This window comes from Oryza sativa, chromosome 2 (genome assembly GCF_034140825.1).
Source record: "Oryza sativa Japonica Group chromosome 2, ASM3414082v1".
NCBI classification, from domain to species: Eukaryota; Viridiplantae; Streptophyta; class Magnoliopsida; order Poales; family Poaceae; genus Oryza; species Oryza sativa.
Window position 1 is genome coordinate 9,167,218 of NC_089036.1, and position 72,089 is coordinate 9,239,306.

Below are 72,089 nucleotides of genomic sequence, written 5' to 3' on the forward strand. Positions count from 1 at the left end.
ATAGTAAAAGTTAATTTAACTTCCTATAAATACTCTCAAGCCGCCACATGGCCTTCTACAAACGTTCCTAAATCACCACGTGGCATTTTTTAATCACACCGTCAATTTTACGAAGGTAAAAAAAAAAAAACGCAGTACGTACTCCTTCCACCCTCCGAATCTCCCATCCTCTCCTATTTTCTAGCTAACTTATCATATTTTCTCATTAACACTCAATATATCAAAAAATAATTCGGACATCTAATTGATCGCGACTCTCAAATTATAATTTTATACTCAGGTTTTTTTCAATTGTTATGTTATTTATAATTAAATATAAAATTCAAAATCCATATCACTCATATTTTGTTATCTAAAAATTAGATCATGCTGCCGTTCTAACTACAAATGTCAGGGCCTAATGGTACGCCCATAAACACTTCTAAGTCGATCTCGCCTTGTAACACTATAATAAATTAAAATAAATCTATAAGTATGACAAATGAAAATAAAACATCTAACCATTGCTCTCCACTTAAATCGATGGATCCACTATCTTATATGGTTAGATCTATCTTTAAAAAAAAATCCCAAAACTCCCTCACATTCCTCCATTCCTCTGATTCCTCTCTCCCTACCATTCCTTCTCTGTTCTTTTTATCTCCATAGTAACTAAAACCAACATTATCTTTAGGATAAAAAAACTCCAAAAATGGACTCCACCTAACAAGTCTAGCTAGCTTTCCCTCTATAATGTGCTTTTCTTATCTTTCTCCTCAAGCTAGCACTTACAGAAACAATATAAACTAGACTTTAAAACACTCATAAAATTTTAAATCGTATATTCATTTATGATATTTCTACACTATTTTAATTTTTAATTAAATAAATAATTTAATATCTGTATTGACTTACATTGTGGACCACATCTATCCACCTTTAAGCCTCCAATAAATAAAATAGAACACTAAAATTTCTCATTAAAAATTAAAATATCTCACCTTATGTTTTTAATAAATGGTCAACCCATTATTTATACCATGCTAGACATCTAATCTCCTTCTTCCAACTCCTTATGTTTCAGATTATAAGTCATTTTAAATTTTGTCAATGTCAAATTACTTGAATTAGTTTATAAAAAACATAGTAATATTTTCTACACAAAACAATCATATTATAAAACATATTCAATTTTGAATTCAATAAAAATAATTTGGTGTTGTAAATATTGATATATTTTTCCTCAACAGTGGAAATAGTTAATTTCTCTTAACATGCATATATGGGCTATTTACTTATATTTGAACTTAATTAGATGCACTTTTATGAATAAATGATCTTTTTAGGGATAAATAAACGTTCCTAAGATGATCATAATATCTAAATTATACATATGATATCTGATGTCACTAATAGATTAGAGAAAAAGCTTATAATTATATCATTTTTTCGTGTCATAACGTGTACCCCGTCTAGGATCTATTTGTCATACACAGCACATTGAAAATATTTAAGGGATACCTTTATCCCATGCCAAGTTGTATGGCCATTCCAAATTGCAGAGATCAAAACATTTAAGAGACGCTCGATGGAATGGAAATCTATAAAAAAATAACATGATAAAAATAATTGAAGACTGAACTTTTTTTTTCTAAATTTAACATTTTTTTAAAAAAATTGAAACCCATTCTAAATAGCAATGTTTTAATATTTTAGGAGTACTGAAATAATGAAAATAACTAAATATTTAAATAAAATATAATAGAAAATTTGACCCTTTTCAGCATTATGTTGGAAACAAAATCTAATATAACTAAACTACAACTTGGGAGCGATAAAAGTCTCATTTTCTAATATATTTTCTGGTTGAGAAAAACATTTACTGCTAAACTGTAGTTTCATACTGCAATACTATATACATACAATTAAATCAATATTTCAACAAATTCAGCTAATTTAATTAGATGTAGTCGTATTAGGCATATTTTTAATAGAAAATATCTTCAATTAATATATCCTAAAATTCATAAAGACATATATATTATAAAAAGAAAAATTGTTACTCAGAGTTTAGAAAGTACAAAATTATGTTATGCTAAATATTTTAAAAAAAGAAACGCATTATGTACAAATGATATATAGTTTCATGTATATTTTTTTTATAAAACCTAAACTGCATTGTTTTAAGTAATTTTAGTTTACAATTTATACGGTGGCGATGGTTACTAGCATTAAGAGAAACACCACACAAATTATTGAAAAATTAAAGATGTTTACGATAGACTAATCATAAATATTTCTAATCAAATTTTTAACACACTTAAATATGATGCCCGCGCATTTGCGCGGGCTACCTTCCTAGTTCGTATAAATGGCCTGAAATGTCTACATTTAGAGGGCATATCTTGGAGAACACTCCCACCTTTGGGGCAACTAATGCATTTGGAGGAACTTACTTTGATCAATATTGCTGGGATGCGTCAATTTGGACCTGATTTTGGTGGTGTTACGAAGAAGAGTTTCTTACACTTGAAGAAAATTGAACTTGTTGGTTTACCGGAACTTGTGGAGTGGGTTGGGGGAGATCATTGCCATATGTTTTCAAAGCTTTTAAGCATCAGATGTGAAGATTGTCCTAATCTCACCGTGCTCCTGCTGCCATCGTTTGAGTGCTCTATCTCTGACACAAAAGACATAAACACCATATGGTTTCCCAACTTGTGTTCTCTTAAGATTCGAAATTGCCCCAGGTTGTCACTGCCTCCCCTGCCTCACACTTCCATGCTAACCTGTGTTACTGTGAAAGAAGATGATACAGATTTGATGTATTTTGATGGAAAAAGTCTGAGGTTAAATCGCTACGGTAGTGCTTTGGCCTTCCATAACCTGAACAAAGTAGAAGATATGGAAATTGTAGACATGCCGCTCGTTTCATGGACTGGTCTCCAAAAGCTGAACTCCCCCAGAAGCATGCAATCGATGGGTCTGCTCTCAAACCTCTCATCTCTCACTCATCTAGAACTAGTAAATTGTGATAACTTAAGAGTCGATGGTTTTGATCCTCTCACCACATGCAACCTCAAGGAAATGGCAGTTTACAATAGTAAAAACCATCACCCCTCCATAGCAGCGGATTTGTTCTCAGTGGTGGCAATGATGGAAGTAATACCTGCAGGTTCCTTCCAGCAGCTGGAACAACTCTCGGTGGACAGCATCTCAGCAGTGCTTGTTGCCCCCATTTGCAACCTCCTGGCTAGCACCCTCTGTAAGATGGAATTCCCGTATGACATGTGGATGGAAAGCTTCACCGAAACGCAGGAGGAGGCGCTTCAGCTCCTCACCTCCCTCCAATGCCTAGGATTCTATGTGTGTCCCCGTCTGCAGTCCCTCCCAGAAGGGTTACATCGCCTTTCTTCACTTCGTGAACTAATTATCCATAAATGTCCTGAAATCAGAGCGCTTCCCAAGGAAGGGTTCCCCGCATCACTGAGATATGTATTTGCATACGAGGGCATCAGTGTTGATCTAAAGGATCAACTCAAGAAACTAAAAGCATCAACGCCAGGTTTACGTGGTAAAGCATGTCCTCTCCTAATTCCTGTATTTGTCCCTTATTAAATCTGTAAATTTTCATATTTAACTAATTTTTGCCTGTTTTGCTATTAATGATTTACCTCATGTGGAGTAGTGGTTTCATCGCTAACCAACTTAGTAAATTAATGCGAGCTACACAAGATTACATGAAGGCCAGCAATCTAGAGGTCAGTTCATGGAAAACCAAGGCAGTCCTTCATTTTGTGGTTTCTTTCTAAGTTCAGGCAGCTGCTTTTAGTTTAGTCCATATGGTTGAGCTGTTTTCTTTATCTGCTATCTGAATCAATGCTATATTAGTTAGCTTACATTCTATATATCCTTACATATTTTTTTCATCTCAAACAGCATCACAACAGTTTGCACGCATGCAGCTGCGTAATAAATCTGAAACCCGCCCGCCCTGCTATGGTCTGATGTCATCAGATCCAACAGCATCAATTAAGCCATGGTGGTCAGTAGCATCACTTCTGCTCATATCGTTTGTTTTTTTTTCTTTTCTGTAGTTTCTCCTGAAACTAGTACTCCATCCATTCTAAAATGGCAAAATATATCAATATCAACGTAGTACTACGAATGTAGACAGCCTTCATCGTATTAGGTGGTGTCTAATCTATTATTAGGACACTATATTTTGAAACGGAGGGGATAGCTTTTGTAATTTCTCTCGATGTCCTGAAATCAGATCGCTGCTCAAGGAGCATTCCTCTCTTCATTGAGATATCCAAGGGCAAGACCGCAAGAGGATGCAGCATCGTCTACAGGATCAACTCAAGAAAATAGCTAGGAGAATTAGACCCACATTTGGTAAAAGTGCCAGGGTGATCCAAAGTGAAATTTAGGTAATAAAAAGTGACCTAAAGTGCAATTCACTCAATAACTTTACAACGCACTGCAGAAGCTGATATGTTCTCTGTTATCTTTGGTAGCGGTGGAGGCAGCCTAGGAAAATCTGGCTATACTGAGATGTTTGTCATTTAAAAAGAGAAGTCTATCTTCAATTAAAATAACACCAAAATGCCTTTATGCATTCATCAACGAGCCAGGGAAGCATTTCAAGGTACTAGATTCAACAATTCCTGTAGGACAAATGGTCATTCCACTGTTCATGGGTATTGAGAGTATAGATAGCCATGTGGGCCGCCCGGCACAGCCCGGCCCAGGCCCGGCCGTGCCTAGGCCGAGGCTTGTCAGGCCGGCACGGCCCGACCGACTCACCGGGCCAGCCCACGTGCCGCACTCACGGCCTAGGCACGGCCCAACACGCCTCGGGCTGTGCCGGGCTGGCCCGAAGGCACGATGGGCCATCGTACGTTTCCTCAGAATAAGTCTAACTTTCCTCCCTCCTATTGGGCTGTGACATATATATAGCTAAAAAAGTCTATTTTACCTCCCTCTTATTTGGGCTGTGGTATATAAATAGCTAAAACAAACTCAACGCACCCATTGGTGCGCGGACTAATGTATGGCCCGTCACCATCGTGAGCTTCTCTATATCTCAATATTTTTTTTCATATTTATTTGAAATTGCCTGCGTTAGTTCGTTTGGGTTGGGAACCCATCTTCTCCACATAGAAAACATAACGGTCCATTAGCACGTGATTAATTAAGTATTAGCAAAAAAAAACTTTCAAAAATGGATCAATATGATTTTTTAAGTAACTTTCGTATAGAAACTTTTTGCAAAAAACGCACCGTTTAGTAGATTGAAAAGCGTGCACGCGGAACACGAGGGAGAGAGGTTGGGAACACAGAGTAAAGAAGTGCGTTTTTTGCAAAAACTTTCTATACAAAAGTTGCTTTAAAAATCAAATTAATCCATTTTAAAAAAATTTTCTGCTAATACTTAATTAATCACGCGCTAATGGACCGCTCCGTTTCCTGTGTGGAGGAGATGGTTCCCAACTCGAAGGAGCGAACAGAGGGTTGGGAACCACTCCCCTTTGCACGCAAAACGGAGTGATGGATTAACGCATGATTAATTAAGTATTAGCTATAAAAAACTTGAAAAATGGATTAATATGATTTTTGAAAGCAACTTTTCTATAGAAACTTTTTTCCAAAAACACGCGCCGTTTAGTAGTTTGAAAAGCGTGCGCGCGAAAAACGAGGGTGATGCGTTGGGACATAGGGGAAAGAACTAAGACAGGGGGTGTTTAGATAATTAGATCTAAGGGTGTAAAGTTTTGGCGTGTCACATCGGGTATTATACAGGGTGTCGCATGGGGTGTTTGGGCACTAATAAAAACTAATTACAAAATCCGCCAGTAAACCGCGAGACGAATTTATTAAGCCTAATTAATCCGTCATTATCAAATGTTTACTGTAGCACCACATTGTTAAATCATGGAGAAATTAGGCTTAAAAGATTCGTCTCACAAATTTATCGCAATATGTGCAATTAGTTATCTTTTTAGCCTATATTTAATACTTCATGCAGATATTTAAATGTTCGAGTTCGACTTGACAGGGTGTAAAATTTTGGGGTGGGATCTAAACAGGGCCTTAGTTTTATGCCAGTAAAATTTGTAACAAAAAATTCACACATTTGAAATGATCCCTTCAATACTTCCCTCATCACTTACAATTTTAATAATTTTTTTAAAGTTATGCTGAATACCTAAAATAGATATTATTGTATATTGGCTTACAAATTTATATCTAAAGGAAAAAATGTAGCAAGTGAAGAAATTCAACCACCTTTTTCAGTCCTTTGTCAGTTCAAAATTACCTTCAGAACCCAACCAGGACGTACCTATGTATTTGACTCCAACCTGTCTGATAACTAAAAAAAAAATGTCCTAGACTCCATGATGTAAAATTTGCTAGGTTAAATTAGACCAGATTTTATTTTAAGAATTGCATGTAACATTTTCTTTTTTTAAATTATTCTTACCTTAATTTTTCCTATCTAATATTTAATCTGCATTAATTTTGCTTGTAAAATTTTCTTGATGGCTAACATTAGTTTTTTGTTCTTTTGCCTGTCATTCTCCTCTTACATGCAGCGCAGGACTTGCCCGTCCAGTAGGGCACCCAAGACCCAGCACGCGCGCCCAACGTCATTCGTCCGGTCGTCGCACGTCCTTTGCAGCCGCTAATTTTCCTCCCTCCTATTGGGCTGTGACATATATATATATCTAAAAGTCTATTTTACCTCCCTCTTCTTGGGCTGTGGTATATAAATAGCTAAAATAAGTCTATTTAAGGTCCCTATTCTTTGGACAATTACATTTATATGTCTATTTTAGTCCCTATACTTTATGTGCCGGGCCTAGCCTGCCGGCCCATCGTGCCGGGCCGGCCGGTCGGGCCAGCGTGCCGGTGGGGAGGCCCAGACACGGCCCGGCAGTCGGGCCATGCCGTGCCGTGCTTGGGCCGGGCCAAAAAGCCGTGCCATGGGCCGGGCCTTCGGGCCTCGGGCCTTATGGCCATCTATAATTGAGAGCGATTTTTTTTTTCTGTGGAAATCTACCAATCCAGAAGCTTATCCACAAATCATCAATTTAACATGCATCATATATGGTTCGGCACCATTCAGATTCGCCAGTGGAAACTGATTCTATGTACGCCTACTAACTTCAAAATCTTCTTATTTTCATAGGCAACCTGTCCAGCTGTTTTCGATAACAGAGGTACATGGCGATGTGGTTATGTTTGTAGCTTTCTTGGGAGTTCTGAACAAACCATTTGTAACACATTAGCAGGTGATTACATGGCTTGTTTTCCCACAGAAATTACAGTTTTGTTGTTAAGGGGCAATACCCGAATTCTTGGAGGATCATTGTTTCCATTTCATTTCGTTCAAAAGAAATTTGTTTCCATTTCATCATCTGGTAGACTGGTATGTTCATAGTGTTAGTTAGCATGAAAGGTTCGGATCATGTGATCACGACCTGACAGCTTGCATGCATGTAGTTGTTGAGGTTAGTTTGGATTAGGTTAGTCTATCCATGCGGATCAGGTTAGCCTTTCCTCCACATGCGATAACAGATGTTTGTTAGAGTTTGTTTTCTGTTTTCTGTTACTGCATGCAGTCGTTTCATCAATCTCGGCTTCGGTTGTTCTCAGCTGCGCCGAACTCTGTATCGCCACGATGGGGGCTGTTCCCATCACATATATATTAACACGAAGGCGACGCACAGGATTAGTGCGATCGTTTCCACCCAAACTAATTCACATGGTATCAGAGCGTTGATCAATTCCCTAATAGATCAATACTCATGGCCTCGTCGTCCAGTACGGCTGCCACAAATCCGTTCCAAGGCCACCCAATCTCAGAGAAGCTTGGGAAGGCAAATCATGCGCTCTGGAGAAAATTGACATTTAGCCATTGTCAAAACGGGGTTTCGCTGGAATGCCACTCCCAAAAATGGTTTCGTTAAAATGCCACCCTCAAACAGGGGCAACTTGTTGCAATGCCATTCCATCCATTTCTTCTCAGTTTAATGTTTTTTGTAATGTTTTTCTTGTTGAGATGACCAAAATACCCTTATCCTATCTCATCTCTCCTCTCTGTCTTCCTCCTCTCCGTTCGGCTCGGCGGCGCAGCTAGAGACGGAGACGGCGGCAGCGTGGCCGGAGACGGGGAAGGCGGCAGCGCGCTTGGGGATGGGGAAGGCGGCGGTGCGGACGGGGACGGTGGCGACGCGGATGGGGACGGGAAGGCGGCGACATGGCTGGGGATGGGGACGGCGGCGACTGGGACGGGGACGGGGACGGCGGCGGCGCCGACATGGCTGGGGCAGGTGGGATGTTCTTTTACGCCGATGCAGATGGCGCCGCTGAGCCGAGCAGCCTTCCCCAACCCACGTCGGCGCCGTCCCCGTCGCCAGCCGCACCGGCACCGCCCACCTCATCGCCGACCCCATCTCCATCCTCCTCGACGACCTCCTCCTCGAGTGCCTCGCCGGCGTCCCCTATGCCTCCCTCCCGCAACTCCCCACCACTTCACCACGCTTGTCGCCTCCGTCGCGCGCACGGCGAGCTCCGCTCCTCTCTCCTCGCCCTCTCCGTCACGCCCACGGCGAGCCGACGGATGTTGGCGTGGTGGTGGTGATGAGGACGAGGAGCCGGCGGCCACCGACTCGCAGCTACGCCCCGTCGCCGCCGCTACGCTCCACCGCCGGCGACTGGATGGGGATCCCCTTTCTTCTTTCCCCTGCAAAGTCAACAAAATGACTAGGGGCAAATATGCCAGAGAATGATGGAAAACATTTGGAAATCAGTTAAAATGGTTGAAATGGCATTATAGTAAGTTGGCTTCATTTGACAATGGTATTATAACGAAGCCATATTCGGAAGTGGCATTCCAGCGAAACCCCATCCTGAAGATGGCTAAATGTCAATTTTCTCTGCGCTCTGGAAGGTGCAAGTAAGCGCCGCAGTCAGAGGAGCGCGGCTTCAGGGGCATCTCACCGGCGCAACCAAGCGGCCGCCGGCAGAGATCGCTGTCACAAAAGATGGCGCCACCAAGAAGGAGCCGAACCCAGCCCATGAAGACTGGGAAGCCACCGACCAGCAAGTTCTGGGGTACCTTCTCTCGTCGCTGACAAGAGAGGTGCTGATGCAGGTCGCTACAGGCGACACCGCGGCTGAAGTGTGGAGCGCCATCGAGCAGATGTACTCCGCCCACACACGAGCAAGAGCGATTAACACTCGGTTTGCTCTCACCAATACAAAGAAAGGTAACATGTCAACTCCTGAGTATTTTGCAAAAATGAAATCCTTAGGAGATGAGATGGCTACTGCCGGAGGTCGCCCGATCGATGAAGAGGAGCTGATTCAGTATATCATCACCGGCCTTGGCGAGGGCTACAGCGAGGTGGTGTCGGCTGTCTGCGCTCGGGTTGAACCAATCTCTGTGAGTGATCTGTACTCTCAAGTGTTGAACTTTGAAGCTCGCCAAGCCATCTACCGCGGCGCACAGGAGGTCACCGTCAATGTTGCCAACCGTGGAGGCTTCAGCCACGGGGGGCGTGGCAACAGCAATGGTGGCCAAGGAGGTTCGCGCGGCGGCGGCGACGGCGGCGGCCATGGTCGCGGCAACGGAGGAGGTGGCCGTGGTCGAGGCCGCACACCAGGAGGCGTTGATAAAAGACCAATCTGCCAAGTGTGTTTCAAACGGGGGCACACGGCAGCAGATTGTTGGTATAGGTACGACGAGGATTACGTTCCTGACGCCAAGCATGTTGCAGCTGCAGCGGTTAACTCCTATGGAGTTGACACAAATTGGTACATCGACACTGGTGCTACAGATCATGTCACGGGAGAGCTGGACAAGCTCACTATGAAGGAAAAATACAACGGTGGTGAACAAATCCACACAGCAAGTGGTGCAGGTATGGATATTAGTCATATTGGTCATGCTATTGTTCATAATCCCAATAGTCGTAATATCCACCTTAGAAATGTTTTATATGTGCCTCAAGCTAAGAAAAATCTTGTTTCAGTACATCGCTTAGTTAATGATAACTCTGCCTTTCTTGAATTACATCGTGATTATTTCTTTCTTAAGGATCAAATCACCAGGAAAACTCTCCTTAAGGGAAGATCATGGCGCAGGCTATATCCTCTACCACACTCCTCCTTGAAGCAAGCCTACAGTGCCATCAAACTATCTTTGGACCGGTGGCATCATCGTCTTGGTCATCCTTCCATTACCACGGTTAAACAAGTAGTCAATAAGTTTAGCCTCCCCTGTTCAGATTTGTCTAGTGAGTCAGTTTGTAATGCTTGTCAACAAGCAAAGAGTCATCAATTACCTTTTCCTATTTCTTCCAGTGTTTCCAAACACCCCTTAGAACTTGTCTTTTCTGATGTTTGGGGACCTGCTCCAGAGTCTGTTGGGAGAAAAAAATATTATGTTAGTTTTATTGATGATTTTAGTAAATTTACTTGGATTTATCTCATACAGCATAAGTCTCAAGTGTTTGACAAGTTTCAGGAGTTTCAAGTCATGGTAGAACGTCAATTTGATAGAAAAATTCTAGCCATGCAAACTGACTGGGGAGGCGAATATCAATCCCTTAACTCTTTTTTTTCTAAGATTGGCATTGTTCATCATGTTTCCTGTCCTCATACTCACCAACAGAATGGGTCGGCTGAGAGAAAACATCGTCATATAGTTGAGATCGGTTTATCTCTCCTATCTCATGCATCCATGCCATTAAAGTTTTGGGATGAAGCCTTTCAGGCGGCAACTTATCTTATTAACCGTGTGCCTAGCAGAGTTATCCATAATATTAGTCCCCTTGAAAAACTGTTCAAACAAAAACCCGATTACTCCTCCTTGAGAATTTTTGGTTGTGCCTGTTGGCCTAATCTTCGCCCCTACAATAACCACAAATTACAATTTCGCTCTAAGCGTTGTGTTTTTCTTGGGTTTAGCACTATGCATAAAGGGTTCAAGTGTCTTGAGGTCTCTACAGGACGCATCTATATTTCTCGCGATGTTGTCTTTGATGAGAATATTTGTCCCTTCACTGAACTTCATGCCAATGCTGGTGCCCGTCTTCGTTCTGAGATTGATATTCTCACTCCTGAACTGCTAGGACCCATACGGTCTGTTGGGAATGAACAATGCATGCATCCAGTGACTAATCCATTATCTGCTGATGTTTCTGCTGCTTTATCTAATCGTGCTAATGAGCCACATAGAGATGGTGCAGTACATCCCGCTGATGCAGAAGATCCGCCGGCGACGCCTCCTCTGGATGCCAGTTCTGGTCCAGAACCAGACCGTGTCGTCCACCACTCCCCTGCGGCCACGTCATCAGGCCGTCATCCGGGTCCCACACCTGGTTCTGTGCCACGGGGGGCAGCATCATCGCTAGCAGAGGAGACAGCAGAAGACTCAGTGTCGCAGGCGGTGCAGGAGCAGGAGTCGCAGGTGGTGCAGGAGCAGGAGCAGTCCTCACCAGCGCAGGAACATGCACAGGCTGTCACAGATGAGACTAATACATTACAGCATGCAGATGTGACTGACACAGGTTCAGAGGCACCGGCAGGACCGCGCACCAGGTTGCAAAGTGGAGTTCACAAAGAAAAGGTATATACTGATGGTACTATTAAATATAAGCATTCTTGGTTTACTGCTTCAGGTGAACCTACAAATGATTTAGAAGCCTTAAAGGATAAAAATTGGAAACTAGCAATGGATTCAGCGTATGATGCTTTAGTTAAGAATAAAACTTGGCATCTTGTTCCTCCTCAGAGAGGGAGAAATATTATTGGCTGTAAGTGGGTGTATAAAATTAAAAGGAAAGCTGATGGTACCCTAGATAGGTATAAGGCAAGGTTAGTAGCAAAAGGATTTAAACAGAGGTATGGTATTGATTATGAAGATACCTTTAGCCCTGTTGTTAAAGCTGCCACTATCAGAATAATATTGTCTTTAGCAGTGTCTAAAGGTTGGAGTCTTAGACAGCTAGATGTTCAAAATGCCTTTCTGCATGGGTACCTAGAAGAAGTTTATATGCTACAGCCACCAGGTTTTGAGGATCCTACTAAGCCACATCATGTGTGTAAACTTGATAAAGCTCTGTATGAGTTAAAACAGGCACCTAGAGCCTGGTTCTCTAGACTAAGTAAAAAGTTGATGGACCTTGGTTTTAAAGGATCAAAAGCTGATACGTCTCTGTTCTTTCTGAATAAAGGTGATATAACTATGTTTGTTCTGGTATATGTTGATGATATCATTGTAGCCGGCTCTTCAGAGAGGGCCACTGCAGCTTTACTTCAGGATCTAAAAGGGGAATTTGCACTCAAAGATCTTGGTGAGCTGCATTATTTTCTCGGAATAGAGGTAAGCAAGGTTCAGAATGGCATTGTACTGAATCAAGACAAGTATGCCAATGATTTATTGAAGAAAGTGGGCATGATAGATTGTAAACCTGCTAATACACCTCTTTCAGTAAGTGAGAAACTCTCTCTTCATGAAGGCTCATTGTTAGGGCCTGAAGATGCAAGTCACTATCGCAGTGTTGTTGGTGCTTTGCAATATTTGACTCTTACTAGACCTGACATAGCTTTCTCTGTTAATAAAGTTTGCCAATTCTTGCATGCTCCCACAACTGTACATTGGATTGCTGTGAAAAGGATTCTTAGGTACTTAAAGCAATGCACTCGGTTAGGACTTGAAATTCATAAGTCAGGATCTACTTTAGTTAGTGGCTTCTCTGATGCAGACTGGGCAGGCTGTTTAGATGACAGAAGATCAACAGGAGGATTTGCAATATTTCTGGGTTCAAATCTGGTCTCCTGGAATGCTAGAAAACAAGCCACTGTGTCTAGATCTAGCACAGAGTCAGAATACAAAGCTATTGCCAATGCCACTGCAGAAATAATGTGGGTGCAGACTTTACTTGCAGAGTTAGAGATTAAAAGTCCAAAAGCTGCTAAAATATGGTGTGATAATCTTGGAGCTAAGTATTTGTCAGCTAATCCAGTGTTTCATGCCAGAACGAAACACATAGAAGTTGACTATCACTTTGTCAGAGAACGGGTAAGTCAGAAACTTCTAGAAATTGATTTTGTTTCCACTAATGATCAAGTTGCAGATGGATTCACTAAACCTCTGTCAGTAAGACTCCTGGAGAATTTCAAAAGCAATCTGAACCTGGTTAGGTCCGGATTGAGAGAGGGTGTTAGTTAGCATGAAAGGTTCGGATCATGTGATCACGACCTGACAGCTTGCATGCATGTAGTTGTTGAGGTTAGTTTGGATTAGGTTAGTCTATCCATGCGGATCAGGTTAGCCTTTCCTCCACATGCGATAACAGATGTTTGTTAGAGTTTGTTTTCTGTTTTCTGTTACTGCATGCAGTCGTTTCATCAATCTCGGCTTCGGTTGTTCTCAGCTGCGCCGAACTCTGTATCGCCACGATGGGGGCTGTTCCCATCACATATATATTAACACGAAGGCGACGCACAGGATTAGTGCGATCGTTTCCACCCAAACTAATTCACACATAGATCTAAGCTAAGCAGTTTTAGGTGAGAGCACTATCTATTGTTTATGGTATTGGTAACATATGTACATGATCATTAATAAGAGAACTAGTAAGAGAACTAGGAAGGTAGCCCGCGCATATGCGCGGGCACTTATTTAATGTTGCTTAATTTTTTATTGTTATAAATGTTTATATGTAGATTATATTTTCAAAATAGATCTTCACTCTATTTAAAACATGTTTTAGTTATTATCTAGTTATGACATATTACATAAAACCATACAGCCTTGAATTTATGATAATGACATGAATTTATAAGAACAACATGTGTCACGATAATAAAACAATAATAGAATAATGGAGTTGTTTCATATCTATTTGTACTATATGTGATTTTTTTACCTAAATAAAGTGTTTTTTTAATTACCACCACGGTAAAATCTCCAAAGGACCATATTGTTGGTTATATTTTGATAAATATCTATAATTTTGCGTCTCGTGTTTTTCAACGCCTATTCTTCATAATCATTCATAATCACAGAAGACACCTTGACCAATTAATTTGGAGAATGAATCTATTTTCCCAAACTTATTTATAATAACTAATTGATTAAAGTATACTTCTTTGTCACATCAATAGAGTGCATGACATACATTCATCGAATTATGCCTGATATGCTGGAATTCCTCAACTATAAGAAAATATAGAGTGAACTTCACTGTGGGCTAGTAATTTTTACCCAAGTTTCATTTTGGACTAGGGGTGGACAAATCTTTTCACTTTGGACCAGGTGATTTTACAAAAATTTCAAACTGGACTGGCCTTCTTCTCCATCTCTCTTATGGTTTTTTTCTTCATCGAGATACTGCCATGGATTAACCGGAGCAAGCACATAACTAGGATTTCTTCTCTCGGATCCGTTCCTGAGCTCGAACTCACGAAATTAAGTCACTGGGCAGCTTGTTGCTGCAACTGTTTCCTGTGAGATCACAATCATGTGATTTTTTTTCAGCTCACATGATTTTGGTGGGAGAAAAAGAGCAAAAAAAGAAAATCAAGGTGCTGGTTTTTTCTTTATTGAGATGCTGCCATGGATCAACCCAAGCAATCACATGACTAGCATTCCTTCTCTCCGATCCGTTCCTGAGCTCGAACTCACAAAATCAAGCCATAGGGCTGCTTGCTGCTGCAGCTGTAGCCTGTAAACTCACAATCAAGTGATTTTTTTTTTCAGCCCACATGATTTTGGCGGGAGAAAAAGAGCCAAAAAGAAAATCAAGGTGCTAAGTGATCAGGATACATTACTGGCGTGTTTAGTTGTTTGTGAGCTAAAGAAATCAAGGAGTGAGTGGCAGCACAGTAGGTCAGAGGCAAGGAACAACAAGAATGGTCCAATGTGCAATATAAGGTAGCAAATCCCGGTCCAAAGTGAAAACATCAAACATAGCCTAGTCCAAAGTGAAACTTTGGCAATAATAAGTGGCCTAAAGTGCAATTCACTCGAAAATATATCGTGAGTAGTTTATTGCGTATGTTACTTGATTGTTCATTTGTTATCAAAACTATTTGACAAAGAGAAAGACATACATATGGGACAATAAATCTCATGATGGACTAAATGGTTGTTTTATAGCAAGATCACTGGCTTGAAATATTTTTCATAATTATTTTTTAGATTTATGTAATATTTATGTTGCCCAATTATCATATAGTTCTGAAAATTCAAAAAAAATGAAAATATTAATCTCAAGAAGTATTCTATTAAATCATATCTACTTAAAAATACACAACTAAATTGTGTTGTTTTCAATTATTTTACATATGTAGCTTTAAATTAGCATTATATAGTCATCAAGTGTTATTTGACACCTGGAATATGATGTAAAATTATTTAAAATAGGAAAAGCCTAGAGCCAAGTCATTATATAGTTTCTCTTGTAGAGAAACTCATCACAGCTTTAGAGCCATCCACTCCCTGGCAGCTTAGAGCCAATCCTAAGCAAACACTGACCTTGGCAGGCAGCTCCATCTTGGCTGGCCGGCTGAGATCAATCATCGATGGAGGTGGCCGTTGGTGCGGCGAGCTGGCTCGTCGGCAAGGTGGTGACGCAGCTGTCCGATAGCTTGGTGGAGGCCTACGTGGCCAGCACCGAGCTTGGCCTCAACATGGAGCAGATCAAGAGCGATCTCATGTTCACGCAAGGGCTGCTCCACGAGGCTCAGATGAGGAGGGACGTGAGCAACCCTGGCCTGCCTGGGCTTTTGGAGATTCTCAGCAAGAAGGCTGACGAGGCTGAGGACACGCTGGATGAGCTCCAGTACTTCATCATCCAGGACCAAATTCATGGCACCCATGAGGCCACCCCGGTGGTAGACAGCAGCATACGTGGCCAGGCACTCCATGGCCACCATGTTCTTCACCGTACCGTTGGTAACTGCCTTTCATGCTTTTCTTCTTCTTCTACACGAGATGGTGCCGGTGACCATGTTGGCAAGTTGACATTCAATCGAGTAGATATGTCAAAGAAAATCAAATCAATAATAGAAGGCATAGATGCCGCATGTAACCATGTATCCAATTTGCTCAAAATTATCCATCCTACAGTAGGAAGGGTTCTATCACTGAAGCGACCTCCCAGCAGCTCAACAATTACACAGAATGAATTATATGGGCGGGAAGACATCTTTAACCAGACTCTTGATGACATGTGCACCATTCGTAGTGAAACACTATCAGTTCTTCCCATAGTTGGCCCTGGTGGAATCGGAAAGACTACCTTTGCCCAACACCTATACAACCACAAAAAAACAGTGGCGCACTTCTCTAAAAACAAGGCCTGGGTTTGTGTGTCTACTAATTTTGATGTGGTTAGGCTCACCCAGGAAATCTTGAGGTGGCATATGTCAAAATGGAAATGAGGGAAGTAGTGAAGCACATAAAACATCCAACTTGGATCAGCTCCAAAAATCCATTGAAGAAAGACTGGATCCTAAAAGATTTTTACTTGTCTTGGATGATATGTGGAAATGCAACAGTGAGGCTGAATGGGGAAGTCTACTAGCTCCATTCAAAACAGGAGAAGCCAAAGGAAGTGTGGTTATCGTCACAACTCGCTTTCCATCTATAGCACAAATGATAAAAACAACCAAGCCAATAGAACTGCAAGGTCTAGAGGATGATGAATTCTTGACATTCTTTGAAGAATGTATATTTGGTCAATACGGCGGTCGGCCTTAGAGATTGGACAAAAGGCATCTGCTCAGAGGCTAAATTGCAATTCCATATGGCACTCAATGTCATCCAAAGACTCGACGTGGCACAAGAGCACAGAGAACTCTCCCCCCCCCGGAAACGCGACTGAGGGCGGCTCTCAAGCGGAAAGTCCTAGGACTCGCTTCTATAGAAAGGGCAAGGAAAAAGCAAGCCTCCAGGGTAACTCACATCCGTGAAGGAGATGCGAACACGAAGTTCTTCCACCTCAAGGTTAATGCGCGAAGGAGAAGGAATACAATCCAAAGATTGAAAAAGGACAGTGGTTGGGCGGTGACGCACGGTGAAAAGGAATCGACGATTCATGATCACTTCGCAAGCTTCATGGGGAGGCCAGGGCCGAGGCCAAACGAGCTAAACTGGGAGACGTTGGACATCACACCGATTGATCTAGCCACGCTGGGGGAACCCTTCACTGAGGAGGAAGTGCATAGGGCAATTAAGGAAATGCCAGCCGACAAAGCACCGGGACCAGACGGCTTCACTGGGGCCTTCTTCAAAGTTTGCTGGGAAATCATCAAGGATGACATTCTGCTAGTCTTCAGCTCCATCTATAACCTGAGATGTGCGCACCTGAATTTGCTCAACTCAGCAAACATCGTCCTAATCCCAAAAAAGGATGGGGCTGAAAGCGTTTCGGACTATAGGCCAATTAGTCTAATTCATAGCATCGCCAAGATCTTCGCTAAGATGCTAGCGCTGTGGTTAAGGCCCCACATGCATGAGTTGATCTCGGTCAATCAAAGCGCTTTCATAAAGGGGAGAAGTATTCATGACAACTACCTCTTCGTAAGAAACATGACCAGAAGATACCACCGCCTAAGACGGGCAATGTTGCTCTTCAAGTTGGATATAACAAAAGCCTTCGACTCTGTGCGATGGGATTACCTCCTAGCCTTGCTGCAGCGCAAGGGCTTCTCGACAAGATGGATAGACTGGCTAGGGGCTTTACTGTCGTCTTCGACATCCCAAGTCCTCCTTAATGGCTCGCCAGGGCAACGGATCAAACATGGAAGAGGACTACGGCAAGGGGACCCCCTCTCGCCGCTTCTCTTCATCTTGGCGATTGATCCTCTACAGCGTATCCTTTCCAAGGCAACAGAGCTGGGTGCAATTTCAAAATTACGAGGAAGAACAACTCGGCTGCAGATCTCAATGTATGCGGATGATGCTGTGATCTTCATTAATCCCACCCGGAACGATGTTGCGACTTTCGCGAACATCCTACATCGTTTTGGCACAGCCACAGGACTCGTCACCAACCTTCAGAAATCCCAGGTTGCGGCTATAAGATGCGGCAATATAGACCTGGAAGAGGTCCTCCAAGGCGTTCCGGCGAAGCGGGCAAATTTCCCACTAAAATACTTGGGCCTCCCGCTTGTTCTGGGAAGGCTGCGAAAAACGGACTTGCAACCGGTCTTTGACAAAATATCAGGGAGAGTTGCAAGTTGGAGGGGGAAAAACATGGCAGTAGCCGGGAGAACCACGCTTGTAAAGTCTGTGCTTTCAGCGCAGCCAATTTATCTCCTCACTGCCTTGAAGGTGACGAAGGAATCCCTGGAGCAGCTTGACAAGCAGAGACATCGCTTCCTTTGGGCTGGTACGGGGGATATCACCGGGGGGAAATGCAAGGTCAACTGGGCAAAGACATGCTTGCCGACCAGCCAGGGGGGCCTTGGTGTCCTAAGCTTGGACAAGTTCACAAGAGCTCTGAGATTGCGATGGTTGTGGAACGAATGGAGAGATCCAAGCAAGCCTTGGGTGGGTTTGGAAACGCCTTGTGATGGTGTGGATAGGGACCTCTTCGCCGCCTCAACAAAGATAACTGTGGGCGATGGGAATACAACGCGCTTCTGGGACTCCGCATGGATTAACGGCCAAAGACCAAAAGACCTAATGCCGTTGGTCTATGAGATCTCCAAAAATAGGAAGAAATCCCTACGGCAAGGGAAAGAAGACGACTCCTAGGTGCATGACCTGACCCTCGATGCGGGTTCATCTATCACAATCAACCTTCTCGATCAGCTAGTCCGCCTGTGGGAGGCGGTACGGAATGTGCACTTAGACAGCGAGGAGCCGGATCAGATTGTTTGGAAATTCACAAGCAGCGGCCACTATACAGCTTCCTCGGCTAATCATGCCCAATGTTTGGGGGCGCCAAACACAAACTTCAACTCCCTAATCTGGAAAGTTTGGGCGCCAGGGAAATGTAAATTTCATGCCTGGCTCATCATTCAAAATAGAGTCTGGACGTCGGACCGACTCGCGACAAGGGGTTGGCGGAATAACGGACATTGCCCCCTATGTCGTTGTGACACCGAGACAGCCTTGCACCTCGTCGCCATGTGTAGATACACGAAGAGAATCTGGCGCCTCGTTGCTACATGGGTGGGATATCAGCAGTTGGAACCGGCCCAATGGGAGGAAGCCTGGTCAGTCCATCAGTGGTGGGAGAGCCTAGCTAACACACCCGGCATTCCAAAGAAGGGCCTTCGGTCCCTTATCCTGCTAGTAGTTTGGGAAATTTGGAAGGAGCGAAATCGGCGAATCTTTGATCACAAAGAGATGGCAACAGGTGTTCTCCTAGCAAAAATCAAAGAGGAGGCCAGCTTGTGGGCTTTAGCTGGGGCTAAAAGATTGCGCGAGCTCATCCCGCACTCTGTATAGTGTATAGTCTAAAGATCTTTTTGTTTTATCCCTAGGGGTTGTATTTTCTCCTTCTATATTCAATGAAAAAGCACTGCTGTGCTGTTTTTTCCGTTCAAAAAAAATATATATATTTGGTCAAGACAAGCCTGCATGTTATGAAGATGACTTCATTGATATTGCAAGAAAAATTTCCAAGAAATTGAAGGGTTTTCCACTAGCAGCCAAAAGCGTTGGTCGATTATTGAAGAATAACCTTTCTCAGGAAAGTTGGATGGAAGTTCTTGAAAGAAATGAGTGGAAAAATCGGCAAGGTGACGATGACATAATGCCAGCACTACATAGTAGCTATGATTATCTTCCATTTTATCTAAAAAAAATGTTTTTCTTGTTGTTCCCTTTACCCTAAGGACCACTGGTTTAATAAATTAGAGATTACTCATTTTTTGGAAGCATTAGGCATCCTATGTTATGGATGTCAAAATAACAAAGATGCTGATATAGGATTAAAGTATTTGGATGAACTGGTAGGTAATGGTTTTCTCATGAAGGAAGGTGATGATAGTAGGCCATATTATGTAATGCATGACTTATTACATGATCTAGCACAAAATATTTCGTCACAAGAGTGCATCAACATAAGTTCATATAGTTTTAGGTCTAATAGCATCCCGCAATCTATTAGACATGTATCCATCACCTTACAAGATAAGTATGAGGAAAGTTTTGAGAGAGAAATAGAAAAATTCAAGAAAAAAATAGACATAGGAAATTTACAGACATTGATGCTTTTTGGAGAAAGCAATGCAAGCATGGCCTTTTTCAAAGACTTATTAAAACAAACAAAATGTCTTCGTGTTCTGTTTATGCATGCAGACTCACTCGAATCATTCCCACACAACTTCTCGAAACTGATCCACCTTCGATATCTAAAGTTGAAAATACCTTATAACGTAAAATTGTCTCTACCAAACGCAGTAAGTAGATTTTATCACTTGAAACTTTTGGACCTAGGGAATAGAAATTGTATTTTGCCAAAAGACATTAATCATCTAGTCAATTTATGCCTCTTTCTTGCTTCGAAAGAACTTTGTTCCAACATTCCTGGGATTGGCAAGATGAAGTATTTGCGGAGGTTGGAAGAGTACCATGTTAAGAAAGAGGGTATTGGGTTTGAGCTGAGTGAGCTAGGGGATTTGACAGAGCTTGGAGGTGAACTGAAAATATTTAATCTTGAGAACGTGACAACAAGGGAAGAAGCTAATGAAGCCAAGTTGATGATCAAAACAAATCTGAAAACATTGAAGCTAGTTTGGAGTGTGGTGCAACGGACAACACGATCTGATGTTCTTGACGGTCTCCAACCACCTCCTAATCTTAAAACACTTGTCATAATAAACCATGGTGGTTCGGTTGGTCCTAGTTGGTTGTGCAGTTATATTTGTGTAAAATACTTGAAATCATTCCATCTAGAGGGTGTCTGTTGGGGCAATCTCCCACTTTTTGGTCAACTGGTGCAGCTAGAGGAACTTACTTTGAAGAGTATTTCAGGCATACATCAGTTCGGACCTGATTTTGGTGGTGTAACACAAAAAAGTATCTCGCACTTGAAGAAAGTTGAACTTATTAATATGCCAGACCTTGTGGAGTGGGTTGGGGGAGCTCATTGCCATTTGTTTTCGAAGATTACAAGCATCAAGTGTGAAAATCTATCTATCTTCTATCTATCTATCTATCTATTATCTATTATATACTAAAAGTCCATTAAACTTACTATAAACGCTCCCAAGCCGCCACTTGGCGCTCTAATAAATTAGAGAAATCTAAGAAATTCTAAGAAAAAAGCAAAACATCTGATCCTCGATTTTCACTTAATACAGCGGGCCCATTATTTTACACCATTAGATCCATATTAAACAAAATAAACCCCATCTCCCAAAAATCCTCTCCCGCTCCCCTCATGGGCCTCCACTCCTCACATAAACAGTACGTACATGTACTAACGTTCCTCCCTCGCATCCTCTCTTTTCTCCATTCCATTCATCTTCTATTTTTTTAGATAATAAATTTATTATATAAAAATAATTAGATAACTAAATAATTATATTTATTTGCAACATATTATATTTATCTATATTAGCCATGTGTTTTGATATATGAGAAATACATCATTTGACAAAAACTCCTACAAATAGCAAAAATTAATAACATATACTATCATGTGATCGCAAATAATTTCATGTCCTCTTTGCTTGCTCACCTTGGCCTCCTTAATTTCTAGCTAGCAAATAATAAATATCCATTAAATTAAACATCGTGTATCATAATATATCTATCTATTATATACTAAAAGTCCACTAAACTTCCTACAAACGCTCTCAAGCCGTCATGTGGCACTCCTACATACACTCCTAAGCCGCCACATGTCATATCTCTAAAGATTCTACAAATTTTGAATACAAAGAAAATATCCGACCGTCAATTTTCACTTAAATCAGTGACCCATTATTGCCAAAAAAAAGGCTGAACGCTATTCATCGGGAAAAAAGCCAAAAAGAACGAACATATATGTACGCTCACCTCAAGTAATGAAAAAACACAGAAAAATAGCATACCATCCCTCGCCTGATCTTATAAAAACATTAGACTATTACAATTAAATTTAAGAGATGTAAAACAACTAAAACTGATATTTAAAAATCATCGACGGTTACGAAATTATGATATGTTACTATAAATTTACCATTAGATTTATAACAAAACTACAAGAAAAACTAATTCCATTTATTTATTTCATCATAAAAATTATAACAAAACTAATAATATCGATTATATCATCATATATAACTTCATAAACATGGATAACAAAAATTATATCTATGATTATTCGAAGTAAATATTTCATTCATTATGAAACTGTGATAAGTTACAATAACATTAGAGTCATGATAAAATTATCAGATTGTCATATAAACTACTTTCATGTATTCATATTTTTAAGTTTATTGTGAATATACTAATTTCATGTATTCATATTTTTAATTTTTATTGTGAATATATTGCAAGAAAGACCAGATACAAAGCTCTTACTATGGTACAACCTACACAGTTTATACGTGGATAACTTAAAGGTATCAAGCATATGTCCCGTTAATCTTGAATGTGTCCGACCCACTTACAAATTCTTATCCACCAAACATCGAGCTACAATTGCTAACAAGGTATTTGTGCATCATATCATATCAAATATCTAATATATGATGAACATGTGTACCATTAGACGCATATAGAGATAAAGGACATTTTATAAGGGACATTTGCTCATTTAACCCTTTTCTAAAGCTTAACTACCAATTTGATCCTTTTTTAAAACAAGGTTTGCTCATTTGACCATGTTTTTCAACATCGAAGTTGTCGTCTGACCCTACTTTCACTACATCCTGAGTTTTTCATTTAGAAGAAAAGAAAAACATGTATTTACAAGCCCAAATGACTAAAATGACACTGAATACATCAACCTTATCCTCAAGCACTCATTTGCTCATTCCTTATCCCCCCGTCTCTCTCTCTCTCTCTCTCTCTCTCTTCAAAGCGCGAAGGGCAGGAGGAGCGGTGGCGGCAGCACGACAGCAGCTGCGGAGTGCCCCCGGCTGCTTCGCGGAGGGTAGGATCGGTGGCAGAGAGGCAACATTGACTCGCCGACGAGGAGGGCCGCTGGCAGTGGTCGAAGAGACGGTGACAACTCGGCAGAGGGGAGGCAGCAGCTCCATGAAGGGTAGGAGGGGTGGCGTCGGCTCAGTGACGAGGAGGACTGCCGACGATGGCGAATGGGAGGCGGTGGCTGTGGAGGGGTGGCAGCAACCACAGATATGGTAGGAGGAGCGGAGGCAGAGGGATGGTGTCGGCTCAGTGATGAGGAGGATAGGCGGTGACGGTGAAGGGGCGGCGGCACGGTGACGAGGAGGACCATTGGCGCCCACGCACATCTCCGCCATTAGCTTGCTAATAAGGTCAAATAAGTAAGGGTAGAAGTGGTATTTGGGGCTTTTGTTAACTCCGATTAATGCTCTTAAGAGAAGAAGGTCAGAGTGTAGCTTCGGTTTTGAAAAGAAGGGTCAAATGAGCAAAGTGACCAAAACATGGTCAAATCGGTAGTTAGATATGCAAATAGGGTCAAATGTGCAATTGCTCCATTTTATATTATAGATTATATCATTTTGTATCATTTTATAAACATACAAAGCCAAAGACACGGGTGATTTACTTAATCTATCTAAAAAAACATGTCTACGGTAATAAGAATCATAGATACTGAAAAGACAGAAAAACTCAAGAGCATATACCCTAATAATACCTAATAGTAAATAAAAATTATCAATGGCTAATCCCTAGGACATATAAAATTATAAAGTATTATTTTACTAGTTTATTAAATGCCCTAAAGAACCCTCCTACAACGTCTATTAAAGCCTTTAACAAATAAGAGGAAACTTTAAATTTCTTCTGTAATAGATAAAGCATCTAAACCTTATTCCTCATTAATTTAATGCTCCCATTAATTTTGGCCATTGGGCCATTTCAATGGGTATATGTATACACACATTATTTAATAAAAAAACATTCATCCAAGCATGTTTTCTAACAAAAAATTATTTGAGATGTCAGGTGAGGTTGTAATGACCTGTTGCATGGTTTAGAGGGTTGTTGTCAGGATGACTAGCATTGAGTTTTACTAGGTTGCCAGCCATCCAATGCATCACAAAAAGAGCCCATATAGGAGATATTTGTGTTTTGTTGATCGAGCCACCATCAAGAGAAGCCAACATGGGAACCCCAGTACAAATATTTTTTATGACTAAATCTTCTCTTAACTCAAGTATCTATGTAATATTATTTAAGTCGTGTTGGCTTGAAGCATGCATAATTTGATAACATGGTATATCTAGAAGGCTACATGTTAGAACATTCAATTAACCCATCTTGGAAATAATAATACTTAGCAAGAAATCAAACAGGTAACAAATTTCTATCTTTAATTTTGATATTTAATTTTAATCATTGGAAAGGGGGAGATAGAGTGAATGGTTCAAACAGTTATGTTAATATTGTCCAATTTGCAAGCTAAATGTTTTTTTAAAAAAAAGAGATATAGCGGGTTGATTCTGAAGTATTATCGTACTATTCAAGAGTAGAGGAAGTAGTAATCGTATCCAAAATACATACAAAGAACCATCATACATAATTTTAGCATTCAGAGAAATAGAGATGCACGCGCAACGCGCGGGCTATCTTCCTAGTTGTCCTAATTTCTCTTCGTTGCTGCGGCCATCCTCGGAGTGCTCTGTCTCTCATATACAAGACATAAACACCACATGGTTTCCCAACTTGTGTGATCTTGACATTCGGAGTTGCCCCAAGTTGTCCCTGCCCCCCATGCCTCATACTTCCACGCTGACACGTGTTAGTGTGAGAAAAGGTGATGAAACACTCTTGTATTTTCGGGAAGAAGAGCTGACAGCATACCATTATGATGGTGCTTTGGCACTCCACAACCTGGGTAAAGTAAAAGCTATGGAAATTGTAGATATGCTGCATTTTCCATTGGCTGACCTCCAAAATCTAAACTGCCTAACACGACATTCTTTCGAGGATTGCGATAACATTGACAATACTGTTGTTCTCCATTCAGTTCAGTCGCTCTATCTCGATGATTGTCATCTTACTGGAAAATCATTGACAATGGTATTAAGCATTTTTCCGGCTCTTACCTACTTCAATTTGAGAATGTTTGGTGAAAATCATGACATAGAGGAAATAGTGCTGCAGGCCCCAATAACCTGCTCATTGTGCCATATGTCGATATCCTCCAGCAAGAACCTAGTTCTGCCAGTTGAGGACGGAGGAGGTCTGCAGGAACTCTCCTCACTCCAGTCACTCAGGATTTCAGATTGTGGCAGAATGTTCTCTCGATGGTGCATGGTCGATGCAGGAGCTCGTACCAGCAAGCCCCTCCCTTCTTCCCTCAGGGAGCTCAGTATTTGTAGAGAGTCAAGCATGCAGTCGATGGCTCTGCTCTCAAACCTCACATCTCTCACACATCTTACACTATTGGAATGTGAAGACTTAACAGTAGATGGATTTGATCCTCTCATTACACTCAACCTCAAGGAATTGGTGGTTTTAAATAATTGTTATGAGAACAATTATTCTTGTTCCATAGCAGCAGATTTGCTCTCAGAAATGACAAGGACCAAAGTATTATCTGCAGGTTCCTTACAACTGGAAGCACTTAAGGTGGACAATATCTCAGGAGTGCTTGTTCCCTCCATTTGCAGCCTCCTTGCCGCCAACCTCCACAAGTTAATTTTCAAATCTGACTTGCAGATGGAAAGCTTCGATGAAGAACAAGAGCATGCGCTTCAGCTCCTCACCTCCCTCAAGCAACTATATTTTGCCGACTGCCCAAGTCTGCTTTCCCTCCCCGATGGGTTGCATCACATTTCTTCTCTCCAGAAATTGCACATATATAATTGTCCTAAAATTGGATTCCTACCCAAGGAGGGCTTCCCCTCTTCATTGAGAGATCTAGTGTTATCAGAGTGTAGCGTCGATCTACAAGATCAATTGAAGAAATTGGAGACATCAAACCCAGATTTATTTGTACACCACATGAGGTAAAAAGGAAAGAAAAAGAAGTGTTCTCTCAACTACTACTTATTTCAGCATCCATCTGTAACCTTCAATACTAAACTAAAACTGCTCTGCTTTGTTTCCTACTTTGCTGTGAAGGATGGGCCGAATCAGTCTGGAGATATAGCGGACTATCTGCATCCGCATGCGAGTAACACAATAGCACATGCGGGCCAAAGGATCGATCGGTTCTTCCCTCTGCAACAATCTGGAAGGTTCTTGAAAAACCAACTTTTTTTAATTTTATGTGGTCGGGAATTTATGATCTCCTTTTTTTAGTGCATGCAAGCGACCACTCTGTTATTCGCCCATGTAGTTCATTGCTTCCTTCACCTAACCAATGTTATATTAACTGTCAGACAGTTTTGGTAACCTTGGCTAGAGACTCAGCATGGTGATAATGCATGCAGCAGGCTGATAGCTATGCGGTAAATTTGAGACGCGCCTTGCCCTGGTCTGACCTCTACAACATCAGTTACACCTAGGTGGTCAGTAACCTCTCCTCAACTCATCTCGTCTCTCTCTCTCTCTCTTGATCTCTCCAAAATAGGGAAGTTAGAGGATATGTCCTTTAAAACTACTCCCTCAGTCCCGAAATAAGTTAATATAATATGGCATGTAATATTTTCAAGTAAAGTATGCTAAAAAAAACAAGTATGCTAAAAATGACTCTAAAGTATGTATAGGGTAAAAGTATTCTAGGCAATTTTTAAAATGCCTCTAAAAGGTGTCTACACTTTTGAACTCCCGAATTTAGAGACAATTTGAAATTCTCTTCTACAAAAGTGTCTCAACATAAGGTTTTTGTTGTAGTGTGAGCTTGGCATTGAGTGTGTATTCTTTCTGTGGAAACCTATCAATCCAAAAGCTTGTCCAGAACTCATCAGTTTGACATGGTACAGTAAAGTTCAGACCTGCCTGCCAGTTCATGTAATCATTTGCTCTTTAGCTTATTAGCCTTAGCGAAAATTTGAATTTCAGAACTTAATTTTAGGGTTGATTTTATTAATTGTTTTCCATCATAGTTTGTTTTCTGGCATTGTGTCACGCCCACGCCTACCATCTTTCATTGGCAGCTTACAACGGACAAATGAAGAACAATAGAACATCATTGCTTAAAATAAAGACAGATGATGATCAAAAGATCACCACAGTTGACATGAGTTCTGTGGAGCATCGATTCCATTTCATCATCTGGTATGTTCATCTATGTAAGCAGTTTTAGATGACAGCATCAGGCCCAAATACGAATTATACCCTTACATACTCTTTTGTCCTTGCTCTAAGTAGAAATTTAACAAATAGTATATTATGATTGAAACAAATGAGTTTATATGTTTTACAGCCCATCTAAACTTTTCATTGAGACTGGTCCCACCAACTCCAAACAACATAGACCACACAGCTCTACTAGACTACTAATAAACTGGCAATGGATTCTGGTGTTGGTAACAGAGGCATATATGGTCTTTCTTCTTTTTTTTTAATTGAAGAGGTGCATATGGTCATCGATAGGAGAATCATTTTGAGCTTATTAGTTTGTTAAGTCCCATTTAATCATTCATTATGGAATGCTAAACCGATTGCACATAATACTGATATAACTGGAATGACATAATATTTCTTGACTACTAGATAATACCCCGCGCGTTGCTGCGGACATAATAAATAACTTTCAAACATGCAATATGTGCATAACATTTGAGAAGAAAAAAGAAAAAACTACTTATTACCATATAATTGATGGAGTATATACAGTGGTAATTATAACTAAATATTACATGATGGAGTATCTCCCCAGGTAGCAGTGGTTGGCCAATGCAACTAACAGAATTACAACTCAAATATATGGCTGTTGACCGGATAGAGCAAGTATTAATAAACAAAATTGAAGGCCACTAAACATTACTGGAAAATGAAAAATATACACCAATAAAATTACCCAAAATTATGTACTATGTGTTTATGAACATAGCATGTATGAAAAATAACAGTAGAAAAGCAAGTAAGGTGTCATACTGTTGTCCTCGTTAACTTGATAGCCTTTATTCAGCATGACATTTTTCCTAGTACCGCTTCCCTCGCTGACCCATTGATCTCAGTTTTGGAAATTCTGTAGTTAATCTTGCAAATGAATGCCAATTGATTCATGAATAAGGTGCTAGAATATCATAAATAATTGTGGTAAGAAATGTTTATTTAACTGGAAGTAGCAATTATTATGCATATCTTATCGTATAAATATGCGATGAACATTAGGAGCGCATTTGTAGTTGCATAGCTGATCAGGAATGTAGTCAAGGCATGTAGCAAACCTAGGTGATGAGTGATGACTACTTTACAATTACAAAACTGATAATAACCATAACTGAAACATCAATATTTTATATGTTTAAACATCTACAAATATAGTCCAATTATCACTGATAGCAAGGAAATCATAACTAAGGTGTCAAACTATTATATAATAATGGTAGAAAATTTTCATGCTTGAGTAAGATATGGGAAGTTGGGAAAAGGATTATTACCTCGTATATATAATTAAGTACTCATCCTTGATTAACTCTTTGGAGTGATTTTAGCTTTCAGAAAACTCCAAAAATATTTATATCACCAAGCTAATTCAAGAGTGACAAAAGATACTTAAAAACATATCTAGAGTATACATGATCAGAAAATAAAATGAACTTTGAGACGGAAGACAACCTAATCTATTTAAGAGCAAACCTGTGTGTCTGTGTGTGGAGAATCTGACATCATTCTTGATGAGGACCTTATCAAAAGTGAAAAGCACATCAACGACATAGATGTACCGAGATATATATAGCTTCACCAGTTAAAGACCATAATTAAAATACCAAAAGAAGAAAGCTCCATCCGCTTAGCAGCCCATATGATTGTTACTTAGCTCGATGAGTTCTTAGATCTGATCGGGTGACGACAAATCAACCAATAGATGCATATTTGCCACGTCTTCAACCACTTAAGAATGAGAAGTGGTCTATAATTCAGGATAAATAAAGAATATGAATCAACTAAATCAGTAGCCAAGAACCTGAAACCTGGAAAAAGAGGATACAGCAACAATAAAATTCTCTGTTGGGTATCAGATTTATTGAACATAAGGAAAGGGGAAATCGGTAGGTAACCTGTGTTAGATCATTGAAGTAATTGGAGAGGATCGACCAGGTGAGGGCTGCATATGAATCCAGCAAGCAGAGTTGCAAGAACGGTAGTAAAACGCCAGCAGCCTGGTAGAGTGTGGTAGATCGACGAATAAGCGAGATGATAAATTGGATATAGATGCAGAACTGATAAAGGGATAAGAGGAGAAGAAAACGCATTAAGCCATTAATGGATTTACTTGATAACAGCCGTGAAGTGTTTTCCTCGGTGGTTGTCGACGGTTTTCATTAATCATGGCAACCTAAAGGGGCGAACAACCTTTAGACATGGGAGAGGAAGGGGGAAGCAGCGCACGAGCCGCCATGGGGGCGACGGGAGGGGAAGCGCCACACCCTCATCCTGCCTCCGTGTGGCACGGGAGGCGGATGACATGCCAGCGCCGGTACGGGCGAGCACGATGCGGGAGATGGAGAGGATCACGGCGAGATTGATACGAAGGGGGCGGCGGAGCGAGATGCAGGAGAGGGAATCGATGCGAGCGTGCAAGGGGAGAGGAGAGGAGCGATGCGGGAGAGAGGGGTTGATGCGCGTGGGGCCGGTGAAGCAGCGAGATGTGGGAGAGGAGAGGAGCGATGCGACCGCTTGATTGAGATCGAACGGTGGGGAGAAAATGGGGTGACGTGAAGCACCAGGAAGCAGAGAATTCTAGTAGTGGGAATGATTTGTATAGGTATATAGGATTCCTGCTAGGGGAAGGTAATAAACCTGTGATTCCAACCACACAATAATCTTAATTATCTAGACTACAGACACTGGTGGAGAAACCCTTTGTAGTCCCGGTTCGTAACCCCCCTTTAGTCCCGGTTTCCAAACCGGGAGTACCAATCCGGGACTAAAGATCGCTATCTTTAGTCCCGGGTGAAATAACCGGGAGTAAAGATCGATCTTTAGTCCCGGTTGGTAACACCAACCGGGACTAAAGATCGAGCTGACCTTTTTTTTTTTGCATGCCCCTGTTGCTGCATGGTTTATATATATATATATATATATAAACCATGCATATATATGTTTCAATACATATATATGCATACATATATATATGTATATATATATATATATATATATATATAATATTATATTATATGTATATACATGCATAATATATATGTATTTATACATATATATGTTATGCAAATGCATATGTATATAGATATATATATGAACAAAATATATTTACATTATAGAAAATGTGTACACATGCATATAGAAACATATGTAGTCATGTATTAATTACAATCCATTATATGTCCTAGCTAGCTACGATTTCGACGTAGTAGTACTCGCTGCTAGCTCAGAAGCTAAGGACCGGTGAATTGTGTTTCCGTCGTAGTAGAATTCACCCTTGGGATCAAGGATTTCTTCGTTGATGAATCCCATGAGTTGTTCTTGAACCGCCGCGATAAATTCCTTGTGTGTGGTCAGGTTATCCCTCATGCGAATAAACTATATGAATGTATGAAATTGATTAGTAATTAAACAAGAAATCGCTACGTAATGAAATTTTGAATTTATTTGTACGTACATCGAGCTCTCTTGTGGTGATGATTTGGTCTGCAAGGCAGTGGCAATACTCGCACACGTAATAGCCGCACAAGTTAGTTCCCTGCTTTTGCTTTGCGCACTACAAATAAATGACAAACAACGAGAGATCTAATTAATATACACTTGTATGTATTTGAATCGGAGAAATATAAATGTAGAGCATGTGTACTCACAGGAAATTTGAACTTCCGCCTAAGTCTTTCTCTCCATTTGCTGCGGACCAAATGACGGAACCGATACCAAGCCCTACATGGAGTTTAAAGCTATGATTCGTAGTAGCAATTAACATAACAAGATTTTCTTAATTAACAAAGGAACTTATGACGGTACCTGTCTATAAGTTCGAAAACCTTGTCAAACGTAGACTCTTTTTTATCCATTGAGTCATATACGTTGACGGTGCAGGCCTCCAGGTCGATGAGTAAAAGCACCCAGTGGAATCTGCAATGTGCGTGGGATGCATTACATATGAAACACTTAGCAAGTTCGTACGGGAATGAAATTTGGTATGTAGGAAGACAGTAAAATTAAACTAACTCTGTGTTGTATGGCAACAGTATGAACGTCTTGTAATGCTGCGCCTTCAGGAGATGGACGAGATTGTCCTCTGTTTCTTGTGGATATTGGTCGAGCATTGCGACGTTTACTTTCCGAGGGTCGATGAATCCAGTATCGAAAACCCTCCGCCGTCGGGCCCTTTGAATCTCCATTCTAAAACGATAAAAGGGAGTATATTATTTTCTATGGTCTACTTATATACAAGGACCTAATTAATTAAAGGAGACGTATAGTAAGAAATCTAACTGAACGATATACTTACAAAATCCAGCAACTCATAATAGAGACGTCGAGGGCGTCCAGCTGGTATAGTTCGTAGATTCCCCTGAAATTGATCCAGAGAATGTCATCTCCTTGCAAGAAGTCCGTGTCCCTGATCCTCGCTCCGATCATCTCTCTACCGGTGGCGCTCATCTCCATGTACAGCTGATGGAACTTGTACATTTGTGTGGGTAGGGACTGCAGCAGCTCAGGCTTGACAAGCGGTTTACCGAGTTCGTACATGTATTTCACTTCCGCCTTTTCGATTGGTGTGACTCCTAGCAATTGATCCGTAGTTAGACCGGTGTCAGTAATAAATTGTTCTATCGTCATTTCTTTACCGGTCACCAACGGCTCGATCTCCTGGTTTGGTTGCTCTCCAAGCTGAGGGACTGGTTTGGACTTTCCAGAAGATGCTTTCTTCAGTGTTCGCTCATAGTCCGATAGCTTGATGGCCTCCTTGACAGATGCAGACATACCCCTGAAGAAGTTCCTGACACTGGGGTCTATAGGAATCTTCTTTTCTGGACTTCGAGGCTTGAATTGTCTCTTGACTTCTGATGCAACGTAAGCGTCAAGCTCCTCTTGCGTGCAATCGTACCCCGGGTCCTTGATCTTGGCGGCGTCAACTTTCGCCTTCTTTGTTGCCCTTGTGTGGGCAAGCGGTGGAGCTGGGGGGGCCCTTGACTTTGAAGGTGCCGGAAGAGGAGCTTGCGGGGGAGTAGGTGTAGGAGCACGAGGAGGAGTCGGTGCAGGATCCTGAGGAGTCGATGCTGGAGCCTGAGGTGGAGACGGTGCTGGCGGAGCATGAGGAGGAGACGGTGCAGGATCCTGAGGAGGAGATGGCGGAGCCGGAGGAGATGGTGCACGAGACGCCGCTTGTCGCCCAGGGAGGATGATGTACCGCCTGCGCCATAGAATAATGGCATGGCATGTGTCTCGTAGATGCGTCTCACCGTCTCCTCCAGGGTAATCCAGCTCGAGGTCCTCGTACGCGCCTTCGACCAACTCAACTTCGACCTTGGAGTATCCTGCTGGAATCGGCCTGCAGTGGTAAGTACCTGAAGGGTCCGTTGGGATGGCCATGCCCGACGCCACCTTCATGTTGTGAGAGATTATTTATTAGTAATCAACATATATAAGCAGCAACTAGCGGAATGGCTAAATCTTACCTTTATTGATAAGTTCTTCAAAGGAATATGCAGCTCACATGGTGTCCGCTGAGTGATGTCATCAACGGGACAGGTCGATTCGTCCTGTGTTTGCATGGCGTCCATGCTCTGTGATCCTACCTGCCCCGTTGAGGCGCAGCTGCTACGGTTTCCTGACGGGCTCACCATTGCAGGAGGAATGGTCGGCTGGGGATCATGGGACCGATGTGCGGCCATGCGTTCATCAACCTTCCTTGCCACCTCCTCTTGCATGTTGAGTTCGTAGCTCGATACCCGGAACTCTAGGTCTGCAATCTTCGCCTCGGTATCTCTCTTGCTCCTCATCCGACTCCTGTACGTGTGGATGTCCTCCTTGAAACCAATCTTCCAAGGAATCACCCCTTTCCCTCGAGTTCGTCCTGGATGCTCTGGAGTCTGCAGGGCGAGTGTCAGCTCGTCCCTATCTCTGTCTGGTCGGAACGTGCCCTGAGAGGAGGCTTCCACTGCATCTGTTAGTCGTCGCGCAGCCTCTTGTATCTGATAGCCGAAGACCAGTGAGCCATCAGCTGGGTTGAGCGTTCCACCGTGAGCATAGTACCAGAACTTCGATCGTTCCGGCCAATTGGCTGTTGCCGGTTCGATACCCCTCTCAATCAAGCTAGCCTCCATCTGCTCCCACTTCGGCATCGCGACGCTATAGCCTCCTGACCCCAAGTGGTGATGGTACTTCTTCTTGGCGGCATTTTCTTTGTTTCTTTCCATCATCGCCTTCCCTTGTTCACCTGTCTTATATGCAACGAACTCGTCCCAGTGATCCCTTAGCTTTGGGAATGTGTCGAAGTTCGGTGTCTGCCCCTTCAGTATATACTTCTGGTACAGATCTCCCTTGAAGCTCTGAAATTGTTCTGCCATTTTCTTCAGAGTCCACCTTTTCACTTTGTCCTCTGTACCCGCAGGAAGGGTGAATGTCTCGAGCATTGTGGTCCACAGCATCTCTTTCTCCGAATCTGGGACAAAGCTCTCATGATCTCCGCGTGCCCTTGTTCTTCGCCAGTACACCGTACTGACAGGCACGTTATCCCGCACAACCCAACCGCTGTGACGTACATAGTTCTTGGCGGCTTCGGCCGGGGCACTAGGACGTCCATCTTCTTCCACTTCCGTTATGATGTGCCGACCCTCAAGCTTCTTCGCTGCACCTCGTTGCCCGCGTGCCCTCTTCTGTCCAACGGAGGGTTGACTACCACTAGCCTCCTCCTCCTAGTTCCCCTCCACATCCCTTTCCACGTGCCCCTGCTGGTTCCCCTCCGCATCCCTCTCCACGTTCCCTTCCTCGTTCAAGTACTGGTTTGGATCCTCGTTCCCCTCTTCTTCATTCCAGTACTGGCTGCTTCCCTCCGCGATTGTATCGTACAATATCTGTTCCTCATCGCGGTCAGCCATCTGTTGATACAAGAAACATCTGCTAAGTCATGAGACATTTATGTTTTAACAATCTAAGTCATGTATGCTAAGTGTAAATGTCGTACATTAGAACCCTACACAACCTTACGTGCTAAGTCTAATTACAAATCGTGATATAAGCTAAGTCTAGGTGACGTATATTATACAACCCTAGCTAGTAAATAATTATATACTAAGTCTAATTACAAATAAAATAATCTTATATTAAAACTCAAATAATATTACATGCTAATACTAAAATAGTCATGTATATGCTAAGTGTTTCGTGCGTATATGCTAAGTCTAATTAAGACTACAATAGTCAATTGCTACTTGTCGCACCAATTCCGTAGTCAATAATTACATACCAAGTCTAATTACAAATAAAGTAATATTATATTAAAACTCAAATAATATTACATGCTAAGACTAAAATAGTAATGTATGCTAAGTGTTTCGTGCGTATATGCTAAGTCTAATTAAGACTACAATAGTCAATTCCTAGGAGTCGCACCAATTCCGTAGTCAATAATGTCATACTAAGTCTAATTTGCAATAAAATAATCTTATATTAAAACTCAAATAATATTAGAACACTACACAATCTTATATGATAAGTCTAATTACAGGTCTAATAATCTTAATTAATTGCATTACAAATATAACAATCATTTATATTATTACGTCACTTGCCTGCTCCAATTCCTTCTAGGGCTAGCTCTTCCACTCAGGCTTGACGGACGACTCCGACAACACGTCTTTTCTGCAAGATAAAAAAAATGTATTAGGATAAATGCGAAGTAACATATATATATATATATATATACATGTATATATATATATATATATATTGCATTTCACGTTAACGTTCGTCCTTGTTAGTTCGCTCGTTCACGTTCCCTAGCTCGTTCACGTTCGTTCGATCGTTCTCGCTCTCGTTCGTTCGATCGTTCTCGTTCTCGTTCGTTAACGGCGGTGTGGCGGCATCGGGGCGGCGGTTGGCGCGGCGGCGTGGCGACGGCGGCGGCGGCGTGGCGTTGTGGGGCCGTGGCGGCGGCGGCGTGGCGTGGCGGCGGTGGCGTGGCGTGGCGTGGCGGCGGCGGCGTGGCGTGGCGGCGGCGGCATTGCGCGCGCGGCGGCGAAGGCGGCGGCGGCGTGGCGACGGCGGCGGCGGCGTGGCGTTGGCATGCGGCGGCGGCGTTGCGCGGCGTCGAAGGCGGCGGCGTCGAAGGCGACGGAGAGAGATCGAGATCGGAGAGATCGAGATGCATGAAGGGAGATGCGGCGGCTCTCACCCCAGAGATGCGGCGGCAGCGGAGGAGGCGGAGGCGGCGGCGAGGACGACGAGCTCGAGACGACGGCGAGATACGGCGGCGTCGGCGCGGGGATTTGCCCTAGGCAGTGGCGGCGAAGGAGAGAGGCCGAGAGAGATCGATCGGCCGAAAACGTTTAAGTGTTGGTGAAGAAGACGAGGGCGCACCGGGAATATATATACCCCTGGATCTTTACTCCCGGTTGTTCTCAACAACCGGGACTAAAGATATCTTTAGTCCCGGTTGTTGAGAACAACCGGGAGTAAAGAAAAAATCTTTACTCCCGGTTGTTGAGAACAACCGGGACTAAAGATATCTTGATATCTTTAGTCCCGGTTGTTGAGAACAACCGGGAGTAAAGAAAAGATCTTTAGTCCCGGTTGTTCTCAACAACCGGGAGTAAATATCTTTTCCCGCTATTTCGAAATTCTTTTTAAACCCGGTTAGGGTTAAGAACCGGGACTAAAGATTATACCACTGCATATGATTTTCGCTTACATATGTGTTTATAAAATAGAAGTTAATGCATTAACATTATTTAAAGTACAAAGATTGATGACAATTACTTCGAAAAATTATTTTTGTCTGTAATAAATTAAGTGGATAAATCGTAATAAGCAAATATATGACTTATAATTAATAAAAATTCCAATATATATATATTCTTAGCATATATATGAATGATATTATTATATTGGTAAAAACTCTAATTAAGATATTAATGTACATACTGCATGATTTAAAATTAATAAAAATTGTAATCATCATATGTACTTAGCGTAGGAATTATATTAAATTAAATACTAAAAACTCTAATTAACATATGTAAATGCCACATGCATGATTTAAACCTTTTAAAAATTCGAATAGTCATATATAAGTAGCATATGAAAGATAGTAAATTAAATTGTGAAAAACTCTAATATATGAATGATAGTTTTAAAAATATATTAAATTTAATACTTTTAAAAATTCTCCAGTCAATTATAATTAGCATATGAATGATAGTAAATTAAATGTTAAAAACTCTAATTAACATATGAAATTGCCACTTGCGTGATTTAAAACTTTTAAAAATCCTCTAGTCAATTATAATTAGCATATGAATGCTAGTAAATTAAATGTTAAAAACTCTAATTAACATACATATGAAATTGCCACCTGTGTGATTTAAAACTTTTAAAAATTGTAAGTATCACATATAACTAACATATACATGATTTAAACTTGTTGACGCTCTTCAGCGTGCCATCGCAACATTCTAGCATTCCCCTTGTTCCTGAACAAACGCCTTAGCCGTGGTATTATAGGGAAATACCACATCACCTTAGCAGGAATTCTCTTCTTTGTTAGCTGTCACATCCTGATTTTCGTTTCAGGATTTATAAATTATTTAATAAATTAATAATAGAATTTATATTAAATGTTCATTAATTTACATGTGAAGTTAAATGTGGGAAATAAAATTTCCTAAATATAAAGCATGGATGGATTTAATTTTTTATTAAATTCTCCATGATTAAGTCAACTCTCTGGAATATTCTCGGATTTTTCGGAGCTCAATTCCTAATTTTTAATCTTACAAAGAGCATTTCAGTAATTACCCACATATTAAATTAATCATTAAATGGTCTAATTATAATTTTGTTAAGTACTTTGAGTGTCCAAGTATTTTCAAGATTTTTCTTGGAATTATTTGAGCATAGGAAGTATTTTTCACAATTCAAAGATCATTTCAGTGATTAATTTAATTGGAAAAGTATTTAAAATCCCCTTCTCCTTTTCGGGCCGAAATAGGAAAAGTTCAGCTTCTATCCTCGGCCCATTCTCCCTTCCTTTCGGCTGGCCTTATCCCTCCTCCAAAGTCTGCTTTGTGTCCCTTTTTCAATCGGGCCAAGAAGTAGAAGCCCAGCAAAAAGTCTAGTTTGCCTCCCTGCTACAGTGTCATCTTCAATCTCCAGCCGGCTGGAGACAGAGCCCGAGCCAGCCGCACAGTACCTGTATAGCCGCGGTTTTCCCCTCCAAATCTGACCTTTCCCCTTGTGTTTTTCTAAAATTAGTTGAGGGGAAATATTCCTCTTATCCTCCTCTATCTTTACCTCCAAAAATCGGAGCAAATCGTTGAGTATCTTATCCGAATCAAACTCGTTTTCGAGTTTATCTCCAAAACCGAGTTTTTGATTTCCCGGATCGATTTCTTGCGGGAGGAGTCCGATCTCTTCAATCCAAGGCTATAAATAGGACCCCCTAGTCCTCCTCTTTCGTTTGCCCCCTCTCCCGTGGTCTCCCGTGCCTCGTAGCGCCGCCGCCACGTGCTCCACCCCGCCGTCGTCGCCGGCCGAGCTCCATCCGCGTCGCGCCGTCGCCTCCGTCGTCGCCGCCGGTCGCCGTCACCGCCGTAAGGTGCGCCGAGGTGTGGAGAAGCCCGGCCGCTCTCTCCCCGCTGTCGCCGGTCACCGGAGCCCCGTCGCCGCCGTCGACCGAAGCCGTGCCGCCGCTAGACCTCGTCGCCGGCCGTCGTCGTTCGTCGTTTGGTTCGAGGGTGAGTACCGTTGGGTTCGTCTCGTCGTCCTCTACGTGTTCATGTCCTCCAAAGTCGCAGCCGACCATCCAATCTCCGGCGAGGTCGCCATCTTGGTCCGGCCATTGATGAGGTCATCATGACGTCATCATCGTTTTTCTTTTTCCTGTTTTTCTAATAGATTAAATCTTCGGAAATTCATAACTAAATCATCGTAACTCGGTTTTGAGTGGTTCAAGTTGCTAAATTCATCTAAAATCATGATCTACATGTTTGTTTACTTTATATGTACTGTTTATTTGGTTTTTATTAGTCTTTTTCTTCGTTTTGCGTGTTAGCTTGTCGTTTCCGTCGTTGCGAAGGTTCGTGAGTGCGCCGGAAGTATTCGAGAAGATTAATTGAAGACCGATTATTGCAAGGCAAGTCACACAGATCCTAAACACAATCCTTTGAGCATGTTGATCCTATATTTAAATTCTCTATTTATTTCAACTGTGCATTTATTTTCGAATGTCACCGGGTGGTGTGAACCTATTCCTTTGTTATGGCCAGTTTGCATTGATTACCCTATTCCTTGATACCTTGGGTTATTATAACTTGACTAGTTGGGCTTTATATATTGGTTCAGCTAGATATTAGTTATGATTGCTTAGCCATGCTTAGAAACATTAGCACACTATTGGGATAACTTATGACTCACTATTATTTAAGGATGGCTTAATGATAGTTCACGATGGTCAATCGTGATTGGTTAATTAATTACTTGCCAACTAAAACTTGATAATGGTGGGTTGTGAGCACATGGTTTTGAGAGTCGTGCTCATGACAATTAAGGACCGGTTCGCGAGTTACTGTTGTGAAACATTTATCGTGCCAACCACAAGCCAGCGTGGGCAACGGCTTTATCTTTTGTATAGCGTGATTCATTATAGTGCGCCAGACTGAGAAGTGGCGAGAAGTCCACGGGGGTCGCTGGGGAGTCCATGCCTTGTTTATAAAGGGGTGATTATGATCCAGGAAAGGTGCGCTGTAATGGATTATGTTGTGCAAGGGGTATTGTCACAACTCCTTTCCGAGGTACCGTGGTGGTATTGAGGCACATGGTGACATGATGTGGGGTTGTGTCTTGTGGGTACAGTGGTACACCTCTGGCCAGAGTAAAACTATTCGAATAGCCGTGCCCGCGGTTATGGGCGGGTTGAGCAATGTTTTTCGTGATTAGTCTCACACCTCTCACAATAATTATGGATGTTATACTTGGTAATAATTTGCTTAGCTCCTGGTTTGGAGTTAGATCTGTACAGCCGGGTATGGTTGTTCAGGATGGTTGGGCCTGTGCAGCATGGGTGTGCTGTTCAGTGTTGATTAAAATTTTTAATTAATTACTCTACTGTTTTACTACTCTTAACTCTTTGCTAAATGCTGCTTTCGCAAATGAGCCTATATTATGCCATCCTTTGGTATCCTTGTGCACTTGCATATTTGCTGTGTGGCTTGTTGAGTATGTCATATGCTCATTCTTGCAATAATCAATCAAACCTCAGTTGAAGATAAAGGATCCAGAAGGAGAAGACGTTTGGCTTATACCCCAGTTGAGCTGCCTGTGGGAGTGGAGCTGAAGCCATCGCTAGACCGTTAATTCCGCTGCTGTTTTCTTTTCTTTTGTAAGTATGTAACGTTATTATTATGATGGATTTGTATATTAAATTGTCAGTTTGTGTACCTCGGCTGATTCCTGGACGAGGATTTTATGCACAAATAAGTTCGGAAATTACTAGTGAATTTCCGGGCGTGACATTAGCTGCCCGTCAACTTCTCCTGGATCGTCCCGTCTAATCTTGTATCGTAGTGCTTTGCAAACAGGGCATGCTTCTAGGTTCTCATACTCCTCACCGCGATATAGGATACAATCGTTCGGACATGCGTGAATCTTATGAACTTCCAGTCCTAACGGGCAGACTATCTTCTTAGCCTCGTACGTTGTCTCGGGCAATTTGTTTCCCCCCGGAAGAATGTTCTTGACGAGTTTCAATAAATCGCCAAATGCCTTGTCACTAACCCCATTTTTTGCCTTCCATTGCAACAACTCCAGAGTGGTATCCAACTTTTTGTGCCCCTGCTCGCAACCTGGGTACAACGAAGTTCTGTGGTCCTCCAACATCTTGTCCAATTTATGGGCCTCCTTTTCACTTTCGCAGTCTTCCCTGGCGTCCTGCAACATCTGACCAAGATCATCCGCAACGTCGTTACCATCAGCAGCTATTTCCTCCTCGCCCGTTTGATTTCCTTCAAATCCAACATACTGAGCAAAGTCCGGAATATTGTCGTCTTCCACTTCATCTTCTTCCATTTCAACACCTTGCTCTCCGTGGGATGTCCAACAATTATAGCTTGGCATGAACCCCGACTCAAACAAGTGGAAATGAATAGTCCTGGATGCAGAATACTCCTTCTGATTCTTACACTTATTGCATAGACAACAAATAAAACCCCTTTGCCTGTTAGCTTCGGCCACTCTCAAAAAATAGTGCACGCCGTCAATAAACTCTTTGGACCGCCGGTCAGCGTACATCCATTGCCGATCCATCTACATGAGTCAAAAAAACCGCACACAAATAATTATTCTTACAATAATGACAGTCATACAATAATTATAAGATATCTTTATTCATACAAAAATCATAAAATATTACACCAAATAATTCTTAAAAACTATTTGTAAAGTTTTAAACTAATTTTAATGTGTTTTACTTCTTTTAATTTTTATTTTAGTTTGTTTTCTATTATTTAATATTAACTTTCACTAGAGTTTTCCTTCTCAACTATTTTATAAAACCTTGTTTAGCAAATGAACTAAATTTCTATATATTCTTTCTTCCCCACACACATTTTCTCTCTCATCAACTTACAACTAAATTTTGGAGACAAAAAAAGTGTGCAAAACATAGGTGCAAATGTAGTATGACAAAAAAAACATTGGAGGATGAAGTTGCAAACCTTTTAGGCACCTCCGATTTGTATGTAATCACCAAAATAAATTCAATAGAAATTTTGGCATGACCTCCCCTCTTTTTTGAAGAAATTTTGAAGCTTGCTCGGGCAGCTGGAGGAGGAAGAAGACATATATATAGGGGTGGGACTTTAGTCCCGGTTGGTAGCACCAACCGGGGCTAAAGATCACCGGGATCATTAGTCCCGGTTGGTATTACCAACCGGGGCTAAAGTTAAGATCTTTAGTCTCGGTTGGTGCTAAAGATCCCGGGGGGGCCTGACAGGTCCTGACAGCATTCGAACCGGGACTAAAGATGATCTTTAGTCCCGGTTGGTAACACAAACCGGGACTAAAGATCAAATATGCCCGTTACCCTTTTGAACCGGGACTAAAGATCATCTTTAGCCCCGGTTTTTATTGCATCCGGGACTATTGTGGAAATCGGCCGACCGACGAAAGATGGTTTCTCCACCAGTGAGAGTACAAACTGCATATGCAGATAATACTGATGTACGATGGATTGATGGCTCAGTACTAGCCTACGAAGGAACTTATGATCTAGCAGATGTTTTTCGTCCTAACTCAATGCAAATGTTATATCTGGAGTTTACCATGCATTAGCCTCGTACTTTTTTTTTTCTTTCCAGGTGACTTCCAGGACAAAATTGGTGTTCCATCCAACGACAGCGTGTAACGCAACCTGCACTATCTGTCTCCATATCTTGAAAGAGGCAAAGAGCTGCTTCTTCGTTCCGGGCATTCCCCCTGCTGTTCCTACTGAAGATCACAAAAGAGATAGCCGGCGGTGGCGATGGTGGTGGCGGAAATTGAGAGCCGCGGCCTGAATGCGGGGCCGGCGGTGGCAGACAAGCGGAGGCGGCGGAAAATGCTCGTCAACCTGGTCCGCTGGGAGACGAGCAGTTTCCGCGCGTGGGGTTCGGCTGGCGGGCGACGGCGCTCTGCTCTGGGTGGTGGCACACTGGAGAGATGAAACATCTAGAGGGAAAATGGAAAGAGGGGGAGAAATTTGTTTTGTTGCCAAAAGAAAACAAATTTCTTCGAGTACATATTATATATACAGTATATCAAATGGCTCTGATTTCTTCTTGTCTTGGAAATTACAGCCTAACTTATTAGCTTAGAAGGACGCGACTATACCGAGACCGGTATCACGATAGGGCTATCGCGCGACGCGCGCATCTGGCGATTCCGCACCGCGCGCGCGCCCCATGCCAAAAACGGTAACCACCTTTTTCCCGGGCCCCCGCGCGTGCCATCGCTAAAAAAGGAAAGCACGCGCTTGCGCGCGCAAGCGCCGTGCGATGCACGCCTCGCTAGCTGGCGTGGGCCCCACCTAAAACAGCGCGATGCGCCTCTCTCCCTCACTCCAACCCATCCGGAGACATCAATCCACACACAGCCGCCACGGTGGTAAAAATCAGAAAAAAATCGCCATCTTGGAAGAGGAGAAGGAGGAGAAGCAAATCCAAGAAAAAATATCCAAGTAAAGTACACATGAAGTTCAAATTCTGTCTTCTGTGAGATCCATCCACAAAAAAAAACTAACCTAGAAACTTTTAGATCTTCTCTGTATTCTTCGACAAACAAATTGATATGAATCTGTGCTGTAATTTTGTGAGTAATTTTGTGAGTAATGAGCTGTAGTCTTGTTTTCTGTCTTCCTTCTTGATTTCTGTCTTCCTTTATACCCCAAATTCACATTCTAGTGCTACTCTTGATTTCTGTCTTCCTTTATACCCCAAATTCACTTTCTAGTGCTGCTGAGAAAAAAAGTTGTAGAGAAGGCATGAGTACTGGTGTTTCAAAAAACTCAGAGCAATTTCTAGGAACATGCAACTTACTTCCAGATAAACTTGAATTCACAATCCCTAGTTTACAGTTTAGACAGCATGAAAACATCCCATCTAGTTACCTCTCAGTGCAATATGAACAGAAAAGTTACTTTACTTCCCAAAATAAATTTGAATTTGCATTCCCTAGTTACATAGGCATGAGTGCTGGTGTTGGAAATCTCATAGCAATTTTAACAGAAGTCTCAGTGCATTTTTAACAGAAAAGTTACTTCTAACACTTCAATGAGTTACTTCCAAGAAACATTAAGTTACTTCTCACCGTGCATTAAGTTACTTCTCACTGTGCATTAGGTTCTCATAGCAATTTTAACAGTCTCAGTGCAGTTTTAACAGAAAGTTACTTGTAACAATTCAATTAGTTACTTCCTAGAAACATGGAAGTTACTTCCCTATAAACTTGAATTTACATTTCCTAGTTACACATTTTGTACCTTGTGTCTATATACAGCATGATGCATCACCTAGTTGCGTCTCAATTTCATCTTGTACTGCATCAAAACAAATTGTGAAAAAAAAATTCATTAATATAGCCACTGGTCTTAATTTGAGAAAATTGCTTCCTAGAAAGCATCTAAAAAAGACATGCTGCAAAAACTAAAAGTTACTTCTTCCCCCCTCCCCCCCAAATTACTGAATTACCTCAATGAATGCTCTGTATAAACTAACTTTGTTACTAATAGCCTGAAACACATGCAGCAAAAATGGACTTTGACCTCAACAGTATCCCGGAATTAGTTTCTGGTGAAAATGAACCTCCAGTACACCATTTACTAGTTGATGATGAAGACAGAAATGAAACATACTTCCCTATAAATCTGACTGACACTAGCATGGAGATTCCTGCTATAAATTTGGACGACACTTTTGACTTTGAAACTATGTATACTACTGGTGATGCTGGAAGTTTACAAGCACACAATGTAGCCAATGATGAGATGCAAGTATTTGAAGCCAATGATGAGATGCAAATATTTGAAGGCGATGATGAGATGCAAGTATTTGAAGAAATGTCAGATCGTGCAGACACAATGCATACTAGTGTTGCAACTGGCGCAACAACTGCTACTGCCAACACAATTTCAAGTGAAGACACTGGAACAGATGATTCAGAAGCACAGTCAGCGCCATCACAGGATATTCCGTGCAGCACACAAGTGCCGTACCTCACCTTGACTTTCAACTCAGAGGAGGAAGCAAGGGCTCACTACAACAGGTACGCAAAGCGCGTTGGATTTTCAATCAAAATCAACACTTCAAGGAAGTCAGCCAAAGATGGAGAACGTGACAAAGTAATGTTTGTTTGCAACAAATGTGGTCCAGAAGAAAAAACGGGTGAAGCGTGCCCCCCAAAGAAAATGAAAAGAAGTAGAACAAGACAGGCTGCCTGCAAAGCAAGGATGACAGTGAAGAGGAAAGGAGCTAGGTGGGAAGTAATTCAGTTTGTTGAAGAACACACACATCCTCTGGTTAGAAAGTTTTCACTCAAGAAATTCCTAAGGTCACATAGAGCAATACCGAAAGAGGAAAAAGATTTCATCACAATGCTGCACGGAGTTAATCTCTCAGCTGGTACAATTATTGTCACGACCGGAAATAACCCAACGGGCGTTCCTTACGTGCGTGTATTATTCCTTGTCCAAGGAGGCAAGGTACACCAAAAGTTGATACAATTCAGAGTTTAACAAGCGGAAGCGTAAATAGTTAATTATTACATGGGCAGCGATGGCCCAACACACTCAAAGACAATGAAAAACAGCGGAAGACTAAGGCGACGACCACAGGCGCTTGACGGCAGGCACGAGCTAGACACCAAAGCCTTCATCATCCAGGGGCTCCTCTTCTGGGTTTGGGAAAAATTGAGCAAGACTGAGTACAACCACCGTACTCAACAAGACACACCCACAAGTGCAGCATAAATGCAAAGGAGTACAATGGAGTTATAGTATAGGGGTTAGGTTTTGCAATAAACAGCATTTAAAAGACTCTTAGTTGCTCAAAGCTAAATTTAAAACACGATCCTAGAACTATTTAATATTATTAAACAAGGCCGTGAACCCAAACGAACCTGCCTTAACCCAAGGCCTACGATGATTCAGACCGAACTGGCAACCCGACCCTGGGTCTCAGCTCGTCCCAAGCCAACCCAGGCCAACCATTCCACATTTTAGTTATTAAGCAGGTTTTAAGAATTTGAAACACTAACTTGGGTACATTGCTAGGCTTGCCCATAACCGAGGGCGCGGCTATTCGAATAGGTTTTACTCTGATCAGAGGTGTACATCTTTACCCACAAGACACGTCTTCCTCACGTGCAACCACGTGCCACATACCACCACGGCATATGGACGGAAGACATGACATAGTTTCCAACCCATCCTAGCCATAGACAAGAGTACCGACCCAACCCACCTACGGCCGGAACCCCCGGACAGGCAGGCAGAATTGAGCCCCTAGCAGCAGGACACCAGGCCTGTGCTATGACATCTCGACTACCGGGCCGCAGCCCGTGTAGCCTTCATTTGTCCTAGAGATGTCCATCGACCCCCGACTTCGTCCATCTCCATCCGTGTACTTTTGTTTATAACCAGACTGAGCCACAAACTAAGCCTTACCCACTAGACATGTGGAAGTACGGTAGTGCTTTGCAACAGAGGCCCGAAGACCGGTCCTTATGTGGCCGAGGTGCTACTATCAAAACAATGCACCCCAAGCCCAGCCTAAAACCATTTTGAGAGTTTTGAATAGAGGGGGAGGTGTGCATCCAATTCCACAATAATCCAACCATTCCAATATGTCCAGGTGATATGAATATTCCCAAAGTCTAGAGTTATAAAACCACCTAATGTTGCCTAATTAATCAGCGAAGCATCTACCTAAATTCTTGCTAGTGGAACCATTAATAGAGTGCCCACTAGTTGGGGTTTTGTTTATTCTAGGGTGAACAAGGTAATAATAACAATAACAACAATAATAAGGTCATAACAAAGGTAAATAGGCATGGCTAAATAAAACAGTGATAACGCGGGAATTTAAATAAAGCGATAATGCAATAATTTAAATCAAAGTAATTTCACAAAGTGGGATCCAATATGTTCAAAGAATGATGTGACTTCCCTTGCTCGCTTTCCCAAACGTCGGCTTCAACCTCCACGAAGAGCGGATCTTCCGAAGCTGCAGCGTCTACACAACCAACAGAAAAGAAAAGGGCTTTTACTCTAATAAACTCCATATAACAAGCAGGAACAAAGCACAAAAATGGGTTCTTGACTTCTTAAGGAAAAATTAGAGACTTGAACGGTCCAATTCCGAGTTCAAATGGCCAAGTTATGGCCATTTGAAGTTTATATGCACTTTAAATGAATATTTACGAATTTCTTCATTTAAATTTTAATTTAAAAATAGATTTATTGCGTCAGCCGGGAGAGAGGGCGCGCGGACCGGGTCCACGGGAGTGGGACCCACGCGGCAGTCTCACGGTCCACGGTGGACCGGGTGCACCCGGCTCACACCGGCCGGCCCCGTGGGCCCCACGCGTCAGCCGCACCCGAGGGCGCGGGCGGCTGATGGCCGGGCCCCATGCGGCAGCCGCTAGGCGCGCCCGGAGGCGGCCACATCGGCACGGCCGGCGGGAGGCGGCGCGCCCGCGCCCCTATGGTCGCCGGCGGCGGCCATAGGCACGGCGGAGCGGCGGCCGAGAGAGGGGAGGGAAAGGGGGAAACGAAGCGGCGGTCCACGGCTCACCCCGGGTCGACGGTGACGACGGAAACGGCGACCGGAGCGGAGGAAGGCGGCGGCGCGGCTCGGGTGGACGGGGTCGACGGCGCTCCGGCGGTCGGCGAGCGAAACGGAGGGGTGGACGAGGTCGGCGAGGATGCGGCGAAGCCGAAGGAGGCGGCGCCGAGGTGGGAGGTAGTCCGGGGCGACGACGGCGGCGGACCGGAGCTCGGCGGCGACGGCGGAGAGAGAGAGCGACGGCGCGAGCTCGATTCCGGCGGGGAGAGAGGGCGGTGAGTGGCGGAAACGGTGGTGGGGAGCTCGGGGAGGGTTTATATAGGGTTGGGAGTGAGAGAGGGCGGCCGGAGGAGGGGGAAATGGGCGCGGGAGACCCGGCCGCCATTAATGGCGCCGGCGAGGTTAGGGGAGAGGTTTCCAAACAAATCCGAGGGAGAGAGGGAGGGAAAAATGGGGGGAAAGGGGGAGGGGATCCCGGGGAATAATTCCCCCCACTTTATTGCACGCGGGGCCGGCGGGAGGCGGCGGGATTCGCGGCGGCGGCGGCGCTAGGCGCGGGCGAGGCGGCGGGGGCGGCGGGAGGAAGGGGATGACGGGTGGGCCCCACCCGTCAGCGAGGGAGGCGGGCGGGCCCGCCCGTCAGCAGCGCGCGCACGGGGAGGAGGCCGAGTGGGCCGCGGGGAGGAGGAGAAAGGGGGAGGGAGATGGGCCGAGCCGGCCCATTAGAGGGGAGAGGTGATTTTTAGGGTTTTTCTTTTTATAAAATCATTTTAACTTTGTTTATTTCTTAATAATTATTATTTGTGCTCTGAAAATTCCACTAAAATTTATTTACACATTTTAGGCTTTTAGGAAATATACAAAAATCCTCCAAGCCCTATTTGACTTTCAACTTTGCACATTTTAATTTTTGAAGGCTTTTAATTATTCTAGGCATAATTTAGAGGATGTATTTTAGGGTCGATTTGGGACGCGACAAACCTACCCCCTTAAACGGAATCTCGACCCCGAGATTCGGAAGAACTGGCGAAGAGATCTGGATGGGCTGCCTTCAGCTCGTCTTCACGCTCCCAAGTAGCTTCTTCCTCGGCATGGTTGCTCCATCGGACCTTGCAAAAACGGATTACCCGATTCCTGGTCCTGCGCTCCATGGTGTCCAGGATTTTCACTGGTCTTTCCACGTAGGTCAAGTCTTCGCGAACTTCAATCTGCTCTGAGTCGGCCTGCTCGGATGGCACTCGAAGACATTTCTTGAGTTGCGACACATGAAACACATCATGCACGTTGCCCAAGGAGGCGGGCAGCTCCAACTGGTAAGCAACTTCTCCGCGTCGAGCAATGATGCGGAAAGGACTCACGAACCGAGGGGCGAGCTTCCCTTTCGCTTGAAACCTGTGTACACCCCGCAACGGCGTTACCCGGAGATACACAAAGTTATCCACTGCGAATTCCAGGTCACGGCGTCGGTTGTCTGCATAACTCTTCTGCCGAGACTGTGCCACCTTTAGGTTTTCCCGAATGGTCCTGACCTTCGCTTTAGCTTCTCTCAAGATATCGGTCCCGAACACTTGGCTTTCCCCAACTTGGTCCCACAATAGTGGTGTCCTGCATTTGCGGCCATACAACGCTTCGTATGGTGCCATCTGTATGCTGGCTTGGTAGCTGTTATTGTAGGAGAACTCGGCGTAGGGGAGACTCTTATCCCATGTCTTCCCAAAATCTAGGACACATGCGCAAAGCATAACTTCGAGGATCTGGTTCAGACGCTCGGTCTGCCCATCTGTCTGCGGGTGGTACGCGGTGCTGAAATTTAATCGGGTTCCCAACTCTTCCTGGAGTTTCTTCCAGAAATGAGAGGTGAACTGGCTTCCCCGATCAGAGACAATTTTCTTAGGAATGCCATGGAGACTTACGATCCTAGCGAAGTAGAGTTCAACTAGTTTGTTCCCTCCATAGGTGGTCTTTACGAGAATGAACCGTGCTACCTTGGTTAGTCGATCCACGACTACCCATATAGAATCATATCCGCCTTGGGTTTTTGGAAGTCCGGTGATAAAATCCATCCCAATTTCATCCCATTTCCATTCTGGCACTTGTAGAGGTTGGAGGAGTCCGGCCGGTCATTGGTGCTCGACTTTGACACGCTGGCACACATCACAAAGGGCCACGAACTCTGCAATTTCCCGCTTCATACTAACCCACCAATATTTCTCTTTCAAGTCCAAGTACATCTTCGTGCTGCCAGGATGGATGGAATAGGGACTTTCGTGAGCTTCCTGAAGTATCAACTGTTTAAGTTCCCTGACGTCTGGAACGTGTGGACCCCCGTTTTTATAACAGGAATCAATCGTGTAAACAGTACCATTTCCCTGGATCAAGTAGTTTGGTACCCACGAATTCATAGCTGGAATACCAAGTGCACATACACGAGTGTCTAATACGAATTATTACATCATAGGCCCGCAGGCATAGTCTTAAATCATCGGACCGAGCGGTCCGGAATACATCCAAAAACAGAAATAGATAAGGTAGCGGAATTCAGGCAGCGGCATGCCATTGCCACAGGCAACGACCGTACTAAGACCTACTGGGCACCATCGTCTTCGTCTCCCTCCTGGTAGTAGGCATAGGGATCCTCCGTAGCTTCATCGCCCGCTTCTGATTAATTTTATATTTGCAAGGGTGAGTACCAACCGTACTCAACAAGCCACCACAGCAACAATGCATATGAAAGGGGGAGAGTTCAAAGGATGGCTATAGTTCTTTTGCGCAAAGCAAGTTTTGTAATTCTTTTCACAAGCCTAAGACCTAGCATTGACTGATCAAATTTTAGTACCAGAGTTTGTATTTAAACAACGACGGTTCTGTCCACCATCCAGTGTGATCCCAAGGATAGTTTCTCGCCATTGATTCGTCATGGTTTTCGGAGGACGTCCACCTTCCTGCCTCTCAGGAAGTGGCTCCAACGGCATAGAAATCATCATGCAATATCCCATCCCACACAGGTTAAGAATTTAGAGTCTAGCCAAGTGTAATACATGTCCCGGTGCTCAATAACCGCGAGCACGGCTATTCGAATAGATTTGGTTTACTTACACTGCAGTGGATGTACACTTTACCCGCACTCCACGACTGCCCAACATATGAGCCTCGTCCCAACACATGAGACGCGTCACGGCAAAGCTTTTCGATAACCTCGCATTGGCAGTACCCGCTCCATGAACTTAAATCCTCATGCACTCTAGGCGTCCATGTTTCTAGCAGTGAGAGGAGTTCTGGCGCTCCCGGGACAGAGAAGTCTCACACATATTAAATTATGGTTCAAGTTAAGTTCTCTCTCTCACACACTCATGGCAGTCCTACCAATGGCGACACCGATGTAGGGCACGCCTCTCGGCCCTACCTCAACGGCTGTCCCATCGTAGCGCACCTGCCTCACTCAGGGGTGAACCATCTATGCAGGGATACTGCCTCCGCTCGGCTATCTAATCCGCTAGGTCTATACTCATTCGAGAAGTACGGTTGTACGGGGGTCGTTTCATGCTTAACTTCATGGCTCGGTCCTTAATTGACCGGGGACGGTACTAGCCTTTCCCAGATACCACCCAAATCCTCCGTCCGCCCCAGTCGAAAACAATTGTTTAATTTTATTTTTTCTTTCACAAATCATGTCATCAACATCATGGCAATGTGGCGCTCATGTCTCCACATGCCGCATCTCAATTACCTTCCCAAAGGTAATTGCCCAAGCATATAGCATTTGATAATTATGAGTATGCATGATTCTAGAATAGCATTTCTAAGCATTTGTCATAGTTGACTAGGGACTCATACGTAAACATGGTTACAAAGATTTAAGGGTAAACAATAATCAAGGCATGGCATAATCACAAGTAGGATGTTCATCATTGCATGCAATTTTATTTGTAAACAAAACAATTTCGCAATTGGGATCAACATGTTCAAGGAATAGTGATGACTTGCCTTGCTCGAGGTCCCGCGGGTCTTGTCCTTCACCTGGATCCGCGGCTCCCTCGGTCTCTATAGTTACGTGCGAAAATTGATTTGAATTCGGTTAGAATTCAAATAAAAATCCAAGTAAATCCAAATGGAAGTCGAATGCGAAAGTCGATTCTTTTATATTAACTTTACTATTCGCGAACTAGGGCAAACCCCATTTCAATTTAAACTATTTTGCGAGTATAAATATTTTGTTGTCATGAGTTTTTAATTTAACCTACCCGAGCAACATATCAATTAATAGGTTAGAAATTTCTATCGCGAGCTAAACATCGGACGAAATCCTAGAATATTATACGACTTAATTTAGTCTATGATTAAATATAATACACGGCTAACATCCTAGTAATTAAATCCGAATCGCTACCGTTAATCGATTACTTATAGAGATTACCCAGAAATAATCCATAATAATTTACGAGAATTCATACATTTGTTTAATTATTAATTACATCTAAATTAATACCGCGAATTGATTCCTTATGGAGAGTAATAAAATAATCTATAATCTATAGGAATTCATCCAATTATATTTTCATTAATCCTATATTTAAAAGCCAGTGTTTTAGGTATTTAATTAGTAAGATTTCATCTAACTATATTTTCATTAATCCTATAATTAAATTCTAATATTTGCAAATATTTTAAATTTCCCCCAAAATTTTTCCTTTTTCTTTTCCCTCTCTCTCTCTCTTTATTTTTTTCTTCTCTTTTCTTTCCTTTCCTTTTTCCTCTCCTCTCTTTTCTTTTCCTCTTTTCTTTTCTTTTCATTCTCTCCTCTCTTTTCTTTTCCTCTTTTCTTTTCTTTTCTTTCTTTTCTTTCTTTTCTCCCCCTCTCTCTCTTTTCTTTTCTTCTTCCTCCTCCTGGCTCCTTTCTCTCTTCCCTTCTCTTCTCTCGGAACTCTCTCTCTCCCTACCCGTGGCGGCGGTGACGACAGCACGCACGGAGGAGGGGGGGGGGGGGGGCGGCGGCTTACCGACGGCGGCGGGGGCGACGGCGGCGCAAGGCGGCGACGCACGGCGCGGTGGCTCCGGGGCGGCGGCGCGGCGGCACGATGGCGGCGGCGCGGCGGCACGATGGCGGCGGTGCGTGGAGAAGGAGGAGAGGGAGGGGGAAATGGAGGGGATGGGTGTGGGATGGAGAAGGGAAGGGCCGGGTTTTATAAGGGCACGGGGAAGGGGCGGCCGGCCTAATGGCGACGCGACGGGCGGCACGGTTGGCGGTGATGGCGACGAGCGGGCGGCGCGGCGCGGGGCTCGGCGCGACTCGGCACGGGGCTCGGCGCGGCGACGAGACGGGCGAGCGGCGCGGCAGCGGAACGGCGATGGGGACGGCGCGGCAGCGGCGGCGCGCGGCTCGGAGCGACGATGGGACGCGCGCGGCGACGGGATGGGCGGTGACGGGGCGGCAGCGGTGGCGCGCGGCACGAGGAGGGATGCGATGGTGACGGCGACAGCGCGGCAGCGGCGGCACGGGGCGCAAGGCGACGCGACGGGCGGCAGCGGCGACGCGACAGCGGGCGGCACGGCGCGGGGTGCGATGACGCGATAACAACGGCGACGGCGACGCGGCAGCGACGGCGATGGCGCGCGGCGGGACGAGGCGCGAGGCGCGACGGGGACGGCCGAGCGGCGCGCGGCGCGGCAGGCGACAGCGGCACGGCGGCAGGCGGCGACGGCGACGGCTCGGGGCGCGAGGCGCGCATGGCAGGGAAGGGGAAGGGGCTAGGGGACACGGTCGAGCACGTGGCGGCCGATGAACAGTGCACTTTCCTATTTTTCTCATTTTAGTCTATTACTTTTATAAATTTGATTCCACAATTCCTAATTTTTGCATAAATGAAGTTTACTCCATATTTGTGTTATCCTAACTAAAAAAATTCACCCTAATTTAATATCACTCATATTTTGTTTATATAATTTATTTAAATTTTTAATTAGGGTTAATTCTCATTTCATCATACTAAAATTTAATTATTGCTAATATGGTTGCGATAATATTTTATTTATTTTCCAATCCCACCTAATCTTTATTTTAATTTATATTTTAATTATTTATTTAGCCAACTTGATTTTTAGGGTTTATTCCTAGTTAGTTATTCATTATTCGCGATTAATAAATTCCGAGATCAAAATCCAATGAAACAGGCGAATAAAATCATGATGCAATTTATTACTTAAAATGTTTTGAAACTCCGTATTTTTGGTGTTTTGATTTTGTTGGTCGAATTTTCAGGGTGTTACAGAACGCATACCCGATTCCCGTTCCATAGGGTTCCGTGTTCATCCTCTGTGAAACCAGCGGCTTTACCCTGTTTCATGTTCTTGAGGAGCCCATGCATATCCGGATCATTCTTCTGAGCCTCGCGGATTTGATCGAGCAAGGTAGGCTTGGCTTCCAACGTAGCCAAGAATCCACGACCAACTATGCTTAGGTTCAGGGCTTCCAACTGTTGATTAAGTTCCGGTGGAATGCCACGGACGCCAAGAGTGTTGCAATGGCTTTTTCGACTTAGAGCGTCGGCGACTACGTTGGCCTTGCCAAGATGATAGTGGATCCCCACATCATAATCCTTGATGAGTTCTAACCATCTCCTCTGCCGAAGATTCAGATCCGACTGAGTGAAGATGTATTTCAAACTCTTATGATCAGTATATATTTCACAGCGATTCCCAATGAGATAGTGCCGCCAGATCTTTAAAGCATGAACCACAGCGGTCAATTCCAAATCATGGGTAGGGTAGTTGCCTTCATGAGGCCGTAGCTGGCGTGAGGCATAGGCTACCACATGACCTTCCTGCATTAATACGCACCCCAATCCTTGGCGCGAAGCGTCACAGTACACCAGGAAGTCCTTGCGAGTATCCGGTAAGATTAACACTGGCGAGGAAACCAGCTTTTCTTTGAGAGTTTGGAATGCTTTCTCACACTGCGGACTCCACACAAATTTTTCTTCTTTCTTCAACAACTGTGTCATGGGTCGAGCGATTTTGGAGAAGTTCTCGATGAACCTCCGATAGTACCCGGCCAAACCCAAAAAGCTGCGGACTTGAGTGATCGTCTTGGGTTGCTTCCAATCGGTGACGGCGGTCACCGTTTCGGGGTCCACAGCAACTCCTTTAGCAGATATCACGTGCCCTAAGAACTTGACTTCGGACAACCAGAACTCACACTTGCTAAGCTTGGCATACAGTTGATGTTCCCGCAGCTTTCCCAACACCAGACGGAGATGCTGCTAATGGTCTTCCTCTGATTGTGAGTACACCAGGATGTCGTCGATGAAGACCACAACAAACTTATCCAAGTATTCCATGAACACTTTGTTCATTAAGTTCATGAAGAAGGCAGGAGCATTGGTCAGACCGAACGACATCACCGTGAATTCATACAGCCCATATCGCGTGGTGAATGCGGTCTTCGGGATATCTTCTTCACGAATACGCAATTGGTGATATCCGGAGCGAAGATCGATTTTAGAAAAGATGGTGGCACCTTTGAGCTGGTCGAACAGATCATCGATCCGAGGAAGAGGGTACTTGTTTTCGATAGTGACTTCATTGAGAGCTCTGTAGTCAACACACATCCTCTTCGTCTTATCCTTCTTCTCCACAAAAATCACGGGAGCACCCTAGGGGGAAGTGCTCGGCCGTATATACCCCTTTTCCTTCAGCTCTTCCAATTGCTTCTTGACTTCGGCAAGTTCATTTGCTGCCATACGGTAGGGCCGTTTGTACAGAGGAGTTGTTCTTGGAGCAAGATCTATCCGGAACTCGATCTCCCGCTTGGGCGGCATACCGGGTAGTTCTTCCGGAAACACGTCACCGAACTCACTGACGATGGGGATTTCTGACAATCCTATCTGATGAAGTTCTGAACTGCCAACAGAGGTTGGGGGTGCAAAGAACACAACTGGTTGTTCCGGCCCTCGGTACAGAGTGACAGTGCGCCTTGCGCAATCCACTACCCCTTGGAATTGAGCCAACCAATTCATCCCAAGGATCACATCCAAGTTCTTGGTGTCCAGAAGAATCAAATCCGAGGGGAAAGGGATTCCCTGGATTTCTATAGGAACGGCCGGGCTGTAATACTTTGCTGTCATATCCCCTCCAGGGGTGGTGATGAGCAGAGGGTTCCTAAGCCGTTCTACCCCCAGTTGATTTCTTCCCACGAAAGGCACAGATATAAACGAGTGGGAAGCTCCAGAGTCGAACAAAATGGTAGCAGGAATGGAATGAATGAGGAACGTACCAACGATGACGTCCGGAGTTGTCAGCACATCCTCGGCAGTCACGTGGTTCACACGACCCCGAGCGACGTCCTTACCACCGTTGTTGGGGCGGGGAGGCGCTTGGCCTTGCTGGCACCGCGGCTTCGGGCATTTGTCCGCAAAGTGTCCGGGCTCGAAGCAGTTGCAGCACAGACGCTGCTGTCCTTGAGCGTCTCTGCGGCCTTGACCAGGCTGCACAGCTGGCGCAGGAGGACGGGGTGCACGGGTCCCTTGCTGACCCTGCTGTTGCTGCGGCTGTGGGACGCGCACCACGAATTGGGGTCGGGGCGCGGAGCGAGGTTGCTGCTGCTGCTGCTGCGAGGAGGATTGTCACGCCCTGAAAATTTTAAAATTTATAAATTGTTGTTTAAATGGAATTTCTAGAAATAATTTAAAGTCTTGAAGAGAAGATCTTGTTTTAATTAATAAATTCCAATATAAAATGGGGCCAGATAAAATTTCATTAAATACTTTGCTTAATTCTATAATTCCTAGATTTTTCTGGGATTTATTTGAGCTAAGGAAGTATTTTTAATAAATGGAATTGCATTTAAGAAATAATTTAAATTGAAAAAGGTTTTAAAAAGTCTCTTTTGGCTTTGGGCCGAAAGTCGGCCCAAATCTCTTCTCTCTCTCCTCGGCCCAGCCGGCCCAGTCCGCCGCGCGCGCGCGCCCTCGCTGTCGCTGACAGGTGGGTCCCGCCTGTCAGGTCCTTCATCCTTCTCCGGCCGCCGCCGCCGAAACCCTAGTTTCGCGCCGCCGCCGTTTCCTTTCCAAATCCGGCCGTTCCTTTCCTTCTCCGGCCGAATTGAAAGAGGGGAAATGATCCTTGGGATCTCCTCTACCTTTTCTCCTTTGGAATCTTTGGCTAAATCGTTTTGGAAAGAGTTGGATTCGAGTTCGTCTCGGATTTGTTCTTCCCGAGCTTTCCTTCGCCGTTGCCGTCGCTGTGAGCCTTCGCCGCCGCCTCCGAGCCCCTTTGAAAGGACCCCCGGTGTCTCCTCTACCCGTCGCCACCTTCACTTTCGCCTCTCGTCGTCGGAAGAGCTCTAGCGCCGTGTGCCCTAGCTTCGCCGTCGCCGCCGCCGCTCCAGCCGTGCGCCGCCGTCGTTTCAGCCGTCGCCGTCGCTCGGGAAGACCACCGTCGTGCTCGCCAAGTCGTCGCCGTCCTCGTTCGCCCCTTCGCCGTCGCCGGAGATCACCGGAGCAGCTTCGCCGTCGTCGACCCGAAGGTTCCCGCCGCTTCCTCCTTGTCGCCGTCGCCGTCCGTTGGTCTTCCGCCGCCGTTTAGGTCACCGGTGAGTTCGCCGTGTTGTCCTCTACATCTTGGTGCCCTCCGTTTGCGTCCTAGCGCCGCCGTTTGCCGGTGAGTGTGCGCCGCCCGAGCCGTCCGCTCCGCCGAGCCGCTGCCGCTGTCGGTGACGTCACCGCTGACGTCATCGGGGTCGTCCGCCGTGAGCCGGTCGTGGACCGATCGATCTCGGCCGTCCGTTTTGGATTGGATCGATCTCGGCCGTCCGTTCGCGTGAACCGTCGCCCGTGCGCCCGGTCCACCAAACCCTAGCCCGCTGACGCAATAATTCTCTTTTCCTTTTCAAAAATAATTCATTATTGCGTCATAATTCAATTTAAACCGATATAAGTGTTTTAATCCGATTTAATCTTTAAAAATTCATAACTAATTCATCTTAGCTCCGATTTAGTTGGTTCAAGTCTCTAAATTTTTCTAAAATTGAGATCTACACATTAAAAATATCCACATGTACTGTTCATGCTTGTTTATGTGCTGTTTTGGTGATTTTGCTCTTTTCTGCTTAGATTCCGTCGTTTCCGGAGAGTCCGTTTTCGCAGAAGAAGAGTTTGAAGAGTTCCAAGGCCAGCAAGGCAAGTCACACAGATCCCAAACAACCCTTTGAGCATGTTGATCCTATTTAAAGCTATTGTTTCTATTCAACTATTGCATCTATTTTCGAATGTCATTGGGTGGAATTGACCTATTCTTTGTTATGGCCCTTTCGTACTTGATTACCTTATTCCTTGATACCTTGGGTTATTACAATTTGACTAGTTGAGCTTTATTTATATTGGTTCAACTAGATATTAGATATAATTGCTTAGCCCTGCTTAGAAACATTAGTACACATTCGGGATAACTAATGACTCACTATTATTTAATGATGGTTTCATGATAGTTCACGATGGTCAATCGTGATTAGTTAATTAATTAATGTGCCAACTAAAACCTGGTAATGGTGGGTTGTGAGCACATGGTTTTGTTGGTCGTGCTCATGACAATTAAGGACCGGTTCACGAGTTTCGGTTGTGAAACATTAACCGTGCCAACCACAAGCCAGCATGGGCAACGGCTTTATCTTTTGTATAGCATGGTTCATTGCGGGGCACCAGACTGAGAAGTGGCGGAGATAAGCCCACGGGGGTCGCTGGGGAGTCCATGCCTTGTTTATAAGGGGGTGATTATGATCTAGGAAGGTGCGCTGCGGTGGATTGTGTTATGCGAGGGGTATTGTCACAACTCCTTTCCGAGATACCGTGGTGGTATTGAGGCACATGGTGACATGATGTGGGGTTGTGTCTTGTGGGTACAGTGGTACACCTCTGATCAGAGTAAAACTATTCGAATAGCCGTGCCCGCGGTTATGGGCGGGTCTAACAATGTCTTTCGTGATTAGTCTCACACCTCTCATCATTGTAAAAGATGCTTAAACTGGTAATAATTTGATTAGCTCCTGGTTTGGAATGGTACATTCCTGGTTTGGAGATAGAACTGTGCAGCCGGGATGGTTGTTCAGAATGGTTGGGCCTATACAACAGGGTATGTTGTATAGCGTTGGATTAATATTGTTTAATTACTTAACTGTTTTATTAAATTCTCAAATGTTTGCTAAATGCTGCTTTTGCAAATGAAACCCTATTATGCCATCCTTTGTTATCCTGTGCACTTGCATATTTGCTGCGTGGCTTGCTGAGTATGTCATATACTCACCTTGCAATCATTCATCAGAGGAAGAGTTCTACAATGAGGCTGATGGTGTGGAGGATTAGGTGTAGCCTTGGTCAAGCTGCCTGTGGAGTGGAGCCGTCTGCGCCGTTTATTTATTTTCCGCTGCTTAGATCTTTATTGATTGAGAGGAACTATCTACCTCTGTAATGACATTTTATTCGCTTATTAATTAGAGTAATATTTGTACTCTATTATCAATTTGTTATTGTGTGCCTCGGCTGATTCCTGGACGAGGGTTCACACACATGTAAGCGTTTGGAATTTTGGATAGAAATTCCGGGCGTGACAAGTTGGTATCAGAGCTCCCTTGACCCTAGGTTATGCCAAATGGTTATCCATAGAAGCCCTCTAAAAATATTGGAAAAGTAGAACTGTTCTCCTCCCTTTCTCTTTTAATTAAACCAAACTAATGGCACATGCATTTCATAATCTCTTTTAATGGTTCTCATTCAAAATTTATTCCAGTGTTATTAGTACTGTACATCTATTACTGTACTAATGGCTCATTTACCAGCAAAAGTTTTACAATACTGTTTTATTTAATCTTGCTGCAATAAAATAAATTTAGCATGTTGATTTTATAATTTTCTTTCATTTCTTTTGAAACCAGTTATTCAAAATTACAAAATTTGTGACCTCGTTTCCAACTGTTTTAACTTATCTCGCAAGCTTGGTTTACTTTATTTACTTACCTTTTTACTTTGATTTTCAAACTTTATTCAAATTAATCCAAAAACTTGTGCTATTAATTGGATAGATGTCTTAACTCCCTCCTTTCACCTGTCTTTAGATGCCGCGTTACAAGCCTGAGTACCTGTTTGGTGTTGAGGGTTTTGTCCAGGAGTTGCGTACGATGTCCTTTGTCATTGGATTTGGAACTGCCCCTTTTTATGCCCAGATTGCTCATGATCGTCATGAAGAGAAGTGCCGAGTCAAAGTCACCTTGAACAGTAATAGTGAAGATATCCCCTCAGTGATGTTTGAAGCTGGAGGAAGAAACTACATCCATGCATGTCAGGAGGTGGCAAGGATCGCCATAGGAGAGCTCCGTGATCGCTACAGTGATCAATTGGCCGACACTGAGTATCGCTACCATCCTCGCCAACCACAGGGAAGTGACCGTGGCAGTTACCTTGAGACTGAAGGAATTGAGAATGATGTTACCACAAAGCATTTGGTTGAGATGTTGTGGGCTATGGATGAAAGTCGTGCGGAGACTGTGTTAGCAGCCCAAGATCGTGAAGATTGGAATCGTGGTAAGATTTGCAAGTTAGAAGACAAGGTGGATCGTTTGGAGAAGGAATTAGCCGCATTAAAGGGAGAAGCACCGCCGCAGAAGGCCAGGATTCGTCTTACCGCAAGGAAGAGAGCTCTATTTGTTCCTCGCTATCAATTGGCGCCAAAGGTTCGTGTGGTGGAGAAAGAAGTTGCCCCAGCTCAAGCGGATCCTCCGGTCATCATCATAAGTAGTGATGAAGAAGAAGAATCCAAGCGCAACAATTCCAAGATTGAGTGGGTAGCAACCCAAGTTGATAAAGACGAGCCTTCAATCGACCTCCGATGCTTGGAAGAACTAGAGTGACTTGTTAAGCCGTTGTCTTAGATCGATGTGTTAGTTTGCTTGTTTTAAGTTTGCTTGTGTGTGTGGGTCTTGCATGTGATTTACATCAGTGGTGGGATGTAAGTGCATGCGTTTGTTTGCTTTTGAGAGTTAGGAAGTTGGTGAGTTTAGTGGTGTGAGAGTCTTTAGTTTGTAATAATAAAACTCAGTTAAGATCAATAAAAGTTAAAGTAATTCTCTATCTTAAGTAGTTTCCCCCGGTTTCTCTTCTTGTGCCCTGCCCATGCCAAATGGTGAACACTCACAGCAATGGGAATGGTCCCAACAACCCCAATAACAACAACAATGGAGAGAATCCCACTCTTGCTCAAGTTCTTGCTCAACAGACACAGCTTATGAACATGATGATGCAGCAATTTCAGAATCAGCAAAACCAAGGAAATAATCATGCACCTCCCCAGAACAAGTTAGCAGAATTTCTTCGTGTGAGGCCGCCTGTTTTCTCTAGTACCACTAATCCTGTTGAAGCTAGTGATTGGCTGCATGCCATAGAGAAGAAGTTGGATTTGCTTCAGTGTACTGATCAGGAGAAGGTCTCATTTGCATCACATCAGTTGCATGGCCCTGCCTCTGAATGGTGGGATCATTTCCGCCTTAACAGGACTACTGCTGAACCTATCACTTGGCTTGAATTCACCGCTGCTTTCCGGAAGACGCATATACCATCAGGAGTAGTGTCTCTCAAGAAGAAGGAGTTCAGGTCGCTTACCCAGGGATCTCGCTCTGTTACGGAGTATCTGCACGAGTTCAATCGTCTTGCTCGTTATGCTCCGGAAGATGTGCGCAATGATGAAGAGCGCCAGGAGAAGTTTTTGGGAGGACTTAATGATGAGCTTTCTTACCCACTCATGGTTGGAGATTATCCTGATTTCCAGAAATTAGTGGATAAGGCTATACGTCAGGAGGACAAGTACAATCACATGGAGCAGAAGAAACGTCGGATTGCTCACTTCAAGGCACAACAGGGAAATAATCAGAAGCCGCGTCTTACTTTAGGACCCCAGTCCATGCCACAGGGAGGTTCTTCGTCTGTTGTTCGTCCGCAGCGTCAGTTCTTCAACAACAATGCTGGCAACAACATCCGTAATCAAGCTCCACGTCCTGTTGCAGCTCCAGCACAGCAACAACCTGCCAAGAGAGAGCAAGGCAGCAAGCCCGTGGTGTGTTTCAACTGTGGAGACCCAGGACATTATGCTGACAAGTGTCCGAAGCCCCGACGCGTGAAGGTTGTCCCTGCCCAGAATAACTCTGCTGTACCAGCATCCAAGGCTCGTGTAAATCATGTCGCTGCTGCAGAAGCTCAAGATGCTCCAGATGTGATTTTCCTTGTTAACTCAGTTCCTGCAACAGTACTTTTCGATTCTGGTGCTACACATTCATTCTTATCTATGAGTTTTGCGGGAAATCATGGGATGGAAGTAGAAGATCTTAGACGTCCTTTGATGGTTAATACCCCAAGTGATCAAGCACTTTCTTTGCAACGTAGCCCCTCGGTCAGAATAGAAATTAAGGGAGTACCATTTCTGGCCAATCTTATCTTGTTAGAATCCAAAGACCTTGATGTCATCCTAGGGATGGACTGGTTAGCCAGACATAAAGGTGTGATAGACTGTGCCAACAGAAAAGTAACTCTCACCAGCAATGATGGTCGAGTTGTGACTGTTCATGCATTGTCATCTGAGTCTTTAAGGTCAAGACTGAACCAGATAACTTTGGAAGAGATTCCTATAGTTCGGGAGTATTCCGATGTGTTCCCAGATGATTTACCTGGTATGCCGCCTAAAAGGGATATAGAGTTTAGAATAGATTTGGTACCTGGAACGACTCCGATCCATAAGAGACCTTATCGAATGGCAGCCAATGAGTTGGCAGAAGTTAAGAGGCAAGTAGATGATTTGCTTCAGAAGGGATACATCAGACCTAGTTCATCTCCATGGGGAGCTCCGGTTATTTTTGTGGAAAAGAAAGACCATACCCAGAGAATGTGTGTGGACTATCGTGCATTAAACGATGTGACTATCAAGAATAAGTATCCGCTACCCAGAATTGATGATTTGTTTGATCAGCTTAAAGGTGCCACTGTTTTCTCCAAGATAGATCTTCGATCAGGATATCACCAGTTGAGAATTAAAGAGGAAGATATACCTAAGACAGCTTTTACCACTAGGTATGGGTTGTTCGAATGTACTGTTATGTCTTTTGGACTTACCAATGCCCCTGCTTTCTTCATGAACTTGATGAATAAGGTGTTTATGGAATACCTAGACAAGTTCGTGGTGGTCTTTATTGATGATATTCTTATCTACTCTCGAACCAAAGAAGAGCATGAGGAACATCTTCGCCTTGCATTGGAGAAGCTACGAGAACATCAACTGTATGCCAAGTTTAGCAAGTGTGAATTTTGGTTGTCTGAAGTGAAATTCCTTGGTCACGTCATCTCAGCAGGAGGAGTTGCCGTCGATCCTAGTAATGTGGAATCCGTAACCAATTGGAAGCAACCAAAGACAGTTTCAGAGATTCGCAGTTTCTTAGGCCTCGCAGGATATTATCGGAGGTTTATAGAGAATTTTTCCAAGATTGCTAAGCCCATGACACGATTGCTTCAGAAACATGTGAAGTACAAGTGGTCAGAAGAATGTGAGCAGAGTTTTCAAGAGTTGAAGAATCGCTTAATATCAGCTCCTATTTTGATTTTGCCTGATCCAAAGAAGGGTTTCCAAGTGTATTGTGATGCATCCAAACTTGGGTTAGGTTGTGTTTTGATGCAAGAAGGGAAGGTGGTTGCCTATGCATCTCGTCAGTTACGTCCGCATGAGAAGAACTACCCTACTCATGATCTTGAGTTAGCTGCAGTAGTTCATGCATTGAAGATTTGGCGTCATTATCTTTTCGGTACTCGTACAGAAGTGTACACCGATCACAAGAGTTTAAAGTATATCTTTACTCAGCCAGATCTGAACATGAGACAACGGAGATGGTTGGAATTAATTAAGGATTATGACATGGGAATTCATTATCACCCGGGAAAGGCTAATGTTGTAGCAGATGCTCTTAGCAGGAAAAGTTATTGCAATGCTACAGAAGGACGACAGTTGCCATTGGAATTATGCAAGGAATTTGAAAGATTAAATTTGGGAATTGTCAGTAGAGGTTTCGTTGCAGCCTTAGAAGCGAAGCCCACTCTAATTGATCAAGTAAGAGAAGCCCAAATTAATGATCCTGATATTCAAGAGATCAAGAAGAATATGAGAAGAGGAAAAGCTATCGGTTTCTTGGAGGATGAGCAAGGAACTGTATGGTTAGGTGAAAGAATCTGTGTCCCCGACAACAAAGATTTAAAGGATGCAATTCTGAAAGAAGCTCATGATACTTTATACTCCATTCACCCTGGTAGTACTAAGATGTACCAGGATCTCAAGGAAAGATTTTGGTGGGCAAGTATGAAGCGTGAAATCGCAGAATACGTAGCAGTATGTGATGTTTGTCAGCGAGTCAAGGCAGAACATCAGAAACCTGCCGGTTTGTTGCAGCCTTTGAAGATTCCTGAATGGAAATGGGAAGAAATCGGTATGGATTTTATCACTGGTTTACCCAGAACGTCATCAGGCCATGACTCTATTTGGGTGATAGTCGACAGACTTACCAAAGTGGCTCATTTCATTCCGGTAAAGACAACCTATTCTGGAAGTCGATTGGCGGAATTGTATATGGCAAGGATTGTGTGTTTGCATGGCGTCCCTAAGAAGATAGTGTCTGATCGAGGCAGTCAGTTTACTTCAAATTTTTGGAAGAAACTTCAGGAAGAGATGGGTTCTAAGCTGAACTTTAGCACTGCTTATCATCCGCAGACAGACGGACAAACCGAAAGGGTGAATCAGATTTTGGAAGACATGTTGAGAGCTTGTGCTTTAGACTTCGGTGGAAGTTGGGATAAGAATCTACCCTATGCAGAATTTTCGTACAACAACAGTTATCAAGCTAGTCTACAGATGGCTCCTTACGAAGCGCTGTATGGTCGGAAGTGCCGCACTCCGCTTTTGTGGGATCAAACGGGAGAACGTCAGGTTTTTGGGACGGATATCCTAAGGGAAGCAGAAGAAAAGGTAAAGATCATTCAAGAAAGATTGCGAGTGGCTCAGTCTCGACATAAGAGTTATGCCGACAATCGCCGTAGAGATTTGAGTTTTGAAGAAGGAGACTATGTGTATCTTCGTGTCACGCCTCTTCGAGGAGTTCATCGTTTTCACACCAAAGGAAAATTGGCACCGCGTTTTGTGGGACCTTATAAGATTGTCAGTAGAAGAGGAGAGGTCGCTTATCAGTTGGAGTTACCTCAATCTTTGGCAGGAGTCCATAATGTGTTCCATGTTTCGCAATTGAAAAAGTGTTTAAGGGTACCTACCGAAGAAGCTAATCTTGATCAGATAGAAGTCCAAGAGGATCTGACCTATGTTGAGAAACCAATCCGTATCTTGGAAACAAATGAGAGAAGAACCAGGAATCGAGTTATCCGTTTTTGCAAAGTCCAATGGAGTAATCACTCGGAAGAAGAGTCCACTTGGGAACGAGAAGATGAATTGAAGTCAGCTCATCCGCATCTGTTCGCCAGTTCTTCCGAATCTCGAGGACGAGATTCTGTTTAAGGGGGGTAGGTTTGTCACACCCTGAAAATTTTAAAATTTATAAATTGTTGTTTAAATGGAATTTCTAGAAATAATTTAAAGTCTTGAAGAGAAGATCTTGTTTTAATTAATAAATTCCAATATAAAATGGGGCCAGATAAAATTTCATTAAATACTTTGCTTAATTCTATAATTCCTAGATTTTTCTGGGATTTATTTGAGCTAAGGAAGTATTTTTAATAAATGGAATTGCATTTAAGAAATAATTTAAATTGAAAAAGGTTTTAAAAAGTCTCTTTTGGCTTTGGGCCGAAAGTCGGCCCAAATCTCTTCTCTCTCTCCTCGGCCCAGCCGGCCCAGTCCGCCGCGCGCGCGCGCCCTCGCTGTCGCTGACAGGTGGGTCCCGCCTGTCAGGTCCTTCGTCCTTCTCCGGCCGCCGCCGCCGAAACCCTAGTTTCGCGCCGCCGCCGTTTCCTTTCCAAATCCGGCCGTTCCTTTCCTTCTCCGGCCGAATTGAAAGAGGGGAAATGATCCTTGGGATCTCCTCTACCTTTTCTCCTTTGGAATCTTTGGCTAAATCGTTTTGGAAAGAGTTGGATTCGAGTTCGTCTCGGATTTGTTCTTCCCGAGCTTTCCTTCGCCGTTGCCGTCGCCGTGGGCCTTCGCCGCCGCCTCCGAGCCCCTTTAAAAGGACCCCCGGTGTCTCCTCTACCCGTCGCCACCTTCGCTTTCGCCTCTCGTCGTCGGAAGAGCTCTAGCGCCGTGTGCCCTAGCTTCGCCGTCGCCGCCGCCGCTCCAGCCGTGCGCCGCCGTCGTTTCAGCCGTCGCCGTCGCTCGGGAAGACCACCGTCGTGCTCGCCAAGTCGTCGCCGTCCTCGTTCGCCCCTTCGCCGTCGCCGGAGATCACCGGAGCAGCTTCGCCGTCGTCGACCCGAAGGTTCCCGCCGCTTCCTCCTTGTCGCCGTCGCCGTCCGTTGGTCTTCCGCCGCCGTTTAGGTCACCGGTGAGTTCGCCGTGTTGTCCTCTACATCTTGGTGCCCTCCGTTTGCGTCCTAGCGCCGCCGTTTGCCGGTGAGTGTGCGCCGCCCGAGCCGTCCGCTCCGCCGAGCCGCTGCCGCTGTCGGTGACGTCACCGCTGACGTCATCGGGGTCGTCCGCCGTGAGCCGGTCGTGGACCGATCGATCTCGGCCGTCCGTTTTGGATTGGATCGATCTCGGCCGTCCGTTCGCGTGAACCGTCGCCCGTGCGCCCGGTCCACCAAACCCTAGCCCGCTGACGCAATAATTCTCTTTTCCTTTTCAAAAATAATTCATTATTGCGTCATAATTCAATTTAAACCGATATAAGTGTTTTAATCCGATTTAATCTTTAAAAATTCATAACTAATTCATCTTAGCTCCGATTTAGTTGGTTCAAGTCTCTAAATTTTTCTAAAATTGAGATCTACACATTAAAAATATCCACATGTACTGTTCATGCTTGTTTATGTGCTGTTTTGGTGATTTTGCTCTTTTCTGCTTAGATTCCGTCGTTTCCGGAGAGTCCGTTTTCGCAGAAGAAGAGTTTGAAGAGTTCCAAGGCCAGCAAGGCAAGTCACACAGATCCCAAACAACCCTTTGAGCATGTTGATCCTATTTAAAGCTATTGTTTCTATTCAACTATTGCATCTATTTTCGAATGTCATTGGGTGGAATTGACCTATTCTTTGTTATGGCCCTTTCGTACTTGATTACCTTATTCCTTGATACCTTGGGTTATTACAATTTGACTAGTTGAGCTTTATTTATATTGGTTCAACTAGATATTAGATATAATTGCTTAGCCCTGCTTAGAAACATTAGTACACATTCGGGATAACTAATGACTCACTATTATTTAATGATGGTTTCATGATAGTTCACGATGGTCAATCGTGATTAGTTAATTAATTAATGTGCCAACTAAAACCTGGTAATGGTGGGTTGTGAGCACATGGTTTTGTTGGTCGTGCTCATGACAATTAAGGACCGGTTCACGAGTTTCGGTTGTGAAACATTAACCGTGCCAACCACAAGCCAGCATGGGCAACGGCTTTATCTTTTGTATAGCATGGTTCATTGCGGGGCACCAGACTGAGAAGTGGCGGAGATAAGCCCACGGGGGTCGCTGGGGAGTCCATGCCTTGTTTATAAGGGGGTGATTATGATCTAGGAAGGTGCGCTGCGGTGGATTGTGTTATGCGAGGGGTATTGTCACAACTCCTTTCCGAGATACCGTGGTGGTATTGAGGCACATGGTGACATGATGTGGGGTTGTGTCTTGTGGGTACAGTGGTACACCTCTGATCAGAGTAAAACTATTCGAATAGCCGTGCCCGCGGTTATGGGCGGGTCTAACAATGTCTTTCGTGATTAGTCTCACACCTCTCATCATTGTAAAAGATGCTTAAACTGGTAATAATTTGATTAGCTCCTGGTTTGGAATGGTACATTCCTGGTTTGGAGATAGAACTGTGCAGCCGGGATGGCTGTTCAGAATGGTTGGGCCTATACAACAGGGTATGTTGTATAGCGTTGGATTAATATTGTTTAATTACTTAACTGTTTTATTAAATTCTCAAATGTTTGCTAAATGCTGCTTTTGCAAATGAAACCCTATTATGCCATCCTTTGTTATCCTGTGCACTTGCATATTTGCTGCGTGGCTTGCTGAGTATGTCATATACTCACCTTGCAATCATTCATCAGAGGAAGAGTTCTACAATGAGGCTGATGGTGTGGAGGATTAGGTGTAGCCTTGGTCAAGCTGCCTGTGGAGTGGAGCCGTCTGCGCCGTTTATTTATTTTCCGCTGCTTAGATCTTTATTGATTGAGAGGAACTATCTACCTCTGTAATGACATTTTATTCGCTTATTAATTAGAGTAATATTTGTACTCTATTATCAATTTGTTATTGTGTGCCTCGGCTGATTCCTGGACGAGGGTTCACACACATGTAAGCGTTTGGAATTTTGGATAGAAATTCCGGGCGTGACAAGGATCCCCCTGGATAGGGATTGGTGTAGCGGACCCTTTGGTTAGCCCCCTGTTGATTGAGGAAATTCGCCAAGTGACGCTTGTGCGACTCCAGTTCCTTGTGCTTGGCTTCCAAGCGGATGCTCTTGTCCACCAGACGCTGGAAATCCGGATAATCCCCGGAGACCAGACGCACAGATAGCTCAGGGTCCATTCCTGCCAAGAACTTCTCCTGCTTTTCCTCATCTTCCCGAACATCCTCCGGGGCGTACCGGGCCAGGTTGTTGAACTCATGCAAATACTCCATCACAGAGCGGTTGCCTTGCTTCAACTCCCGGAATTCCCTTTTCTTAAGGGCCATGACTCTGGCAGGCACATGGGTCCTCCGGAAAGCGGCGGTGAAGCGGGCCCAGGTAATAGGCTGCCCCTCGGGCTGCGTAGCCTGGAAGTGGTCCCACCATAGAGATGCGGGCCCCTGCAGCTGGTGGGTGGCAAAGATGACTTTCTCCTCATCGTTGCACTGCACGGTGTCTAACTTCTTCCCCACGGCATGCAACCAATCCAAGGCATCCACGGGGTTATTGGAGCTAGAGAAGGTAGGCGGGCGGATGCGAAGGAACTCGGCGAGCTTAGAATGCTGCGGGGGTGGTGGTGGAGGTGGAGCATTATGCTGTGGTGGATTTTGGATGTGGTGGAGGAAAGCAGCCATCATGTTGGCCTGCTGGGCGAGGATTTGAGTGAGGATGGGGTTGGTGTCTGGTGGTGGTGGTGGTGGCGGGGGAGGAGGTAGAGGTGGGCCACCTTGGATGTTGGGGTTGCTACCTTCGGGTTGGTTGCCATCACCAGTAGCAGCAGTTCTCCTGGTTGTCACCATCTGAAATACCCCAAAACAAACCAGCCAACAGAGAGAACAGACTATTAAAACTAACCACCCACGACTACCAAAATTATTGAACTTATTACTGATATAAAATGGGTTCATTAAGGTTCAGGATGCTTAAGCCAATAAAATAAAGACAGGCTCCGACACAATCATACCACACACCGGTACAACCATGCCCCACACGACTTCAACAGGAAGACAAACGAGAAAGAACACACTCGCAAGCCTACTAACTGCTCGTCTACTTCTGCGACGGGCCAGGGCGGAAGGTGAGCAGCAGCGCATCCTCCGTGCTACCAATGCCGGAGGTTTCCCCCTCCTGAGGAACCACGGGCGCGGGCTCGGCACGAGGGGTCTCCACGAAGCAGGTCCACGCCAGGGACTAACGAACAAGCTCAGGCCTGGAGGTGCTCTTGCGGGCAGTGATCTTCTGGCTGCGGCAGACGCGGCGGCGCTTGGGACGGCAGACCTCTCCCTGGGCGACCTTGAGCTGACACAGCTGCGCCTCCAGCGCGTCTAGGTCCTTCTTCAGCTGCAGATTCTCCTGACGCAGCTCCAGGATCTTCATGTTGTTCTCGACCATCCCACGGCGCACCATATGATGGAAGTCGATACGGGCCGCGTCGTACGCCTCCACCATGCGCGCCAGGTGCATGATGGTAGCGTCATCCTCCGAGCTAGCATCCCGGAAGGTGGCGTAGTCGCGGGCTCCTCCGCGACGAGGGTGGTAGCGGTAGGGCGAGTGCTGCAACTCGTCCGGGTAGCGCTGGTGAAGAGTGCCGATGGCGAGGAGTGCGGCGTTCTGGCAAGCAGCGGAGAAGGAATCTCCTCCCGTGGTGACTGCCAACGAAGTCCTCTCGGGAGAGCCAGTGAGGATCACTGCAGTGACCTCCCAAGCAGCATGCGACTCTGCATCGTCACCCTCCTGCTCCGGGAGCTGCTTGCCTTGGTAGTCCACTCCATGCGGATACCCCAGGACAACGCACATGCCCCGCAGCTCCAGAACAAAGCCGGTCAGGTCCAGGCCACGACGGTTGATGCTGCCGGCCATCTACAAGCAAGGACAAAAAAGAGAGAAAATATTTTAGAGATCAGCTTTTGATGACAAATGAAGCAGCAAGACAGAGAGAGACTAAAGGATTTTCACAAATAAGAGAGGATTTTTATTTCGAAAATATTGCTAAGGCTTGGGATCTAAGGCTCGTCCTAGGGTCAAGGAGGCTCTGATACCAACTTGTCACGACCGGAAATAACCCAACGGGCGTTCCTTACGTGCGTGTATTATTCCTTGTCCCAGGAGGCAAGGTACACCAAAAGTTGATACAATTCAGAGTTTAACAAGCGGAAGCGTAAATAGTTAATTATTACATGGGCAGCGACGGCCCAACACACTCAAAGACAACGAAAAACAGCGGAAGACTAAGGCGACGACCACAGGCGCTTGACGGCAGGCACGAGCTAGACACCAAAGCCTTCATCATCCAGGGGCTCCTCTTCTGGGTTTGGGAAAAATTGAGCAAGACTGAGTACAACCACCGTACTCAACAAGACACACCCACAAGTGCAGCATAAATGCAAAGGAGTACAATGGAGTTATAGTATAGGGGTTAGGTTTTGCAATAAACAGCATTTAAAAGACTCTTAGTTGCTCAAAGCTAAATTTAAAACACGATCCTAGAACTATTTAATATTATTAAACAAGGCCGTGAACCCACACGAACCTGCCTTAACCCAAGGCCTACGATGATTCAGACCGAACTGGCAACCCGACCCTGGGTCCCAGCTCGTCCCAAGCCAACCCAGGCCAACCATTCCACATTTTAGTTATTAAGCAGGTTTTAAGAATTTGAAACACTAACTTGGGTACATTGCTAGGCTTGCCCATAACCGAGGGCGCGGCTATTCGAATAGGTTTTACTCTGATCAGAGGTGTACATCTTTACCCACAAGACACGTCTTCCTCACGTGCAACCACGTGCCACATACCACCACGGCATATGGACGGAAGACATGACATAGTTTCCAACCCATCCTAGCCATAGACAAGAGTACCGACCCAACCCACCTACGGCCAGAACCCCCGGACAGGCAGGCAGAATTGAGCCCCTAGCAGCAGGACACCAGCCCTGTGCTATGACATCTCGACTACCGGGCCGCAGCCCGTGTAGCCTTCATTTGTCCTAGAGATGTCCATCGACCCCCGACTTCGTCCATCTCCATCCGTGTACTTTTGTTTATAACCAGACTGAGCCACAAACTAAGCCTTACCCACTAGACATGTGGAAGTACGGTAGTGCTTTGCAACAGAGGCCCGAAGACCGGTCCTTATGTGGCCGAGGGGCTACTATCAAAACCATGCACCCCAAGCCTAGCCTAAAACCATTTTGAGAGTTTTGAATAGAGGGGGAGGTGTGCATCCAATTCCACAATAATCCAACCATTCCAATATGTCCAGGTGATATGAATATTCCCAAAGTCTAGAGTTATAAAACCACCTAATGTTGCCTAATTAATCAGCGAAGCATCTACCTAAATTCTTGCTAGTGGAACCATGAATAGAGTGCCCACTAGTTGGGGTTTTGTTTATTCTAGGGTGAACAAGGTAATAATAACAATAACAACAATAATAAGGTCATAACAAAGGTAAATAGGCATGGCTAAATAAAACAGTGATAACGCGGGAATTTAAATAAAGCGATAATGCAATAATTTAAATCAAAGTAATTTCACAAAGTGGGATCCAATATGTTCAAAGAATGATGTGACTTGCCTTTCTCGCTTTCCCAAACGTCGGCTTCAACCTCCACGAAGAGCGGATCTTCCAAAGCTGCAGCGTCTACACGACCAACGGAAAAGAAAAGGGCTTTTACTCTAATAAACTCCATATAACAAGCAGGAACAAAGCACAAAAATGGGTTCTTGACTTCTTAAGGAAAAATTAGAGACTTGAACGGTCCAATTCCGAGTTCAAATGGCCAAGTTATGGCCATTTGAAGTTTATATGCTCTTTAAATGAATATTTACGAATTTCTTCATTTAAATTTTAATTTAAAAATAGATTTATTGCGTCAGCCGGGAGAGAGGGCGCGCGGACCGGGTCCACGGGAGTGGGACCCACGCGGCAGTCTCACTGTCGACGGTGTACCGGGTGCACCCGGCTCACACCGGCCGGCGCCGTGGGCCCCACGCGTCAGCCGCACCCGAGGGCGCGGGCGGCTGACGGTCGGGCCCCACGCGGCAGCCGCTAGGCGCGCCCGGAGGCGGCCACATCGGCACGGCCGGCGGGAGGCGGCGCGCCCGCGCCCCTATGGTCGCTGGCGGCGGCCATAGGCACGGCGGAGCGGCGGCCGAGAGAGGGGAGGGAAAGGGGGAAACGAAGCGGCGGTCCACGGCTCACCCCGGGTCGACGGCGACGACGGAACGGGCGACCGGAGCGGAGGAAGGCGGCGGCGCGGCTCGGGTGGACGGGGTCGACGGCGCTCCGGCGGTCGGCGAGCAAAACGGAGGGGTGGACGAGGTCGGCGAGGCTGCGGCGAAGCCGAAGGAGGCGGCGCCGAGGTGGGAGGTAGTCCGGGGCGACGACGGCGGCGGACCGGAGCTCGGCGGCGACGGCGGAGAGAGAGAGCGACAGCGCGAGCTCGATTCCGGCGGGGAGAGAGGGCGGTGAGTGGCGGAAACGGTGGTGGGGAGCTCGGGGAGGATTTATATAGGGTTGGGAGTGAGAGAGGGCGGCCGGAGGAGGGGGAAATGGGCGCGGGAGACCCGGCCGCCATTAATGGCGCCGGCGAGGTTAGGGGAGAGGTTTCCAAACAAATCCGAGGGAGAGAGGGAGGGAAAAATGGGGGAAAGGGGGAGGGGATCCCGGGGAATAATTCCCCCCACTTTACTGCACGCGGGGACGGCGGGAGGCGGCGGGATTCGCGGCGGCGTCGGCGCTAGGCGCGGGCGAGGCGGC

At 44.4% G+C, this 72,089-nt stretch overlaps 3 protein-coding genes and 1 long non-coding RNA gene across 7 annotated transcripts in view; all 4 read left to right on the forward strand.

Annotated features, from left to right (window-relative positions):
• The window catches only part of LOC4328942 (disease resistance protein L6), an 11,083-nt gene extending 3,342 nt beyond the window's left edge, over positions 1-7,741 (forward strand). Inside the window, exons 2-7 of one of the 3 annotated variants that reach the window (XM_066308040.1) lie at positions 3,155-3,553; positions 3,668-3,740; positions 3,919-4,024; positions 4,256-4,412; positions 4,500-4,630; positions 6,579-7,741. In XM_066308040.1, coding sequence (XP_066164137.1) covers positions 3,155-3,553; positions 3,668-3,699 — 431 coding nt within the window. In that variant the 3' untranslated portion in view covers positions 3,700-3,740; positions 3,919-4,024; positions 4,256-4,412; positions 4,500-4,630; positions 6,579-7,741. Of the gene's footprint in view, positions 3,554-3,667; positions 3,741-3,918; positions 4,025-4,255; positions 4,413-4,499; positions 4,631-6,578 lie in introns of all 3 variants that reach the window. The other 2 variants (XM_066308038.1, XM_066308039.1) reach the window with 2 other exon arrangements.
• A 7,841-nt stretch (positions 7,742-15,582) lies between these two features.
• LOC4328943 (putative disease resistance protein RGA4) lies at positions 15,583-16,762 on the forward strand. Its single transcript, XM_026022987.2, has 2 exons — positions 15,583-16,418; positions 16,450-16,762. Exons 1-2 carry the CDS (start codon positions 15,583-15,585, stop codon positions 16,760-16,762), a joined length of 1,149 nt encoding a protein of 382 aa, XP_025878772.2.
• Positions 16,763-24,874: 8,112 nt separating this feature from the next.
• Positions 24,875-26,119, forward strand: LOC136355105 (putative disease resistance protein At3g14460). The gene has a single exon (XM_066307263.1). The coding sequence runs from the start codon at positions 24,875-24,877 to the stop codon at positions 26,117-26,119; it is 1,245 nt and encodes a 414-aa protein (XP_066163360.1).
• Positions 26,120-37,520: 11,401 nt separating this feature from the next.
• On the forward strand, positions 37,521-39,918 carry LOC136355477 (uncharacterized). Of its 2 annotated transcripts, XR_010739751.1 has the most exons (3): positions 37,521-38,127; positions 38,445-38,525; positions 39,651-39,918. It is a non-coding gene; the product is annotated as an uncharacterized lncRNA (long non-coding RNA). The 2 variants fall into 2 exon arrangements; XR_010739750.1 differs by having other exon boundaries at positions 38,445-39,918.
• The last annotated feature ends 32,171 nt before the right edge of the window (positions 39,919-72,089 follow it).

What these genes read in the sequence shown, in the direction of transcription:
- LOC4328943 (XM_026022987.2), top strand. Translation starts at nt 15,583, where the DNA reads ATGGAGGTGGCCGTTGGTGCGGCGAGCTGGCTCGTCGGCAAGGTGGTG. An exon ending in CTCACCCAGGAAATCTTGAG is followed by an intron (nt 16,419 to 16,449) that starts GTGGCATATGTC and finishes AAATGAGGGAAG; the next exon opens with TAGTGAAGCACATAAAACAT.
- LOC136355105 (XM_066307263.1), top strand. Translation starts at nt 24,875, where the DNA reads ATGCCTCATACTTCCACGCTGACACGTGTTAGTGTGAGAAAAGGTGAT.